Here is a 72,089-nt window from a genome sequence, read left to right on the forward strand (position 1 = left end):
CCAAGTAGCTGAGACTCTATTTCTTTTCTTTCTAAACTCCCAGTTGATATAAATCATTATATTTGAAGTGAGTCCAATAGCTAAACAATCATTTAATTAGTGTACATTTACATCTGCATTGGAGAGTAGGAGAGCCTTCCGCATCAATATAGACCTATAAATAATCTTACAACAAATTAGCAGGCCAGTAAGCGTGCAGGGAATGTGCACAGAATGCAGATCTTCCATTCTGAAATATTAATAGTCATTTTGAAGTTCTGCGTATTATGCTAAATATTAATTACAGTGGGGGAAATGTATCAAGCCTTGGAGAGATAAAGTGGATAAAGTTGCCCAAAGCAACCAATCACCTTCTAACTGTCATTTATCTAGCACAGTCAGGGAAATGAAAGTTAGAAGCTGATTGGTTGCTTTGGGCAACTTCACTTTAGCTCTCCAATGCTTTATACATCTCCCTAGTAATCACCGTATACAATTAGCTCATATACTGGGCCGTAGTGAGCCGGCCCGGCCCCCAAACATATTGAGGGGCATGGTCTAATTGTGAGAAGCCTGGCCACGCCCCCTAAAAAAAAATCCTATCTGCAGCGACGGGGAGGGGGGGAGCTCTGAGCCCCTCAGCCCAGTGCAAATCCAGGAGGGGGCTCAACATCAGCAGTCTCCCTGCTCCCATTGCAGCCCAGCACACAGCAGCTGGGCTGCTGACCCTCCCGGCGCCCATGCTCATAATTAATATGAAGCAAAACATATGAATTCTCCAACACACTGTGTACAAATTAACAAATTAAAAAAAAGAAAGCACTTTGCTGGATTTATATTATAACACTTGTGATTATCTACCTACAGTACAATTCTATTACAAGCATTATTAAATGATAACTGATTTGCTCCACTCTTCTTTATGGGCAAAAAGTGTAAATTTGCATTGGTAACAAGTACATTACACTATATTACAGTATTTATATGTACTGTAGCAGTATATTTATCCTAATCTGCAGTGACATCTGGTGGCACAAATGTATAAATAAAAAAACATAATTAGATTGTCAAAAACATTTAAAAGTACCAATTTTCAATGTTAAACAAGCCTTACTGTAAGAATACATTTTTTATAGTTATTACAGTGGTAACAAACAACTTTTTGCTAAACTTAAAAAATGATTGAACATTGTTAGTGAAGATAGATGCACATATTACTGTTATTATAAATTCTGTCATTTCATACGTTAAGCTGAAATAGTTAACTGTGACTGAGCAGAAGAGATCAACACCGCAGGTATTACGGAAATGTCCTGTTTTATAAAACTGCATTGGAAGTAATATTTGCCACCTCTCTAAGGTTTTACTTGGCATCATGGCTCTAATTACAGGGTATCGGCTTCAAATAGCTTTACTATCCTGCGTGTATATTTACAATTTGCTGTGGGTCTTGCAGTTAAGAGATTTTGATAAGGGCTGAAACCTGTAAATAGTCTGCCCCAATCTACTCTAAATACAAGATGCCATCAAAAACGGTATTTGCTGGAATACATTTCAACCTGGTAGAGATTGACACACAGATACGTGTTCTTTACTTAAAGTGTACTGTAGTTTTGGCACACCAAGTTTGACCATGATGCTGAACTACTGGATCTCTGTTCAGATATATATTCAAATCATATAGAATACAGTTAGTGTCTGATGCTGAGATGTCATCAAAATTAGTGCAATTTAGGTGCAACGATAGTAGAAGCAAAAGAAGCAGAATTTGCCAATATACTGTATAGAGCCACACACATCATTGGGATGTGTCTGGTTACACATCAGCAGCATATACACTTAGTGCAAATATAGCGTATTGAAGCCCATATGCAGAGCTCAAAAGTTGTGCATGCTTCTGCATTAGAAACATATGCGCCAGGTTTACACCAGCCTTATGTGCACTATAGCCAAACCAGTAGGCAAATTCATGTATAGCCTCAAGTAGGCTCACTGGCAATTATGCAGCAATCACAATGACCAGTTAGCTCATATTAATTCTTTTAACTATTTTTAGATTTACAACCGTTCCACATGTGCTAAATTATAGAAAACACATTTCTAATTAGTTTTCACCATTGACAATTTCATCACACTGTCCAAAAATTTGAATTTTTTTTAATTTAAATAATACTTACTACAAAAAAAGACAATTGTGAGCAAAATAAACTATATTTCTTACATAACATGAATAAAATATATTCACTCAATGACCAATTTATCAATTTAATTTAATATACTGTATATGGCCTGTTTTTAACCATCTTGTTTATGCCATAATAAATGTATCCTATATTTATGGCTCACCTACTTTGCAGGCTGTGCGCTGGGACACTTTGTTTTCCTGTTGACCATTTAATATGAAGTTTCCTTACCCTTTACAGAAGACCTTCAGTCACCATCTGTATCTACTTTGCAGTGCAGTCCACTACTGCATATTTTGCTAAATTCTTAAAGTGCTGGAAACATTCCCTAGAGATTCTAGTTCATGTTGATATGATAGCATTATGCAGTTGCTGCAGAATTGTCTACTGCACATTTATGCTGGAAAATCTTCCTTTCCACCACATGTCAAATATGCTCTATTGTAATGAGATCTGGTGACTGTGGAGGCCATTGGAGAACTCTGAACCCTTGTCAGGTTCATGGAACCATTTTGACATGATGTGTGCTTTGAGACAATACACAGTATCCAGCTACAAGTAGAGTTTAGAAGGTTGGAACATATGAAGATTGTGGCCATAAAATGATGTACATGATCATTAACAATAATAATCAGGTAGGCTGTGGCATTTAAATTATACTCATTTGGTACTAAGTGGTGTAATGTGTACCAAGAAATCATTCCTCACCCTTTATATCACTTCCAGACTAAAATCACTGTCACTATATCTATGGTGAATATCTTTTAGGTTTGTTGATCAAAGGATATCAAGAAATATTTTACTGTTTTATTACACTTTTCACATAGTACATCTTCTTTTAGGTTACTTTTAAAGTAGCTAAACTTAAACCTTTTGCTAACTTTAGGAGGGTTTGGGTATAGTGAATTACTTACAATTCCTAACCCTAATAGCGTAAACACCATTACTCTACCTACTATTTGCTCCACATACTGTACAGTATGAAAGTTTCACATATTCTAGGGAACAACTATTGCTGGGAAGATATTCCCTCCACTACAAATTACTCCATCCATGTTCTAATCGCACTACAAAGGGTTTAGTGTGCTATAAAAGGCCTCTTAGAGGTTCTATATGCTCCTTTCTTGGCATTATTGCTCTTGTACAAGGAGGAATATACTGTATGAAGCTCCAGATTCATAGTTTTTTTTGGAAAATAATTTTAGTGGATTTTTACATAGAAAAAATAACAAATATGATGTAGACATAGATAAAAGAAAGATACATAACTGAAATGACAATGAACCATGGAACGTCCAGTAGGAACATCTAAAGTAAGTAATATCATAATGTCACTGCATCCATAAAAAAAGCCTGGATAAGTCCAGTTATAAAATAATTATACATTTGCTCAACCTCAACACATAATCATGTAAGTAGTAAAAATGTCTTTCCAAAAAATTCAAACAATCAATTTCATAACAGAATAGAAACATGAAATCCATATCTACAAATATACTAAATCAAAGAGATTTAACAGCAAACCAAATCAACAAGGACAAAAAGGACATCAGAAGACACAAGACAGAAGACGCAGGGGTGGGGTATGTTAAGAACATAATGGTCAATAAATGACCCTCTGCTTAAGGTTTATGGATAAATAAATCTAATGAAGTCCTGTGTGCGCAAACCAGTCAGTAGATTCAAAAAGGTTGAATATTTATGTCTGTCTTAACATCTAAAGTATCAATATATAAACCCAATTTACAATAGAATCAAATAACTCCTCTTTCGATATCCAGTAAATTGCTTATCATAATATAAAAGTTTTTATGAATCTGCGTAACAGCTGATATCGACTGTGAGGAGGAAGAAGTCCATTTTATCAAAATGCCTTTCTTAGCCACCATCACCATATCTGTAAGGCTATGCCGAACCTTTTCCCCTATAGACCCAGGTCACATTGTGAAAAAATTGCAGATAAAAGAAACAGAAGCTCTAATTTAAGCTTTACAGAAAATGTATTATTGAGAAACAAAATAAGTTTCTTCTAGAATTTTTTAATAATTTCACATTCCAAACTGTCCACAAAATTAGCATTAGAACTATAACATTTTGTGCATGTACTTTTCTCATCAGGAGCCATAAATTTGTGCTTGTGTTGTGTAACATATGCTCTATCTACCACTGTAGTATGTACTTCCTAAAGGGCTGCTGATTGAAGTAGTTTAAGTGTAGAGTCATATTGATGACATTTTCCTCTCCACCTGTGAGAGCAGCAAAGTCCTGCTTCCATGCCTGAAAAATCCTGGACCATATTCTTCATGTGTCAGAGAAAATGAGATCTGCCTATAAATATCTGGTCCTATCTATATTACCAGTTAAATATGAAAATAAGGACACCAAAGGCTCAGGTAAGTTAGGAGAGGACAGTGTACAAGGTATGGAACCTATAAAGTGATGAATTTGGAGAGAGAAATTAAAGTGCTTGTGTGAAAGAACATAAATGTTCTTTCAATGCCTGGAATGAATATATATAGCCCACCCCTGGATTAAATACATATGTAGTGGCTCTTATACCTTTATCTCTTCAATTGAAGGTATGCGTAGTCATCCAATGCTGGGGGAAATAAGGGATTATCCCCAAAAGGGATTAAATTAGAATGCCTCTGATTTCTTGGCAGTTTTTTTGTTTATAGCCTACCAACAGAGGTAAGTTATTGTAAATATTATCCCTTGGAGTGTGGAGCAATGTACTTGGGGAGTAAGGTATCAATAGGGACCAATCCAATCTATTTGCCATATAAAAATCTCAGTCCAAAAGCCAATCATATATGTAGCAAAAGAATACTGCCTAAGAAAAGGCTTGGAGGTCTGGATCTCCCAAAAAGCAATTTTTCCTAGGTGTTCTCAATTTGACCATGAACATCCAAAATTTTTTGTTACACCATATAAATCTTGTAAACATTTTGGACATGAATAACAAGTCAGAAGTTGTAAATCATATGAAATCCTGATGCCGATCATTAGCCCGACTACTAAATCCTGAAACCCGGCTTACCGAACGTAGGTTAGCCGGGTGTCTTAGATTGAAGCCACGCGGGGGGAGGGTTACCATTAGGAACCCCCGGGAGAACTTAGGACTAGGCACCCCCGGGAGGGTTAGTGTAGGGAAAAAGGGGGTTAGGCACCACTAGGGGGGGTTAGGCACCCCCCGGGAGGGTTAGTTTTAGGTTGCAGGGCTAGGTTTAGGCACTAATAGGGAGAGGCTAGGGTTAGGCACTGAGGGGGGAGGTTAGGGTTAGGCATCCCTAAGGGAGGGTTAGGGGGGGGAGGCGAGGGTTAGAACACTTACCTGATTCTGTCGGGATTACGACCAGTCGGGCTCCCGCTGTATTTGATCCGCCGCCGGCATTACATACCGATTCCCTCATATTTACCTACTCTCCTGATCTTTGAAGGAGTCTCCTGAAAGTGTAGGCAGTCCTCCCGCATCCCGCCCACTTCTTAGTGAAGCAGGCAGGATGGGGATTTTAATACTGGGAATCACAATCCGTGGGGGATGGACCGTGGGGACCAATATGATGCAATTCTATACTAACTGCGATTCATGGCATTTTGCAGTAAAGGGATTGGGGCATAATGACACTAGTCCAGCCCAGCCCCCATCAGCTGTCTCCTATATCTCCTCTCTGGTCTGCTCCCAGGGAGATTTGAAAAGTAGGTATGACCTAACTTCAACCAGCTTATTGGTTCTACACAATCAACATAAGTGTCTCCTTATAGAAACTAGAAGCAGAACCTAAACAGTATACAATATGCTAGCGAACATAATGCAAAGCATCTAGGAAATTAAGGACCTGCAGGCACAGTATATTGCGGACATTTTACATCAATAAAGGATGTTGGCTCAATCCTGCTAGGCAATCTCAATTGGCCTGTCCCTGTGGTCCATGGCCTGGCACCACAATTTTCCCTGGAGAGCCTGAAGGTGCACCTGCCTCCTGCAGCTCCCAGTGTTCAGGCCACACAGGTTCAGAAGAGTACTAATTTACATTCCTGGAGGTAAAAGATTTAAAAAAATGCTATCCTATCCTCTTTCTCATGCTACCTATCAAACCAGTCTTCAGTGTTTATTTCTCTGGATCTATCTCTTACCTGTTTCCTATATCAATTATAGTAGACTCAGTCCTGGGCTCTCTACTCTCACTCATAGACCTGGGGGTGGCAAGGCTGCAATATGCGAGTCCTCTTTTCTCCACTGCAAATTCTAGGTCATACGCCTTAACCCCTCTCTCTCTAACAAGGTTTAATCTATTTGCTTCTTTCACACATTTTACCTAGGCGGTGCAGTTAAAATATCACACCCTATTCTGGACTCCCAATTTCTTGATAACTTTACCTTCTGGCTCCCGCACTCTCTCTCTCTCTCAAGGCTTCTGGGTCTGTGACGTTGTGGCTGTTTCCAGAATACAGGCCTGTCTCCATGGCAGTGCCGGGTAGCATCCTTGTGCTTTCCAAGCCCATCTGCTCTCACAGTTGCAGTGCATTAGCATTAGAGGGAGCAAGGTCCTAACATCACAGACCTTTGGCTGCTTGCAGGTTTAAATTGTCACATTTCCCCTCTTCCTCTGTCGGTGATTGTATTTTGATAGCTGCTGAACCTGCATTCCTGAGTCCTGTTACTTGTTGCTGACTAGGTTTGTCTTTTGAAATCTGCTGGATTTTACTACACTTACCTTGTTCCTGGATTATGCATTTGTTTGTGGCCAGCCCTGAGACAAAATTGTATGAGTGTTAGTCTGTCTGTCACTAGCCCGACCCCATCATTGCCTATCATTAAAGTCTGACAGTCAACAGCCTTGATTCAGCACTGTATCATATAGTTACTTGTTGCTCCCCACCTGCATCTGTCTTCTACCAGCTAAGCCTTAGTGTTCTGCGTTCTGATGTCCAGTCCTTATTATGCAATATTGGAAATCCTGCATATTGCTCAGTCCATCTTTAAACCTCAAAACTACATTGTGATAAGTCTTGGAAATCTGAGTACCAGTTGGAAGTATAGCTTTATGGAAAAGGCAGCTTGCTAATTGTGAAGAAGATCTCATGAAGCAGTAATAAGGGTCTTATCACCTCTCTCTACATATATTGCCCTAACACAACACTTTTCAATCTTTCCTTTCTCATCCTAAGTGACTTCAACATCCTGATTGCCTCCAAACTTCTCCTTCTTTTATTATATTTTGTACTTTCAAATTGACCTTCACTCCCTCCCACTCCAGCAACATGCACTTGGGGAGGTATTTATAAAAAAAATGGGAGAGAGATAAAATTGTAAAAAATAAATTACCAACCGATCAGCTCCTAGCCATCATTTTATAAACACAGCCTGCAAAATGTAAATTGGAAGCCGATTGGTTAATACTTTATCTCTAACCCAGCTTAGACAAATACCCCCCTTGATATGGTAATTTTCCTTAGCTGTGATATCTGACTACTCCAATTGCACATTCTCCCTCACTAATAATCATCTTGTTACCTTTATCCTTTCCCTCCACCCTCACCTCTCTCCCACAAACGGTTTCACTCACCAAGCACAAACTTTATTCCCTTGACCATCATACTTTGTCTTTCTCACTTAACTCACCTCTCCCCACCATCTGGACTCCACCAGCCTGCATAGCCTTCAACTGTATTCACCACAACCATGGCATTCCATATTTAACAGATATTTATAAAAATGATCACACAACTGAGGAGCACTAGAGGAAAAGGTGCCGACTTCCTCCAATTTAAATTCATCCTCTCCTCTTACAGCTCTGCTCTTTCTCTCCAGTTATATATGAAGTCTCTAATGTACTTCCAGTCCTCTAAACCCTGTCACCTCTTTACTAACAAACTTTCTTCTGCCATCTCTCTTCTCTCTCTGACCTTGACTTTGCCACCCACTTCACATCAAAAATCATATATGAGGACATCTCCTCCTATTAGTTTTCTCTCCACTGCTCCAGTCTTTTTACCTTGTTCTCCTTCACCCTCATTACTGGTGACAAAGCCTGTGCCCATCTTGTCACCTGCACCTTCCAATTTCATCCTTAAACTTATCCCCTTACACATTCTCTGATCCCTCTATCCTAATGCCTGTTCCCACCTTGCCCACTTTTTCAACACCTCACTCTCACCTCTCAAAGCCACCAGTCCAAGTTTAAAGCATATATCACAGATAATGGCGTGCAGGTAGAGAAATCCAGAAATAATATACAGATGTGACTGTCATGACCAGGGTTTCTCAGCATGCCGGTTGGCAGGTAATGCGTGGAGTGTCTGGCGGTGGCGCTGGTGTCTGGCGGGGTGCATTGGCTGCGCATAGTCCTGTACGGGCAGACTGTCACTCTGGTCTGGTTAGGGCTGGTGGTGTTTCCGTTCCATTCTGGTATGGGCGCCGCCATCTTGCTTCCCAACATGTGACCAAGTTGCCCTATCCTGGTGTGTCACATGTTCTCTCTAGCCTGTCACAGTGCGGCACTGGGTATTTAAGGGAGTGCAGAGCTTCATTTCATTGCCAGTGCAACGTGTTTCTCAGCAAGAGCTGAGAGAGAGTTCCTGTGCTTGTTCTCCTGTCTGTTGGGATCATTACCTAGCCTGCTTCACCCTGCCTGTTCCAGCCCGCTGGATTCTCCTGCCTCCTCCATTACCTCTCCTTTGCCTGAGTACCTGTGTCAGCTGTTACCCTGCACCCTGCCTCCACTTGCATTCCTCTTCACATTATTTTCTTCAGCCTGCACTTTCATTTCAGCCTCACAAAACCTACAATCCTGGACTGCCTTCTGTTATCACTACCTGGACTTTTTCCCATTGCCTCACTACAGTTCCCAAGTGCACTTTAGTGCTGTACACTGACTTTTTGTTTTGCCACATTCATGTCTATTAAGTCACTCATTAAAAACTCCACGTTTATTTTTAAATCTGCTTCAGTGTCTGCTCCTATTACCACCCCGGCCCCACAACAAAACCAGAACCTCACAGTGAGCAGGGAGATGAACAAGAGTCATAATCCACAGCAGAATGTACTTGGTTAATGTAGGTAAACAGTATACTGGAAACATGGCAGATTGTCTTTGACAGATGCAGGTAAACAGGATACTTGATGCATGGCAGAATGTCCTTGGCAATGCAGATAATCAATCGTCTCAATACTTCCGGTTTCGGCAGACAACACCGCAGGGGGAAAGAATATCATCTCAGTGCGGGAACAAAGGAACCGGCAACAATTGGAGGAAACCGCTGCCAAAGTCTCAAGGTGGGAGAGGGACAGTAAGGAAACCTGCTGCGTCCTTACTATAGCGCACGGACTCTGAACGCCAGTGTCCCATCCCTGTCACCCGGCTCCCGGAACACACTCACTGAAGAGCTATAAACATACCTGGTGTTCTCAAAATACCTACTCCATTATTATTATTATTTTTACTTATTTCTTTGTTTTAGGTTTTATTATTTTAATCTAGTTTGACTCTACCATTTTATTTTATTTTTTTATTTCCAAATTTTATTTTTTTATTTTATCTATATACTTTTTCCTCTATCCTCTATCTATACTCTGCTTGTCTTATTTCTGTTCTTAAACTTAAATATTACAGTGTACATTTACCGGATATATATATATATATATATATATATATATATATATATATATCCACTCTTCCCAATACATTTTCTATACATCTTATCTCCACCAATTCATCCGAGCGCCACATTTGGAAACATTTCATATGCAAGCGCTCCTTCAAGATACTGGAAGAACAGAACTAACAGCACCAGACCCAGAAACACCAGACATGAAATCGGAAGATCACAGGAACTTCACGTTAGCAGCAATGACTAGCAACATAAGACCCTCATACATCAGCAATATGAAAACCACAATTGAACAATTTGAAGATTTAATGCCCGATCTTAGGATTTCCCAATCGAGCAATCTGCGCCCATACACTACAGATCTTTTTCAGTGATTTGCAGATCGATTGCAGCAAACACAGATCTGGCAATCTTGAAAGGCCCATCATTTTGCTAGAAACGGTCTGCAAATCTGCTGATCATGTCCATACACTAGCAATCTACAGCCCCAATCGATCTGTGAAATCCAACATGTTGGACAATCTGATTAAACAATTCCAATCACTTTTTAGTTGCAATCTGCGATCTGTGAAGCCCATATATTGCAGATTTTTATACACAATCGATTGCAAATTCCACGATTGCTCCAATCCATCTCTGATGTATGGGGGCCTTAAGATCTCCTAGCCTTTGAATAAAATAAAAAAAGCATTAGGCACAGCTCCAGCTCTGCAACACCTTCATGCAAAATTCCCATTCATTGTTGACCCTGGTGCTTCTGATTGAAAATATAATTTCAGCCTCCCAGTACTCTGGGCCTGATTCTGACCTGCTTGCGAGCGCTGAGCGCTCGCAAGCGGGTCGATGGTGCCCTAGTGCGCATGCGCACGACGGAGGGAGCTCCATCGCGCGCATGCGCGAGACCCGAATAGCGACGGCCAAGCCGTCGCTATGGGTCTCGCACCAAAGGGGGCATGCTGTCAATGGTGAGTGACAGCACGCTCCCTTTGGTGGGCATGCCAGGGGCGTGGCTGCCCAGACGGAGGCGTTCCCATGGGAACGCCTACCGTCTGGGGCCGGCCCCATTGACATCACTAGTGATGTCAGTGGGAGTGCTTTTGGCTCTGATAGAGCCAATAGCACTCCTGGGCTTGCGGCAGCGAGACCCTACCGCAGGGTCTCGTCGCAAGCCCGATGGTCGCGATGGTCTTGACCATCGCGACCATCTTTTTGGCCGCTCGCATAAGCTGTGGGTGGTCACCCACAGCTATGCGAGCGGCCAGGAGGCCGCTCCAATAACAGGTAGGATGGCCCTGATTCAGAGCGAGCGCTCTTGTCACGGCGTCCGGCTCTGAATCAGGCCCTCTGTTAATTCTAAAAATTGTATCCAGGAAATGTGTTCTCTGCCTATAAAGTCAAAAGTTGTCAAATGACCTTTGAGGAATGGATATGCTAATTAAGAGCATGTCAAGCCATCACTAACACAATGTTATGAATTTAAAATGAATGAATTTAAAAAAAGCTTTTGAGCAGTCTTTTCTTCTGCAGCGTAGTGTACGTGCCTAGTGTCAGGCACCTACAGTAGTGTACCTCTCGAGAAACTCTTAGATACCACCTAGGCTAAGCTACTGTACTTCCTTTTCTTCGTGCCCAAGCAGATTAAGCACCAAAAAAAAGTTTAGAGCGGATATGCACACATATTTATGCAGTTCAATCACAAATGAATGGGTGCCAGACATTTTCTCTTAAGCACAGTTCTTTGTTGTATAAATCCTTTCATCCATCGGCAGAGCTGACACGATTGCAAATCTATCTGCATTGCTCTCTCCAGCGTTAAGGTGCATATCCCCTACACGAGAGTGGATCAACTGTACGATTACAACATTGTAATCGTTCAATAATTCACCAACCTGTGCAGTGGATAATGCGCCCACACTGAACGATGTCGTTCAGTGCAGACACCCTCCCTTATCCCCGAACATGCATTTTACTGCACGATTAATGAACGATTGAACGATAACGATGTCGTAATCGTTCAATCGCACATTTTTCTCATCTAATGGATACACGCCTTTAGTCACTGGAACCATTCTATTTGCCCAATCACACATTGTATGCTGATTTTATACGGTGACTCTCTACCTTTACCACCTCTGCCTAATTAAGGAGTGTATTCCTACATTGTGTCTGCACATTCAGTGGCATTCTGCATTTGAAATTCTGCATATACATTATATACCTTCCTACACCTCAAGTTCTGTTTATTCATGTTATGCGCCCATCATTATCAGTGCTGCTATCTATAAAGATAGCAGCGCCAATAAGCTGGGCAATGTATGAATGGTCAGTCTGCCTGACCGTTCGGACAGCTGCAGCTATTGACAGACAGCTGCAGCTGGCATTGCCCCACCACCACAGCAGGGACAGCTCTGGGGGCTGAACGCGGGATCTCACGATGCTTGTGAGATCCCACAGCATGCTCAGTGGAGTCGGCCGGGAGTGAGACACAGTGCTAGGCTGATGCGCTGTGGGCTCTGGCAGGGATGTACTCACATCTCATCTTTAGTGCTTCCTGCTTCGTCTAGGTAAAGAAATACAATTCCCCCATGGAGTTAGTCAGCCCTGTTTGCATGATAAACTTTGCCATTAAACAGTGTGCATTATTAGCATTTCACTCACTGTCTCATCTTAGAGCAGCCGCCACGGGGGGTTTCGTGCCGGGCAGGCTCATGAGCAGCTCAGCCCTCGATACATTCAGACTGTGGCAGACAGCATAATCAATCCACAATCTTTGATCCTGGCAAAGCTTAGCATATGGAGATTACAAACAGCAGGGGAGATTGATCGCAGCCACACTGCATCCCCCCCGATTGCAGCCCTGCTAGACATGTCTTAAATGTTGGTCTGCAGAGTGAATTCAGCGGGCGATCCAGCTGTAGACAGTGACAGGGATCACACAGATTCCTAATTGTCGGGAGTCTGCACATGTGCCCGATCCATACTGTGCAAGTGCAGTATGGGTCTGCGATCCAGCATGCGGACCGGCAGCAGACTGTAAGTGACTGCTGCCATTTCTGAGCGCGGAGGGGACAGCGACAGCCTCAGATTCCCAAGGCCTGTCACCTCCGTAGGGGGGGTGGGGGGGAGTGGAGAGGCCTGGATCTCTGTCGGCTGACAGAGATTTCCTGGCCTCTTTGACTCATATGCGGTGGCTGGCTTGCATAACCTCATCGTCACTCAGCTGGCAGATGATCCGTTGTTGCGTCCTTGGATGCAGCTTGGATCAGCAATGCATGCAGGATGTGTGATGCCTCCTGCTGCATTACCATATTACAGCTATCGCTGCTGCTAACATGTTAGCAGTTGCGATAGCATATCTGGCCACAGCTAAATCACCTCCTCTGTTCTGCAATGATTTCTGAAACTCAAGTGATATTGGAAGCTATACTGATTTCTGCTTTGTAAGTCAGTTTGCTCCTGATTTACCCCATTTCAAACGGTCTGAGAATATGTCTGCCTGCACTGTCATTTACTCCTAATTTGCAAAGTTATCCAGTCCAGGTTGTACGGAAGAACAATGTACAAAAATGAAGGCTGCAGGTGTACTTAAAAGTCCAGTCTTCAACCCGGGCAACGCCGGGTATCTCATATAGTATATATAATAAGCGAGAAAGTGTGTGCGTGTGTGTCTGTCTTTCTGTTCGTCATTTAGGCATGTCCAGATACTTTTTCCCTAACTCCACCAAATTTGGCATAGCGGTATAGTTTGACAAGGATTAGGTTTTTGGCTATTTTCAAAGTTTGTCAGGGCCATGGAGGTCTACACGGTGCCCACCAGTTAGGCCTTGGAGTCTCTGATTTGAAATATTTGTTTAAGCAAGTTTGCTCAGGATGTCTTCCTGTGCCTAAAACTGCACTGATCTGAGGGCACAGGCTGATATGTACCAGTGGGGGGCAGGCAGGGCTCCAACAGAAGAGCAGTGAGTCGGAGGATCAACTGTCACACTGTACCTGCACTGACGGTTACTAATTTCCTCAAAGCACATTTTCATATGCCATGCTCTCCAATATTGGTCTGCAGAGATTTCTGATTGGCAATGATTTCTCTTATGCAGTGATTTCTGAAACCACTGTAATTTGGAAAGCTATACTGATTTCTGTCCAAGTAAATGAAGACTGCAGATGGACTTCAAGGTCCACTCTTCAACCCGGGCAATGTTGGGTATCCCAGCTACTTATCCATAGACCTACATATGTGTCCTCATACTATTGCTGCAGTTGCACCAAACAGCCCTTATCTATGCGCCAGGTACAGTGCGACTCAGCTTGTTTCATCTGTTTTGCCTGAAAACACATCTTAGTCGCAACACTCATATCTGTTTGCAAAGAAGGCTGAATATGTATATGTGTTATGATGCAGCAGCAGTGTCTTTTTTTCATGCCAAGTTCCGTTGTGTTTCATATAGACTCAGACAAATGAATAAGCAAGTGTGGCATATCAAATTAATAGTGCAGTCTTGTCACATCCAATTGCGATTAAGATGCACTTTCAGGCGAAAAAGATGCTCGGCGCAATTTAAGTCACCCAGGACCTCGCGGCTCACTCTTGCCAGGCGTCTTACTCTGCATGGTGTATTGATGTCAGGTGTATGAGCACACCTCTGTAACTGGAACTAAATAGCACACATCTTCTGTGGGAAAACAGTCCAGTATGTCTGATGACGTTCAATCTCATTACCTCTGAGTAAAGCGATTGCCAAGATTAATCGCAGAAATTAAATGACAATCTGCCACATATTCATGAGATTTGGGGGAGCAGAGATTGGATGGGATGGGATAGCTTACTCTCCATTTTATTTTCTACCTTACCTTGCTTTTTATTATTATGAGATCATCTTTTTATGTAATGTTTTAGAACCTGATACAAAATATTGAAAACATTTAAAAGTGTTAATAATATGATCTGGAAAAGCTCATAACTAAAATTGATATTTCTTTTTAATTTACACATTTAAATTTTACAATAAAATACATCATTGTATGTACATCACCAAGTCACTATCCATAACATTTTAATGTTTGAAAACAAGATTCCAAAACTCTTGAGATGTAAAATTCCTGTTCCGGTCGACCAGAAGTCTGAGAGCTACTGCCTCTTTTTTCGATTGCTCAAAGCTGGGCTTCCACATTTGCCTCATAGTGGACTTAGTGGTGTGTTCTGTCCTGAATGAAAAGGATTCTGGGGCTGGACAAGTCAGGTGCGTTGAATTTGATTTCCATTGTTTGTCTTTTAAACCCTGTTAAACAAAAAAGTAAATGCATTAAATACAGCATAATTCGCATTACTGTTGTATTTTAAGTCTCTCAATTTATATTTATTTTCGCACACTGGCACCGGTAACTGGATTTCATCCTAACTCTAAATGAGATCAATTTATGTTCTGCTCTAACTGCTTAAGTCATTCAGTATTCAATTCTCAGCCGGGTGTCGACAGCAAACAAAGGGAAGAATGAAACTTACTGTGCCTTTAATGCCATAGATACTGTACCAGCTACTTCAGTTTAAATATTCTTAAAAGCGCTATAGTACTTCTGCTACTTGAAGAAATACCTATTTGGATTCAAATGTAGTTGTCTAGGACTACCCAAGTATTTGGCAGGTATTTAGGTTCAGGCACACTTAACAACTGTCATCTGCTCTGCAGAAAGTGTCTTTGCACTGTGCCTGATTTTTCAAATCCCATCAGAGTTTGGAAGCACACAGATTGGCCCAGGTGTAGAAGGCTCAGATGTGCAATAATCTGTCATAACTTGTCTTGAGCTGCTGCATGGAAATAGTAAGAGCAACATTTTATGCCCCACACATGGTTGTAGCTTGCACTAGGTCATAGGTATCACAGTACAGAGGCGCCTGGATAAGAGACGCTGTGCAGAGGAGTGAAGTCCATCCCTACGGATGTTCCTTAAATTCAAGAGTGCTAAGAATAGATGTGACCCATCTCTGGAACATTTTTCAGGCAAGTGCTTGGCAGAACGAACTGCCTTTTCAGTAAGCCCATTTGATTGGGGATATCTTGGGCTGCTGTACTTGTGTATGATGTTCTACTGAGCCAGGAAACGTTTGAATTTAGTGCTCATGAACTGCATGGCATTATCTGTGTACAGCTGCTGAAGTATTCCAAGCACAGTGAAATGTCTCTTCATGTTGTTGATGACAGCTGTACTTGTGATGTTGGGTATATAGTCCAACTGAAACCAACCAGAATGCGAATTCAACAATACAAGGTGCCCCCTCTCCAAATCAAATATATCAGCAGCAAAAATTAACTAAGGGAATCTCAATAAGTGTCACCACTACGAGGTCATTGTTAGCAGACATAGTAAGCCAGAACAGAACAATTGCATTTGGCATCTTCACCACCCAGGTACCCTGATGCACTTGAGGCATAAAATGTCTGGATTCTGGAGGGTATGGGGGATGGCATAAAATTGACCCCTCAAAACAACACTGTCAGGCAGAGTAAGTTCATCATGCATCTCAAAGAATAGATGGAGGTCCTGGAATAATTCACAAGATGAGAACCAAAATAACTTTTGATAATCTATGACAGAGGTCACTGTTGAGGGTGGCCTTACAAAGCTCATCAAGATGCTTGGAGGACAGAACATTTATCTCCATGACATCCAGATCATTCTTATCAGATGCACAACATGGACTTCAGTTGGGCAACAGCAGAGTTATCCTTGTGCGTAAGCTGACAGAGAGGAGCAGTGACTTCACTGTAGTCAGAGGAATTTTGAGAGGTAGTTAGTCATACCTAGAAGTCGGAGGCTAAGCTTGTGGAAAGGTTGTATGGCATGCATCTATACAGGGTTTGGTTTGACACCGTGAGATGAACAGGTGGCCTACATAAGGAATATTAGTGACCCAGAATCAGAATTTGCCAGAATGAGTTTCATGTTAATTGAGCATACTCTGTGCAGGACTTTGAAAAAGGTACTGTTCAAGCTCTTCCATACTGGAGCCCCAGATTAGGATGTCATCCTTGATGATCTAACACAGGTAACTCTCAAACAGGTGCTCCATACAGACCTAAAAGACCATGCTGCCAGTACTTGATCTATAAAGTATTCTGAGAAAGGCATACCTGCTCACTAATGTCATGAATGTGATTAGCATAGCTGATTATCTGTCAAGACTTGTCTACCAAGATCCACGCTGGGCATTTAGGATGATGAAAAACTTGGCATTGGGTATTTCAACAATTATTTGTTCTAATGTTTTCTGGGTTTGATGTGGACACATGAGGGCCTTGTTCAAATGGACCAGGTCAATGCAGATACAGACAGACTCATCTTTCCTGACATTTTACACCATGACAGATACCCACAGAGTGGGTTCTTCCATAGGGGGGAATCACTTCAAGCAGTTATGCAGTTGATTTCTGCTTATCTTTCATGGCAAGGAGTATTCGCCTGGGAGCACACACAGCTGGATCAACAAACTCATTGAGACGCATGTGTTAGGTTAAAGACAACTTACCTATGGTGTTTTTGTCAATAAGTTAGAAAAGTTTCTGAGGTCTGGAACGTCTAGTTGAGCAACAAGCATGTCAGCACCCAATATTATTAGACCTAGCTTAATGCGTCACTCTTCTAAAATGTGAAACATGGACAGACAGGCAGTGGCATTGATTTGGAGCCAAACTTCAGGTTTGGATCACCTTACCACTGCAGGCGATAAAATTTGCCGTGTTGGAAGCGTCAATTAATGCACTAAAATTTCTGCAGTACAGAAGATCTTTTAACATTAAATTTGGTGCCTGTATCTATTTTAATTTCAATGGCATTATGGGTTTCTGTGTCAGTGAAGATGGTAAATATTTAACATTTTCTCAGCCTTGTGGTCTACACTTTCACAGTGGAACTCTGAGACTGAAGAATGGCCTGGAGCGGACTCTATTTCATTAACTCTTTGCGGTGAACTATTTGATCATGGCACACATAACGATGTCTAGGTTTGGACCTACACCACCTTGCAAACTGGTTAAACTTGTCACAAGCACTGCAGCGTTTATTCAAAGCAGGACGCTAGGAACGCTCAGAGTAATAGGGGTCACAACAATTTACACAGCTTTGTAATGGCTGTACTTGATGTTGGATGTCACATACACTAGAATCTCTCTTTAACTTTTGCATTTTTTGTTGGACTGCTCATGCACCTGAATATATGAACAGCGGTTTCTAGAGTCAGTCCTTTTTCGCGGCAGTAATAGATGCATGCATATGCCACAGATTATCCTGTCCCTGATAAGCTCACCATAATCACATTTCATAGCCAGAAATGTAAGCTTTGCCACATAAAACCAGAGCCGTAACTAGACTTTTTGGTACCCTGGACTAGAAAGAGCATTGGCGCCCCTCGCATTTTTCGAATAAGGACATAAGACGTACATCAGAAAAATGGGTGTGGCCTCATGGGGAAGGGGCATGGCATATCTAATTTGCCCCATATGATGATAAAGGGGGTACCACTGATATCCAGGTGTCACTGACAAATACAATGTGAATCCAATGGCTGCAGTGATGATTATTTTCTATAAAAGTATATTGTGTATCATGGAGCTTCGTGAGCTTCGTTTGCATCAGCAGATAGCTCCATGTGTGAGGTGTCTGACTGCCATGTGAGGTGATGGGTTTGAGTCCCGGGTATGACAGTATTTTGAAATATATGCATTAAATAAAAGAGGATGTGACTGGAGGGGAGGTGGTCAGATGGCGGGAAGTTGTAAAGGGAGGATATAGGGACTCAGGCGTTGATGAATGATTACAAACTGAGAACTGATAGGGGCAGCCGAACAGCGCCCCTGCCCTTCGGTGCCCTGTGCACCACTCTAGTTACGGCCCTGCATAAGAATGTAATAAAGCATCCTGAGACTATTCATGTGTGGGCTTGCTTCTCAGCCAAGGGAGTGGGCTCACTCACAATTTTGCCTAAGAACACAGCCATGAATAAAGAATGGTACCAAAACATCCTCCAGGAGCAACTTCTCCCAACCATCCAAGAACAGTTTTGTGATGAACAATGCCTTTTCCAGCATGATGGAGCACCTTGCCATAAAGCAAAAGAGATAACTAAGTGGCTCGTGGAACAAACCATTGAAATTTTGGGTCCAAGGCCAGGAAATCCCCCAATCCCATTGAGAACTTGTGGTCAATCCTCAAGAGGCGGGTGGACTAACAAAAACCCACAAATTTTGACAAACCCCAAGCATTGATTAGGTAAGAATGGGCGGCCCAGAAGTTGATTGATAGCATGCCAGGGCGAATTGCAGAGGTCTTGAAAAAGAAGGTCAACGACCAACGGTGAACGGCAAATGACTTCTTTAATGAATATTCACTGCACTCATTAAAAATTTGGTCCTTGGTCTATAAAGAAATTGTTCACAAAAGTCTATCAACTTTGTGAAAGACTTTTGCATGAAAGACTGTTTCTGAACGACTTTTGCATGAAAGACTTTTGTTGGCAGGAAAAGTATTTGGTCACGGTCTTTCACAAAAAAAATCTTATAATGGATAGGCCCCTTTAGTATAATTGCCATTTAAGAAAGAAAAACTTAATTGGATACAATATTATAAAGTATTCTTCAAAGTAATAGCCTCCCCTTAAAATCTAACCAACAAATTAGTCTCAGGAGAAGTAAATATTGTGGACAGGTGAAAGCTGACAGATGTTGTTTAACTGCATTTAAACTGTGGTTAAGAACATGCTCTTTAGTACAGCAGGTGCCAATGTGCCAACAGGTATATAACCTTCTCCATCTGTTTAAATGATTTATTGCTTGTAGTTGATAGCATTCTATGTGATCAGAATTCACGAATGACTGCTTTGCATTGAATAGAACACATAATTAGTGTAAACAGCCACAATGCAGCCACTAGCAATATTAACAAGAGGATTAAATAACCATTTCTAAATTATCAACCAGTTTTAAGCCAAGCACACTATAGAACCGGGGGCATTCATGGAATACCAATAAAATGGAAATATAAATGGAATTTGGATATGCATGCATCCTATATTTTTCTAAACTTTTACAGGCTTTATAAAAAAATTATTTATAATTTAATTTTACACAATATATACAGTACATCAGCACTTTAGGTTTAGTTAAAAAGCTTTTCTACATTGCATATTTTTTAGCAGACAAAGAAGATTTATTTTTGAGTTTGATACGGGTAAGTCAAGGTGTGCTAGAGCATCTTCCCTGATCACCACTTAATGAAACTGCCAATATTCTAAAAGCATTTCACCTAAACCTACCCTTGTGATTTAATCTGAAGCAGTGGAATAATTTAGCCTGTTGGCTTCCCAGAGAATGCAAATTATGATGTTACCAAAAGGAGAAGGATGTGATCGCTACATTTTAACAGTAATCTGCTGAGACTTGATTTTATTAAATCTGACAAGGGAGGACGAGGAGGGTGCACATTTCAGCTAAGCCTTTAGATGATAAAAAAAATCTATATCAATTATGGAAAATAATATATTAAACATATTGGGCCAAATGTAATAGGGTGAGAGTTGAGAAAATGTGAGAGTTTAGCATTAAACTCTCACTTTTTAAAATCACCCAATGTAAGAGTCCGAGAACATACATTTTTTTAGACTAAAAAACCTCACGATTTAAACTCTCATCCAGATATTTTCCATTTTGAAGATAAAATCGACCAATGTGAGAGATTACTGCTAAACTCTAACATTTTCTAAACTCTCACCCTATTACATTTGCCCCATTCTCTCTTTTGCTGGTTAAGAAAAAACAAAACATTTCAGCTGTATTATTATTTATTTATTTATAATGCATCACAAGGGTACAGCAGCACCATATCCCTTTGCCTAATTTTAGTTCATATTATTTTTAATGTAATAATGCAAATATTCAGAATCTTGAGTTTATTGTCTGACTTTTTTATGTACATACTTTGGAAATAAAAGTTATCTTAAGCTATATTCAGTCAGGGAATAATTGTATTAAAACTATGACTGGACATTTTATAATATTTTTTTTTTTTTAAGAAATATTTTTATTGAAACGCTGTATTGCTTAATATACAATAAAGATTCATATCACAATACACCTAGACACACAATTGTCAATACAATAGTAGATATTTCCAGTAAAGCGTAACGATCTTGTATAACTTTTTTGTCTGACTTGTCAAACCATATTATACATTTATCTAACACACAGCTGTAGTTATGTACATACCTTTTCCTGTAGTCGTATGTTATCCCACACTCTTCTACACACCATGCACTCAAAAGCATCAATGTAGTTGTCCTGCGTGACATCTTGCACACCCCAAGTTCTTTCTTTGATGGCAGTGACTAAGCGATTGTTGCTGATATGACCTTGCAATTTCCACTGTAAAAATTCCATATACAGTCTGTCATCTCGGTCCAACCGTTTAATGTATTGTGCAAGTTCTTGAGGATGCAAAAATCTGTCCACAATAATCACACTTTTATTGTTCGGGAGCCATTCCTCAATGTTACTGGCTCCGTAATATATTGGGATAGACCCCAGCTTCAGAGGTCTCCACAACTTCTCAGTTATGTAATCTTCACAAACCGCATTTTCAAATGCAAGGATGAACTTGTACTGAGCAAGTATGTTGTAGAACTGAGTGTCATCCATGAAAGATGGGTTGCTGACTTGTGGTGGTAGGTCTCGGTTATGCAAGCACTCACCATAGGAATCTACGGCAATATAATTCATTAGCTCTTTAACATAAGTATCCCGATCCGAGGGGGGATCACAGTCAGACTGCACATACACTACTGGAGCAAGTCTCCTTCTCAGAGCATTCTTTTTTCGTACAGGTACAAAGTACTCAAGCGATGTCAGGGTCTGCAGATCCTCCAAATACTGACTTGTCAATGGTAAATGGGAATGTCGGCTGAATGTAGCAGTGTGGTTAAACAAAGTGATGGTTGGTTGATGAAACAGTTTGTAGTTGTTTTTTGGAGACTCTTCATGAAATAAAGCCCATTCATGATTAAACTTACGTGGAAGCGGTAAGCTGTCTATGTTGAGATCTGTGCCTATAAACACAGTACAATTGTCACAAAGATTATAAACAAACAGCATGATTTGTGGCCTTTAGTTTGATTTTATGTGTTACGCCACTATTTACATTTACAGCTAGCTTTTAGTAGCACATAAACCCAACACTGGACTATAATGTAAAGCAAAGTCTATGCTTTAATGAACTATACAATAGTGATACAGAGTATGGTAGTTGCTCAAATCAATTTATTGAACTACATGCATAAAAGTGCGTACACACTGGACGATTAAAGTGGACAACTGAACGATAACGATACTGTTATCATTCAGTCGTCCACTTTATTGTCCATTTTTAACATCAAAACGATGAAAGATAATGACGACGCGCGTTCCCGCGGGTCGTTCATCAAGTAAACATGCAGCCCAACCTGACAATGTCGTCAGGTTGCTGCATGTTGGGGAATGGGGGAGAGAGCCCGGCGCTGAACGATATCGTTAATCATATCGTTCAACGGGTGTGCTCAATGTCATGAACGACATTGAGCACACCCTGCCGGGGACACACTAGACGATATCACTCAGGGAGCATATCGTCTAGAGTGTATGCTCCTTTACTGTATGTCAAGAGATCTGTGATGGAGTAGCAGCCTGGATGACTATCTTGCAGTCTCCTAGGTAACAGAAATACTCTGCATAGATTGGTGTATTCACAAACAGGGTTTTTGCCAGTAGCAAAAATCCCAACTCACATGATCTGTTTTGTCATTTGAGATTATGGTCTTAAATCTCACCTTAAGTAAAATTAGGCCTTTAAATCTACATTACGACACAACGTTCATGAATAAGGAGTAAAGTGACTAAAATAAAGAATGCTATACACAGTTTAAGTGGTGTATTGTTGTACATTATGAATAGGGAGTAATTAACTACAAGGTAATAGTAAAACATGATTAGAAGCTTGCAAGCTGCTAGAGAACAACAGGTTTGCAAAAAGGGTCATGGATTCCAACCTAAGAGGGTTAGTGTTCCATGCTTTGTGTACTAAACCATATGATCATTTTTATTTATAAATTATTTTTAAATAAATCAGAGCCCTGCACTAGCTGGATGTATAATAATATTATGTAAAGAATATTATTCTTTATAGAAGTTACCTTATATATCAACGGTTCATTCTGTAGACTTCAACATTCATTGAAACACGACATTTGGACTTTTCATATAACTGTATAAATATAAATTTTCTAAGGAACCAGAACTGTGCTACAGTAGCTATGGGGTCTATTTTCAAAGCCTTGGATGGAGGTAAAGTGAACGGAGATAAAGTCCCAGCCAACCACCTCCTGTCATCTTTCAAATGTCTGTGATATGGCAGTTAGGGGCTGATTGGCTGGTACTTTATCTCCGTTCACTTTATCTCCCTCCAAAGCATAGTAAATAGACCCCTATGTTTGGTAGCTGAGAACTTTACTCAAGAGGTCTAGTTTATGTACAGCAGTTGTACACCAAGTCGAAAGTTGCAAGCAATTCCCTGGGGTGATTGCATACTGAGCTCGTTTGTTGCATTAATTGACACTGACTGTTTCTATTGAGAGATACTAATTCAAATGTGCTTAGACATGAAGCTTCAATAGGCTTTGCTGGGGGTAAGGTGGATGTTATTAAGTTTTATGGTAGCATTAAGATTAAGGGGGAATTTAATTTCTTGCCTCTGCAACGGTCGAGCAAATGCACTATGCGACCAGTATCTTTGCTAGTTTTCCCTAGCACCCCATAAAGGTGCACAGGAAAATTAGAGAACATTGTTTACAATAATAGACAGTATTGTGCACACCATGAGAATCTGAATTCCACACTAAGGGCTTTATTTCCGAAGCTCGGCGTGCTTTACACTGACTGCAGGTGCCATTTTGAATTTTCACCTATAACCCGCCGGGAAGCAGAGGCTTACAAAAGCCGCTGCTACGAAAATAAAGCCCTAAGAGTCTACAATGCTGATCCTGGATATTTTATTTTTTTATTTAGATGACCAGGATATATTGCAGCATGTGTCAATGGGGTAGATGTATTATAGCGGTACTTAACGTGCCGCTATAACGCTTCCTGCTTCGCCTCTCTACCGAGGCGAAGCAAGAAGCACTACCGATGAGATGTAAGAACATCTCATCGGCCGGAGAGGGGGAGCGTTAACTCCCCCCTCCGGCGCTACCCGCTAGAGACCACAGCGCATCAGCCTAGTGCTGATGCCCTGTGTCTCTGTCCCGGCCGGCTCCACTGAGCATGCACGGGATCTCGCAAGTATCGCGAGATCCCCGCGTGCAGCCTGGAGCTGGCACCAGCCGCAGCAGGGTCAGCGCTGTAGAGCACATAACGTGCGCTGATACCGTTTCTGGGCTTGATACATCTCCCCCAATGGATTCTATCTAAAAAAATGCATATCTGGCATTATTTTTGTAAAGAGATTGATTTTATTCTATTTTCATGTGCAGTCACATACAGGTTCCTTAGTCCTATTATTTGCAACACATTTATACATACACACAAACTTGATAGCGATATCGTTTATCATTCAATCGTTCACTTTCTGAGTTAAAACTATGAACGATTATCGTTCATGCGCGTTCACGTTTGTAGTTCAGTCAGACTGAGGAACTCAACGATTTTCAGTAAAGGGATATGCAAAAATCGTTTGTAGTTCAAAAAAATCGTTCATTACATTTAGTAATTGAACGATTTTAGTAAACGATTTTTGTTAATTTTTCCCTTGAAAAAATTAACGAAAATTGTTTACTAAAATCATTCATTTACTAAATCGTTGTGTGTGTGCAGCTTAAATCTCTGAAAAGCTGGTGTATTCAGTAGGCTTGAAGACAGGAAGTTTGATGTGCTAAGATGCATACCCTGAAGTCAAAGCATTTTTTCAAATATCTTCTACACCAGTTTACTTATCAGTGAGTGTTATTATTTGCCTACTTGCTTAGAGAACTTGCATTTTAAGATTAGCAAATCTCTACTGTTCTATTTCCAAAATTTGGATCATTCCATGTCAAGTGGACCAATTTTGAAGATGGTCCCCATCTGCTGACTGTGCACTGTGGAGTCTGTGACAGTTGCACCCACCCCCACTTTGACGGCCAGAGTTTTGCTACTATTACAAACTGTGAACTACAATTTCCCCAAAGTTAGTCTGTCATATATGCCAACCTACATGTAAAATGTTATCAAGATTGGAAATGGTCAGGTGGGGACCCCTCGTCCACTTAATATGAAATGACCCACTTAAGCCATGTCCCAAATTAAGAAAAACAAGGATGCTACTTAGAACCACAAAGCTGTAGTATAAAATTAATGATATTAACTTTTCTATATGATGATTAAAAAAAAACCCCATTCTGTCTATCAGAAAAATAACGAACCTTCTGAAAATAAATTAATAAAAGCATACCATAAAATAGGACAGCTCTTGTCACCGGATTATTCAGGTACGTTCTATTTATGGTGAAAAAACATGTGTCTTCTCCACACTTCCCCAGCCTTCCATTCTCACCAGTCAATGGTGACCACCAAAGCATGATGGGATGACCACCCACTCCATGTTCTGAGCTTCTATGGAAGGTGTTTTCACGTAATTCCTTCAGTAATGGATGAGATGGTTTCTTTTCTTGAACATCTTGCTTAAGAGAGAGTTTTTGTTTCTGCTTTTCAAATCTACCCAGTTCAACCATCACCTTTGGAGAAACAGCCATAATATAAAAACAGTCTATAAAGCTACAATTTTAATATTTGTGTACAGAGTAAAAAGTAAAGTTGTCTAGTATTTGTATGGTACAAGCAAACCAGGCAGTATTTTCTATGAAACAAAATGCATTCATTTCCATGTTGTTATTTGTTGATGTCCAAATTTGCATCCCTTAAAAGGATTTGTCCCTAGCTTTAAAGTTACACCCTATGTGGAAAATTTTATTTTTTTTGGCAGTTTCAAAATCACTGTACATTGCCGTTCATTTTGCCTCCCAATATGCCAGATTTATTTACGCAATGAATTTGAAATCTCTAAATCAAATGTGGTTTAGCCCGCACCACATGAAGTTTAGGGGAAGCCATCATCATTACATTAAAACATCCCACCTTCCTACCCTTTACTAAATGGCCGTGCTACTTGGCATCGATCACTGTCCTCTTTACATCCCTCTTGATACTCTGGCCTGTGGGTTCCAGGGCTTAACAAGTAAATCAGCGTACCCATAGATATCACATTTAAAAATAGTGCCCCTTTGTTAATATTTATAATTAATGCTGCCACCTTATTTATTAGAATATTAGTGTCATACTGTGTTATAATTTATATAACACCTAACTGCCCCCTAAAACTTCAATTGTGTATTGTTATCATTAATAACTTACCTACACTTTTCTTCTCTGCTTGATCTGATGCAATCCATTGGTTTAAAGGAAATCCCAATGAAATGAGACAGGCCATAGGCCAGTCACATTCTGAATTTATACCACCTAGGAGCAGGTGTCAAAATCCAGTTTATTTGTGTTCTGAAAAGCTCAGAGCTTGGTAGAATTCTAAATGAAATGCTTCCAAGCTTGCCAAATAATCTATATGTTTGTTAATTTAACTATAAGTTTGACAAGATCACTAAATTGTGTACTTTTATTGGCCAAAAATACACCCTTTACTTATACACACCACCAAGATGTATCCAATGCTCGGTCAAATCATGTGTATGTCTGTAAGTCTGCCACTTACTGTACTAGAGTTCATTCTAGCACCCTGCATCTGTCACAACCCGTACAGTTCCTCATTCCTGTCTGGAGTGTCACTCTTTGCTCTGGTGCTTCTAGCACACTCAGCTGATGCAACAAACTGCTGATATACAGATCAGAATGTGCTAGAAGCACCAAAGAGCGACAATAAAAACAGGAAAGAGGAGCTGCACAGGTTGTGATAGGTGCAGGGTGCTAGAATGAACACTGTGTACTGCTACAAACAATGACATTTAACATACACAGTTGCTAAAACCAAAAGCTGGCAGAATGGAAACACATATGTCGCACACTAATTTTGTTTTCATGCAGTGGTGTCACAATGGGGGTGCAGACTCCCCCTCAGTGACAGGAGCCGGGTGCTGCACTGTATAATTAAGTGCATCACTCAGCTCCTGACACTGTGAGGGAGCCGGCCGGCACTGCACACAGGGCAGTCCGCACCTCCAGCACCCCCCCTGGCCCCCAGTAATAAGCACGGTGATGGGACCACGGGGAATCGGCCACGATGCCACGTCCCCTTCCCGCATGGCAACACCCCTGTCGACGAGGCCACACCCCATTGTCGGCGATGCCTGACTCCGCCGCACACACAGCCTCCGTCCCCGCACCGGGTGACACCGAGGGGAGGGACGCCACTGTTTTCATATTCATGTGCAGAACCTGTTGTTAATTATGTCCTTCATCACCTTAAGAAAAATAAACCAGATCTTTTCACTTTACCTGGAGCGTAACCAGTAGGAAAAATAATGTGATAATTAGGCATGAGGCCCAAAATGTGGTCCCCCAGATTCTAATCATATTTCAAGTTGCTCCGCATCAGCAAATCATTTTCACAGATTGGTTTGCAAAGATATTCTGTTATCCATTGTAGAATACTCATATTTTGCAGTTAAAAAACCTAACAAAAATATATAAAACAAAAGAAGGTAGGTATTATAAAAACATTACAGTAATGAATATTTCAATTTCATATTATACTGTGCAACTACATATTACTGAGTTGAATTAAATCATGTAATATTTTTTACAATTGAGATCTCCATCTGTTAAAATTACCTACCATTTAAGGTGGCACCTATATAACATTTAGCCAATTACAATGTACCTAAAATACTTGTGTTGCTTGCAGCTGAATATGAGGAACGAGTGCATTGGCATAAGTCCTCTCACTGTCCACACATATTGGGTTTGGATTCCAATGGTAACATCGGATACCTAAAGATGAGCAAATTACGGAATGGAAATTGGCAAGCTGTGGCACTAAACCAGGACATTGTGTGTGGCTTCAGCATCAACCTCAACAAGTTCATGGCTATGACAATCCTCATAGAGGACGTATTACAAAAAACAGCTTCTCTGTCACTAGCAGTCCCTAATACTAAAGGGTTCACGTCCGGGGCGCAGGGCATCCCAAAAGACACCCAGCCCAGGACCCCCCAGGGCATCACACGAAAAATGGAAAAAGGGTGACAGTGCAGTGTAAAGTATAGATGCGTGCGAGTGTGCGAGTAGTTAATAAGTGTTGAAAAAGTGGTTAAAATATATGAAAAAATGAATAAAAAACAAACATAAAAGGTGATGTGAAAAGTAACAAATGATGCAACTAATATCTCTGAATTTCTATTACCATATAGTCTTCATATATTGTTGCAAGTATAATTCAGTGTGCTGAGGAATTGTCCCTGATCGTTCAAAACTGCTGTCAACAGTGCAGAATTAGAGCAGTTAATTCTACACTCTATTATCTTTTCAGAAAAAAAAGCTGACATTTTGCAAAAGCATGTGTATAACATACCTTTCAATGTGTGCATACCTCATACCTGCTAGGTCCATTAAGTAGCATGGACATGCAGTCAGGGTGGGCAGAGCCTCACCTGTCATACTCTCTGTCAGACTGCCGAGTTTTGACTATAAAAATTATTAGAATAATACAAAGAAGATATTTATAACTTATAAATATCTTCTCTGTATTATTCTGATCGTTTTTATAGGCAAAATTTACCAAAATTGCAGCACTCCCTGAAAATACAGTGAAAGAGAGATGAGGCAGTAAGTGCTCAGCCTCACCTCTGATAGCTCACACATTGCCTGGAGCTGGGGACTGGGCCACGAAGCAGCCAATAAAACGCAGAGAAAAAGAGCTAATGGAAGCCTGCCTCACTGTGAGGACATGCCTTGAGCTATGATGGACACCTCTGACTGAGGGAAGGAAATTGGCATATGCAGACAGAGGAAACACACAAAGGAGAAAAAGGTGGGGAGGGTCCACTGCTAGGTGGAGATCTGTGTGTGTGGGGGAAATCTTTTGTGCTAGGGGGGGATCTTCTGTGCTAGTGGGAGATATGTGTGAGGGGGATCTGTGCTATGAGGAATCTGTGTGGGGGGATCTGTGTGAGGGGGAAGATCTGTGCAAGTGGGGCAGGTTCATATATGTATGTGTAAATCTGGCTCTGATACTAGCCATTGCCTCCCCATCCATTGACCTCACCGCACATCCCTGTTAAGTAGTGAACTACCTGGAGAGTTTACCAATCTCCCTGATGCCAGCTGGGTTGGCACAATACAATGACAACATAATTATTGGTTCAAAGCACAGCATTCTGTCACATTTACACCTAACCCCCATTACCTAGTTGTTCTAAAAAGAAACATCAGAGCTGTCTCTCTCTCTCTCTATACATATATTTTATATATACACTGAAGCATGAAAATGTATTGGCACTCATATACAGATGTGTCCTCATACCTCTAGCCTCAATACACCACGCAGCGTGACTTGCCTGGCGTGAGCGAGCCGCCAGGTCCCATGCCACTCTGCTAGCATCAGGCGTTTTTTTTCACCAGAAATGCGTCTAAGTTGCAATGTGATGGAACTAGGAAGCACCACCAGACTGTGCTGATTAATTTGATATGTGACACTTGTATATTTGTGTGCACCTGAGTCTCTGTATATGAAGCACAATGGAACTTGAAATGAAAAAAACTGTGGCCTCTACATTATAGCACTTCATATACAGATTAAGAGACTCAGTCGCACCCAGATATACATGTGTCACATATCAAATAAATCAGCACAGTCTGCTGGTGCGTCCTAGTCGCAAAAAAAAGAAGCAAAAAGACACCCAATGCTAGTAGAGTCTCACTTCACCTAGCGCGTTTTAGCGTGACTGTAGGGCCGTAACTAAGGTAGTGTGACCTGTGCCATGGCACAGGGCACTGCAGGGTAGGGGGCGCTGTTTGGGCCTGTCAATTTTCCTGTTTATTATCATTCTCACTTGTAGCTTCCTCTTCTTTTATCCCCAGCATTTCCTGGTTGCCCCAGGAGTACCCCTATATTTTCCCTGGCCCTTCCCTATGAGACCATGGCCCTTTTTCAGGTGCACTATCTTATGTCCCTATTTAAACAAAAAAGGGGGGTGCCAATGCTCTCTCTGGCACAGGGCACCAAAAAGTCTAGTTACAACTCTGGTATAAGGTCACATCTGTACAGTGAAACTTAAGGCAATTTCATGACACGACTCTCTTTAACGCCACATGCATTGGTGTTGTTTTCACATCTACCTGAAATTATTTAAAAAGTAGGCAAGTATGGTACACATACAGTATGAGTGTATTTTTAGGTACAAATTATAAGACATCAAATTAAAATTAACATGAGGTATATGTATGAACATTTATAAAAATACGAGTACAACATATAGTGACTTAGGAAACATGCCATAAACTCATAGGATTGAATTATGTTTCTTAAAGTATTTTTGGGAAAGGGGGTCTGGACTGCCCACCCTAGCTCTTTCTAATGGGATGTGCTACCTAGCTGAGACCTAAGTATTACAACATAGAAAACAGAGAAACCAGATGCATCATACAACCATTAATAATTATACATAATATGCGTGGTTTTTGGCATAAATTTGGCCAAAATTATGAGCTTACCCACCATCGTCAAGGCAAACCACACCAAACCACCCCAGGGCACCACACAAAATAAAAATAAATGTATTTTTATATTGTGTTCTGCCCTGGGGTGGTTTGGCTGGTGTGGTTTTGGGGTGCCCCACGCCCCAGACATGAACCCCCATAGTGTTAGGGACTTACCCGATGATGTTACCTTGACGATGGTTGGTAAGCTCATAATTTTGGCCAAATTTATGCTAAAAACCTTGAATATTATGCATAATTATTAATGGTTGTATGATGCATCTGGTTTCTCTGTTTTCTATGTTGTTTCTTAAACTAACCTGTTAAAGAGGAGGGACATGGGGCTTTATTAATAGAAAAATCCTTAAATAAACTATTGTTAATAAATTGCGTTTCCCCCCCCAACTATAGGCTCCACATTGTAGCACACTCAATGTGCTAACTAGTATATTTAGGCAGGACTATGGGCACTATTAGCTGTACACTAATGCCGGAGTGGTGCTGCATCTGTGTATGCTGCGACTGTATATAAATAGTCGCTGCAAGCGACTACAGTAATGTACCTTGACGCATGCGCAGTGCAACTTAGACAAATGCACAGTTTGCTAATTCCCTCAACTGAAAAACCATTGGCATAGGGTACAGCTCTGAATCAGACCCTGAATAACTATGACATCTCCATCGACCCCACCCCTACCTTCTTTTTCAACCAATAAGACGTCTGGGACATACTGATGTACAGTGGGAGGCTAGATCCGGAGGAGCTCACTCCTGTCTGAATAACAAGTCAGTGAAGCTGGGAACAATTCTATACTTTACATTTGTTAGGCCGCTCTTTGGATTTTCGATCCATACATGCGATATCTGGCCATACTGTACTCCTCCAGCAGCAGCGCTGCCTTTGTGCCTTTTAGCAGATATTTGGACAGATGAGTTTCCTGGATCGCAAGTTAGATTGAAGGTGTGTACGCATGAATCTGCACTTTGAATGGGACTTCCAAAGGTAAGTGTAATCGAAAGTAAAATCTCATCAAAAGTATTATTGTACATACTATTAAGTACAGGGCTTGACAAATTTTTCTAAAATCTAGGAGCCAGGATGAAAGTGTAGGAGCCAGACCACTGTCCCACCAAAAAATTACAGGAGTCAGTGAGGAGCACAGCTCTGTGTGTTATGCAACTGTTATACACACTATACTAGTTCACAAAATGGTCACAGTTGAATGGATACAGTAAAATGGAGGCCCCCTCACTGCTCTGCACAACTTCCCTGCTCCACCCTCCAGTAATAACGGACCACATTTCACATAAAATAATGGTGCTATAAAGTACAACAAAACCCCCCTCCCCTTGTGGTCACACCATAGACCCTGCTACCGGAGAGCTCTATGCAGCCGGAGATAGGAGACAGACAGCCAGGATGTACAGGAGGATCAACGTAGACTGGGACAGACAGCAGGGATCAGAGCAGGCCAGGATGGAGAGAAGTCAACAGTGCAGGTCGGGACGGACACAGGCACAGCAGTCACCGCAGGCGACACTCAGCACATGCACTCCTGTGCATGATATGAATACCGCAATAATATAGGCACGAATCTCCGCCGGAGCTGATGAGGATCTGCTTCTTCCCTTACTGCAAAAACTAGTAGCCGGGCAGCAAAATCTGGTAGCCATGGAAACCTGGCCACCGGGATTTGTCGAGCCCTGATTAAGTATGATTGTAGAAGTGTATATCTAGCTTATAAGGCAAATACATAAACAAAATTACAGATTGCTGCAGTCGTGCCAAACAGCCCTTATGGGCGCGCCTGGTCCTGTCAGACTCTGCTAGTGCCAGGAGTATTTTTTTTGCCAAAAAATGCGTCTAAGTCGCGCTGCAATGTGACTAGGATGCATCAGGGGACAGTGCTGATTAATTTGATATTCAACACTCTATATGTGCGTCACAGTCTCTGAATTCGTATGCAAAGTGCTATGATGCAGCGGCCGCAGCTTTTTTTTTTTACGCCGATTACAGACTCAGGTGCACACAGATATACAAGTGTTGCATATCAAATGAATCAGCACAACGCTAGCAGAGTTGCACAGGACCTGACGGCTCATACACACCAGACATATCGCACTGCATGGCGTATTAAGGCTGGATAAGCAAGGTCACATCTGTATATGAAATAACAGAGTCACACCAACTAAACTATGTGTCTCTTACAAAGTAAAGTTAGAATTACAATTAATATTAGCATATCAAGCCGTAAGTATAGTATGGGCCTGATTCAGAGCTGTATTAGCATATCAAGCCGTAAGTATAGTATGGGCCTGATTCAGAGCTGTACGCAACCCCGATGGTTTATGCGCAACTCTGATGGTTGCAGATCAGCGCATGCGCAGGACCTTTACTGCACATATGCTGATCTGACGACAGTCGCAGTGCCCCCTAAACTGCAGCCTGATTGACATGCTGCTGCCATTTGCGGGCGGGAAAGATGTAGCGTCGGCCAGTGCCCCAAAACACAGGAGCTTGGAAGGGCTGAGGTTCACGCAAGTGATCTGATGGCTGCGTCATTAGACGTAGCAGCGTATCACAGAAGCTGGCAGGAGGCATCTATTTACCTGTGGCACCACCATATTATTGCACAGCCGCTGCATATAAAGTCGCAGCAGCTGTGCAATAGTCTGAAAAAAAAAATAAACAAACATCTGTTATAGCCCATTTACACCAGAGTTCAAACCCGGGTTATTGTAGGGTTAACCTGGGTAGTTCCTTGGTGTAAAAGGGGATAGGGTTGGATTCCCAGGTCCAGTGACCCGGCAATCCAACCCAGGTAAATTGCAGGGTTTAACACGGGAATAACACGTGAAACCCTGCAGTGTAAACAGCGCGACCCGGGTCACGATGACCTTGAGTGCGCTGCATGCCGGCCAATTGGCGGGCTTCGGTGGCGCTTGGAGATTGCGTCATCTCCAAGGGTCCACTTCCACGCCGGCAGAGCCAGGTCATTGCAGACCCGGCTCCGTTGTGAACGGCGCCGACTCTGGAATTTCCTGGGTCGTCGCCGGCTAAATTCCGGGGGTCTGATCCGGTTTGGAACCCTGTTCCAACCTCCAGGTCAAACTCACAATTTAGGTATAAAAGCGGTATAAGTGAACGACTATTCTCAACATGGTTACAATTGGATGCTTAAAGATGTGAGTTAAGGAGCATACAAGCTAGACGATATGCTCCCTGAGCGATATCGTCTAGTGTGTCCCCGGCTGGGTGTGCTCAATGTCGTTCATGACATTGAGCACACCAGCTGAACGATATCATTAACGATATCGTTCAGTGCCCGCCTCTCTCCCCCATTCCCCAACATGCAGCAACCTGACCTCGTCAGGTTGGCCTGCATGTTTGCCCGATGAAAGACAATGGCAAACGACCCGCGTGAACGCGCATCAACTTTATCGTTCATCGTTTTGGTGTAAAAAATGGATGATATAGTGAACGACTGAACAATAACGATATCGTTATCGTTCAGTCGTCCACTTTATCGCCCAGTGTGTACGCACCTTAAGAAGTATATATAATTTGAGTATGTAACTGCAGGTAAATATTGCTGTATACCTGCCAACCTAACTACTTTTCACACTAGGAATATCTACTATTATTGTTTTACATCAACAATTACCTATGCTGAATTTAAATACACGTGCATTTATTAACATAACTGAATTCATTTAGATAATGTAGCTGAAAAATAAGTGAGGAATAATAAAATCAGAATATTATGGCACTGTGCAACAAGTGGGCTGCTGTCTATTCCGCATCACAAGGTTGGATTGTACACTAACGTTGTTGTACAAGGTTGATTAGTTCATATTTACATTGTGAGACGTTTATAAATGTAAACAAAGCGCAGTATTAGTATATAAGGCACATGCTTCTCAGACTCAAACATGAATACAGGAACAGCTTCAGCAATGACTGTCCCACCATTGCAAAGCTGGAGTGACATAATGAGTGTAAGTAAGAGATGCTTCCATTACTAACCAGTCCTCCTGCAGCGTTTCCTTCCTCTGTGTCTTTGGATGAACACAACACAATGACAATCATACACAGCCAGCTTGCTGTAAACTGGGGCCGGGTCGCTTCTGTACCGGGCAGATGACTGGTAATGTGAGCTTCACTGCAAACAGAACCTGATCACTCAGCCCAGATCCAGCTCACATCTTGCTGTAAGGAGGCACGGCATCTGAGAGAAAGGAGACAACAGCTGCAGTGAAATCCCGAACTGGAGTTCATGCAGTTCAAGCTCCAGAATACTTACAAAGTACATCTACTATCTTAGCTCCTACTCACAATGGAATCATAACCGTATTTTCAAGATTGCTTAAGCAAACCATTCACTATTAAAACTTAATTAATAGGATATACTGTAATTCCCAGAGTGCCCAATACAGAAAAATAACTGAATAAGAATAAATATTAAAATAGCAAAATAATACAAGGTAATACAGCTAAAGGTTATTCTGTCTGTAAATAGTGCACATTAGTTTTCACTGCATAATACTCTTCTGTTTTTATCATTCAGTTTCCATTTGCATGGACATGGACTGAAATATTAGATTTACAAACTACTAGACATTTATTATTTAGTAATTTACTTATTTGGTCCACATTACTGTCATCAATGCTGGATTAACAGCAGGCCAGATGGATTGGTCGCACAGGCCCAGGCCCAGCCCCTCCCCACACATATAGCTACATCATCAAATAGTAGCAATCTCCCTGACTTCCTTAAGAGCATACTTGCCTACTTTTGAAAACTAGTTTGAGGGAGATTCTATCTAGATAGCAGTTGAATGGGCGCTGCCAAGGGGGTGTGACCAGCTCCACCCAAGGGGCATGTCTAGCTCCACCTATGGGAGTATCTATTTATCATCCTGCAGTGAAAGTTTAAAACTATGGGCTCCATTTACTAACGAGTCAGTAGAATAGTGATAATTATCTTTTTCCCTCTCTGTGGTAATTTTCATTTATCATTCACTATTTAATAATCCTCTGGGTTGTTAGGAGCGCTAATGAAGAAAAGTCATGCCAGCGCTATTTTTCATATGTTTATAGCGCTGGCAATACATATATATATATTTAAACTAGAGTCTGACACATGCGCAGTGAGGCCAGACATTTTTTATTTTTTGTAGTGGGGCAGGTTGTGAGCTTCCCGGCCTGCACTGTATGACCCCTGCTTGGCAGCGGCAGCAACTTTCCTTCCCAGCCCAGCACACGGTGTTGTCTGCTGGGCTTGGGAGGCAGGCTGCTGCCGCTGCCTCGCAGGGTTGGAGCCAGCTGAGTGCTGCTGTGGGAGGGTGGGGCCTGCCGGCTACTGATGGAGGGAGGGCGTTGGCTGTTGTGCACTCCCCGTGGGGGGGTGGGGGGAGAGAAAGGGGGCGGGTGCCGGGTGCTGTACACTGATTGGACTGGACGGACCACAGTGCTTGTGAGCGTTGTTTAACATAAGCCAGCACCTGGAGAGTTCAATTAAGGAAAACAAACAGTAAGTTATCATTACCTTCCTTCATAAATAATCTTTGCCATTTGTTTTTATGATAAAACGCTAATAGCGCTATTATGCTCAAGCCCTAAACGTTCATTAATAAATAGGACAAAGGGTTGATCAGGGTTGTCTTAACAGCAGTGCGGGCCCTGGGCAAAGCAATGCACTGGGGCCCCTACCCACCCATTCACGGGAAAAAAATGTACAGTAAATGATCAATAAAATTAAACCTTTAGATTTAGTAGTACTTTCAACAAAATCAGGTTAAATCTAAAAAAAATAAATGTTAAATAAGACACAGCCACCATATAGTACACAATGGAGCCTGCTGGCTGCCCATATTGGTGCCATCCATTCTTTCTAGCCTGGCATTTGTTGCACTTTTTTTTTTTTAGAGGGAGTGGAGAACGTAACATCCATTCCCAAATCTAAACCTTAATGAAGGACGCAATGCCCATTGCCCAGTCAGACCCTGTCGCGGAAAACAGGGCCAGGATTTTACCTGCCGGGTCACCCAGTCGGGACGCAATGGCTCATCTGGCAGAGGTGAGGAGTCTCCTGTCCTGACTTCTGTCCTGTCCTGACTGAGGAGGCTGAGAGAAACCGGACGTATCCTCGAGTGACCAGTCCGGCACCAGACACGGCGGCAGCGGCAGACTAGAAGGAGCTAGCAGCAGCAGACCTGACTAGCGCATCAAGGCAGCCAGTCAGCAGTCGTCTTTCAGAGAGACTCTGTCTGACTGGCGCAGGCGGATATATGTGGACAGGACAGTGTGGTAACGGTGGTGGGTGAGTACTTGTCAACTGCGGGGGGGTCCGCTCGTCACCGGGGGGGGGGGATGGACTGGCGGATCGGAACACAGTGGTGCTTTAAAAAATAAAATGAAAAAAATCTGCCCGTGGCTGCAGGGAGGCTGGCGGGCCCGTTGATGCTGTGGGCCCTTGGACAACTGCCCAACAAGCCCAATGGAAGAGACGGCCCTGGTGTTGATTATCATGTGCAATGAGTTTTAACAGCTGAAACTCGTTTGTAAATGGAGCCCTATAGTACTTTGAGCAGCGTGCTGCCAGAGCAGGTTTGTGTATGAGGTTTATGTATTAGAGATAACAAGCAGTGACAAATAAACCCTATGTTCTAAGGGGATGTAGTTTAAATCCCGGCTGTCGGGGTGCCGGCGCTCAGAATGCTGTCACCGAAATCCCGACACCAGTCAGATTCCCGGCGCCAGCATCCTGACCGCCAGCATCCCGACAGTATGTAGTGGGGTTAGGGGGAGGTTTAGAGTTAGGAAGGGACGAAACTAGGATTTTTGTCACGACAGTAATTTGGCGCCCCCCCCACCCATCATAAGATGGCCTTTTCTGACATAAATTTAATATCCATCCCTTAAAAATATTAGTTAAGGTATCTTAAATAAAACCATCAAATGTCCAAATTATTTTATTAAAATCAAATATCGACAGAACAAACATATTACACATATTGCTACATATTGTAATGCCCCTTCCACATAATGCCACATATTGTAATGCCCTTTACACATAATGCCACATATTGTAATGCCCTTTACACATAATGCCACATATTGTAATGCCCCTTACACATAATGCCACATATTGTAATGCCCTTTACACATAATGCCACATATTGTAATGCCCTTTACACATAGTGCCACATATTGTAATGCCCTTTACACATAATGCCACATATTGTAATACCCTTTACACATAATGCTACATATTGTAATGTCCTTTATACATAGTGCTACATATTGTAATACCCTTTACACATAGTGCTACATATTGTAATGCCCTTTACACATAATGCCACATATTGTAATGCCCTTAACACATAATGCCACATATTGTAATGCCCTTTACACATAATGCCACATATTGTAATGCCCCTTACACATAATGCTACATATTGTAATGTCCTTTACACATAATGCTACATATTGTAATGTCCTTTACACATAATTCTACATATTGTAATACCCTTTACACATAATTCTACATATTGTAATACCCTTTACACATAATGCAACATATTGTAATGCATTTTACTCATAATGCCACATATTCTAATGCCCTTTACACATAATGCCACATATTCTAATGCCCTTTACACATAATGCCATTTACACATAATGCCCCCCCTGCAGCAGTGCCCCTATAGTAATGCCCCCTGCACCAGTGCTCCTATAGTAATGCCCCCTGCAGCAGTGCCCCCATAGTAATGCCCCCTGTAGTAGTGCCCCTATAGCAATGCCCCCTTCAGCAGTGCCCCTATAGTAATGCCCTCTTTAGCAGTGCCCCTTTAGTAATACTCCCATAGTAATACCCCCTGCAGCAGTGCCCCAATAGTAATGCCCCCTTCAGCAGTGCCCCTATAGTAATAACCTCTGCAGCAGTGCCCCTATAATAATCCATCCGGCTGCTCCTCGGAACTATGGGAGAGACGTCATGAAGAAGCTAAAAGAAGCTGGGTGCCCGCTGTAATAAAATCCCAGCTATGGGCCCCTGATCCGGCACGCGGTGCACGTGCACCTCCAGACCCCACCTAGTTGTGGCCCTGGGGTTAGGCACTAGGGGAAAAGGGTTTAGGGCGATATATCATATGATATATTGTATAGTGAGTACCTATCTTAAGGAAATATTGAAAATATCTACTATATGTTAACGAAATAATTAAAAAAAAGAAGTAAAATATAATATAAAAACAGTGAGTTCCAGAGAGCAAGATGTGTGTGTATTATACATGTTTGTGTGTATTAGATAGATAGATAGATAGATAGATAGATAGATAGATAGATAGATAGATAGATAGAAAGAAAACCTTACGGTTTCACATGTCCCATTAAGGCTTCTAAGACATGATCTGAAACTCCACAAAATCTATTAAATTTCTGCCACTCAAACTTCAAAAAGCAATGAAATTACGATCATTAAGGCTGACGCCTTAATGGACGTGTTCCTTGCGTAATGCAGATATGGTATGCCATGACACCATGTGGTTAACTGCAGATTCAGAACTCTCACAGAGAGAGATTGCTGTCACTCACAAAATGGTGGATCTGCTAATTCACAGAATTGTGTTCTCATTGGAATACACTTGTAACACCCGAACAGAACTCTTGTGCAGTGTGGTGTCTCTACTTACTAGATCCGGAGTCTTTTGGTTCTCTTTCTTGGTTCAGAGAGGTAAGGAGGGGGTACAGGCATAGAGGAGTACCAGATTGGTTTTAAACACGAATGGTAATTTACTAACAGACAATATCACGCAATGAGTAACAACCAGCAGATGGCAATTTACAATATTCCTAAAATACATTTACTAGTAAATCACTTTAAACCAAATGGAGGTTTTAATGTACAGGAACACTGGAACAAGTGGTATTGCGTCCAAGTAAACAGCAATTATGCAAACTGTGGATATTAATTGGTTACTTTGGCAAATGTGCATACATACTAAAAAGATTTACTTTTTAATTGTTTACATTTAAGATAGGATGATGTGTAACCATGTTTAAGACGTGTACAAATGTGACAACACTGCATCCAAATTCACATTAGCATATATTCTTAAAAATGTGTTCATCACTCCATTTCCCTATCTATCTAAGGGCGTGATTCAGACCCGCTTGCAAGCGCTGAGCGCTCGCAAGCGGGTCGATGTTGCCCAAGTGTACATGCGCATGAGGGAGGCGGCTCCGTCGTGCGCATGCGCGAGACCCCAATAACGACGGCCAAGCCGTCGTTATGGGTCTCGCACCAAAGGGGGCGTGCTGTCGATGGTGATTAACAGCACGCCCCCTTTGGTGGGCGTGCCGGAGGCGTGGCTGCCCAGACGGAGGCGTTCCCATGGGAACGCCTACCGTCTGGGGCCGGCCCCACTGACATCCGCTCCAAAGAGGAGAAGGGACGGCCCTGATTCAGAGCGAGCCTTCTGTCAGAGCGTCCGGCTCTGAATCAGGCCCTAAATATACAGCATATAAGAACACTGTTTCAAATATAGGGGGTCATTCAGACCCGCTCGCGAGCGCAGGACGCTCGCAAGTGGGTCGATGTTCCCCCACTGCACATGCGCACGACGGAGGGAGGCCCGGCGAGTGACGGGCTCTCCATCGCTCTGGGTCTCACACCAAAGGGGGCGTGCTGTCGATGTTGATTGACAGCACGCCCCCTTTGGTGGGCGTGCCGGGGACGTGCCTGCCAGACGGAGGCGTTCCCATGGGAACGCCTACCATCTGAAGCCGGCCCCACTGACATCACTAGTGATGTCAGTGGGAGTAATTTTGGCTCTGATAGAGCCAAAATCACTCCAGGGCTTGCGGCAGCGAGACCCTACTGCAGGGTCTCCGTCGCAAGCCCGATGGTCGCGATGGTCAAGACCATCGCGACCATCATCATGGACGCTCGCATATGCTGTGGGTGGTCACCCACAGCTATGCGAGCGGCCGGGAGGCCGCTCCATTTTCATGGAGGAGGGCACTGATTCAGAGCGAGCGCTCTGGTCAGAGCGTTCAGCTCTGAATCAGGCCCATAGTTCAGAACTTTTCTTGAAGTTGGTGCACTTTAGAGAATGGTTTTGATCCACAGGTTTAACAAGGTGATATAAATGCTGCTGTGGTTTATGTTGCAGATCATTGCCCGGGTACTTTGTATGTGAATTACTTTCACTATATAGCAGGTTTAACTGTAATCCCTTTCATGCAGCGATACAGATGACTTTAGACACTGTAGGTGGCTGTAGCTAATGTTCATTTAGTAAATCTGTGCTTTCTAATAAAAGTCTATATGATCTGGCTGGGCTGTAAGCTGCAGTGTGTTGGGGCAGAGCAGTAAAACTGTACTGAATTTATTATGCAGAACTCTCCTGAAGAGCTGGAGATAACACTGGCTCTCCCCCATTAAAACCACTGCCATAGGCTGTTCCTGATTCTAACTGAGTCCCCTTTCATCACTGTGATCGGGACATGGGTCTACCTTACTGCTGATCTGGGGAGATGAAGCCACCAACTCTGCCCACGGCACTACTCATCAGATGGTAGGTTCGCCTCTGTCTCCACCTTTCCTGGCTGTTACTGTACAAGCTTCGGAGGGTAGTGTGTCTCTCTGCTCTGCTGTTGCCACTGGGAACACCACACTGGCAGCCACTGCTTAGCTTCCTGATGGCGCTGGGTATCCTCTCTTGGAATGCTCCCTCGGGACTCCATGTAACTGCCTTAACTGACCACCTCAGTCACCTGCTGCTGGTTCCAACTGGTTCTATGTCATGTCACCTGCTACTGCTCCCCACTGTATTACTCACTCCTCCTCTCTTCCCCGTTGGCTCCGGATTACCCTCGAGGGGTCCATAACCCCAACATAGCAAATACACAATATGAATGATGACACTATATATTAGGGGTGAGCGGGTTCGGATTTCTGAAATCCGAACCCCCCCGAGCCCCCCCGATCCGAGGCAGATCCGAGTCAGGCTCGACTTTTCCCGCCTGACTCAGATCTGAAATCGAGGCAAAACGTCATCATCCCGCCTTCCGGGTCTCGCGGGTTTTGGATCCTATATAAGGTACCCGCGTCGGCGCCATTTTCTCACTCGGCTGTGGACAGTGAAGAGGGAGGGTGGGAGTTAGGGCTGGCTGGGCTGTGTAGTGTAGTGTAGTGTAGTGCAGAGTAGTGTTGTGCTGTGCTGTGCTGCGCTGTGCTGCTGTTGTTAATAGGGGCTGTGTCCACTACTTCAAAGTCCATAGGGACTGGCTGGACTGTGTTGTGCAGTCACTTCTCCATAGGGGCTGTGTCCACTCCAAAGTCCTGTGCAGTGTCCCAGTCCTAAAGGGGTGCTGTAGTGTTGTCCAGGGGGTGCTCTGTCCATCAGGGGTGCTCCCCCCAAGTGCTAAAAAAATAATATTTTTTCTGTGTTTGTGAATTGTGTGCGCAGTAGCCGCACGTGCATCAACAAAGTAGTGCCAAGCGTGCGCCTGTGTCATAAGTAAAGGGCCGGCAGTCATCCTGAAGCAAAACGTACAACTGAGGCCTTGACTGCTATGTTGGTGTTAGACGTGCATCCGGTATCCGCCATTAGTGCAGTGGGATTTAGACAATTGATGGAGGTAGTGTGTCCCCGGTTCCAAATCCCGTCTAGATTCCACCTGCATCCTCAAAGCAGCAGCGACAAGCGTGCGTCTGTCTGTTAAAGGGTGGTGTAACCCTCAAAGTGCGCTCCACAAACAATAAAAAAATTCTTCTTTTTTTTTCTCTTTGTGAAATGTGTGGGTTGTAGCCGCACCTGCATCCTTAAAGCAGCAGCGACAAGCGTGCGTCTGTCTGTTAAAGGGTGGTGTAACCCTCAAAGTGCGCTCCACAAACAATAAAAAAATTATTCTTTTTTTCTGTCTTTGTGAATTGTGTGGGCTGTAACCGCACTTGCATCCTCAAAGCAGCAGCGACAAGCGTGCGTCTGTCTGTTAAAGGGTGGTGTAACCCTCAAAGTGCGCTCCACAAACAATAAAAATATCCTTCTATTTTTTTCTGTCTTTGTGAATTGTGTGGGCTGTAGCCGCACCTGCATCCTTAAAGCAGCAGCGACAAGCGTGCGTCTGTCTGTTAAAGGGTGGTGACACCCTCAAAGTGGGCTCCACAAACAATAAGAATATTCTTCTTTTTTTCTGTCTTTGTGAATTGTGTGGGCTGTAGCCGCACTTGCATCCTCAAAGCAGCAGCGACAAGCATGCGTCTGTCTGTTAAAGGGTGGTGTAACCCTCAAAGTGCGCTCCACAAACAATAAAAATATTCTTCTTTTTTTTCTGTCTTTGTGAAATGTGTGGGCTGTAGCCGCACCTGCATCCTTAAAGCAGCAGCGACAAGCGTGCGTCTGTCTGTTAAAGGGTGGTGACACCCTCAAAGTGTGCTCCACAAACAATAAGAATATTCTTCTTTTTTTTTCTGTCTTTGTGAATTGTGTGGGCTGTAGCCGCACTTGCATCCTCAAAGCAGCAGCGACAAGCATGCGTCTGTCTGTTAAAGGGTGGTGTAACCCTCAAAGTGCTCCAAAAAATAAAAAACTATTTTTTTTATGTGTTTGTGACTTGTGTGCGATGTAGCTGCATGTGCATCAACACAGTAGCAGCGCCAAGCGTGCGCCTGTGTCATAAGTCAAGGGCCGGTTTGGACATCTGGTCTGGACTGAAGGACGTGCCAACAATTTCTGACAAGTCTACTGTCACTGCATATGATACTGTCCTCAAAGCAGCAGCGACAAGCATGCGTCTGTCTGTTAAAGGGTGGTGTAACCCTCAAAGTGCGCTCCACAAACAATAAAAATATTCTTCTTTTTTTTTCTGTCTTTGTGAAATGTGTGGGCTGTAGCCGCACCTGCATCCTTAAAGCAGCAGCGACAAGCGTGCGTCTGTCTGTTAAAGGGTGGTGACACCCTCAAAGTGTGCTCCACAAACAATAAAAATATTCTTCTTTTTTTTCTGTCTTTGTGAAATGTGTGGGCTGTAGCCGCACCTGCATCCTTAAAGCAGCAGCGACAAGCGTGCGTCTGTCTGTTAAAGGGTGGTGTAACCCTCAAAGTGCGCTCCACAAACAATAAAAAAATTCTTCTTTTTTTTTCTGTCTTTGTGAAATGTGTGGGCTGTAGCCGCACCTGCATCCTCAAAGCAGCAGCGACAAGCGTGCGTCTGTCTGTTAAAGGATTACATCGGTGACAGCATCCAAGTAGACATGTCAGACAGTCCGTACCTGTACTGGCAGGAAAAAGAAGCAATTTGGAGGTCCCTGTACAAACTGGCTCTATTTTACCTGAGTTGCCCCCCCTCCAGTGTGTACTCCGAAAGAGTGTTTAGTGCAGCCGAGAACCTTGTCAGCGAAAGGCGTAGGAGGTTGCTTCCACAAAATGTGGAGAAGATGATGTTCATAAAATGAATTATCAACTCTTCCAGGGAGACCAGCCTCCAGAACATACAGAGGGACCTGTGGTGGTGGATTCCAGCGGGGACGAATTAATACTCTGTGAGGATGAGGATGTACACAACACTGAAGAGGGTGAGGAATCGGTGGATGAGGAGGATGAGGATGACATCTTGCCTCCGTAGAGCCAGTTTGTACAGGGACAGATTAATTGCCAGCTTGTTTTGTGGGGGCCCAAACGAACCAATCATTTCAGCCACAGTCGTGTGGCAGACGCTGGCGCTGAAATGTTTGGTTTGTTAAAGTGTGCATGTCCTGTTTATACAACATAAGGGTGGGTGGGAGGGCCCAAGGACAATTCCATCTTGCACCTCTTTTTTTTCTTTGAATTATGTACTATTTGGGGCCTAGTTTTTCAAACTGCCATCCTGTCTGCCACTGCAGTGTTACTCCTAGATGGACCACGTGTTTGTGCCGCCCACTCGTGTCGCTTAGCATAGTCATCCAGCTACCTCGGTGCAACCTTTTGGATATAAAAACACTATTGTGAGGTGTGAGGTGTTCAGAATAGACTGGAAATGAGTGGAAATTAAGGTTATTGAGGTTAATAATAGCATAGGAGCAGAAAAACCCACAAATTCTGTGATTTTAGCTGTTTTTATGCTTTTTTTAAAAAAAATACAGATCCAAAACACAAAACCCAGAACCCAAAACACGGAAGGGTGGTTTTGGCAAAACCAATCCAGATCCAAAATACGAAGAAAGATCCAGATCCAAAACCAAAACACAAAACACGAAAAGTGGCCGGTGCACACCCCTACTATATATACATAAATCTATATATATCTCACATAAGATCCAGCATTGGTAGGCACACCTAGGGGAAAATTTACTAAGAATCGAGTCTGGGAGAGTTTGCTTTTTTTTTCAACTCGATTAGTTTCACCGAAACTCAGGAGATTTGAAGCTCCTGAGACTCTCAAATTTACCAAGCAGAGAGTTTAGCTGAGAGTGAGATGGCCGCTGGTGAAGCAGAACGAGATTTCTCCCCCGAGTAGCAGGTTGTGCAGGAGATTTCTCCCCCGAGTAGCAGGTTTTGCAGGAGATGAGTCACCCGAGATTGCAGTGTCTTTTCTCTGCAAAACTTTCAGTGAGATATGTGTAAGCTGCTTATGGTCTAGCCTGTAAAAAAATGGGTTAAACGTTTACCAAAAAAATGACATAGGGCCCCACCTCTAAAGCTTAACCATCCCCGGACTTGCCAGCCTGTCCTGGCTCTTAAAATTGCAGGGAATAAAACGAGTAGGGTTCCACCGTAATTTAAGAACCGGCACCAGGCAGCAGGGCCAGACCTGATCTTAAATAGAGGGTTAAAAAATTTGACGTGAGGTACCCCCTATATTTAAAATCAGCGCTGTGCCCTTTCTAGCGGGGGTCTGATGCCACAGCCAGGGGAGCCCTTTCACCGGGCCCCCCAGCTTCAGCATCAGTCCTTACCGCTAGTCAACCCAGGCCAGGGATCCCTGGGGAGTTGGGGACCCCCCCAAAAAAGGGGTCCCCCCTGCAGGGCACCCCTGGCATAGGCTGATAGCCCGGGGCTATCCCTGCTACCCCTGGGCGATAAGGGGCGGGTTGATAGTGTAGGTGTAGCATGTAAAAAATAGAATAATTCACATTGTTTTTACAGTGGAACTACAGATCCCAGCAAGCCTCCCCAGCATGCTGGTACTTGGAGAAGCAAAAGTACCAGCATGCGGGGCGTTAAGGGCCCACTGGTATGTGTAATTCACCTATAAAGAAATGTGTAAAAAACACAACACACACCATGAAAATAAAGATTTAGAACATCCAAACACACTCACACATACTTACCTGCTGCCAGATGTTCATGTCCCCTTCTCAATGTAAAGTATCCATTGGAAGTACCTGAAAAAAAGATCCAATACTCACCTTTTGTCCCATGATGTTCTCCGCAATAATCCAAATAGGGCCCCGGAGACACTGTAACAACACGCTACAGTATGTTGTTACAGTAACACCATAGGCAAACGCAGGGGGGGTTTCCGTCTGCCTGGAAACCCCCCTCCCAGAAAACACCATGACCACAATAGAAATAGTAATATAATAGAATTTTACTAGTGCTGCATGTTCTTCTCAGTATCACAAATGAAATAATTAGCACCACCTGTAGATCGTTTAACATGTGTCAGCCAGTCATAAATAACCTGTGCACCCAACTAGGGGATCTGGAAAACATGCGCTGTAAAGGATGCACTGCTATAGAGCCCAATATGTACATATATGTCCAGGGCAGTGTTAGGTTCTTCTGCTGCTCCTCCAGGCTCCCAGACATGCTCCAATAGTCTGGAATGTGCCCACATCTAAAATAAAAACATTCAGCTCAGGCAGGATGGCCCTACTGCTGCATTTAATGGGCCCTGTATATGCTGGAATTATGACACATAATACACTTTGTATGGTGCATATTAAAGCTGGTTAAGTACTAATTATGCCCTCTTCATGGACTGGCCACACTCTCTAAAATCAGGCATTTGGAAACCCCCTTCTAGAAATCCTGCGTTTGCCACTGAACACTAATGACAGCTCTGGGCTTGAGCTGTCATTAGTTACCGGCCCGCGAGCCAATCAGCGGCGGCTTAACATTAGCGGACGCTCATTGGCTGGGACCTACGTGGACTTAGCCAATGAGCGGCTCCTCCACGTGGGTCCCAGCCAATGAGCGGCCGCTAATATTAAGCTGCTGCTGATTGGCCCCGGCTACTGATAGTTCCCATGTGGGAACTGTTAGTAGCCGGAGATAATCAGCAGTTGCTCTACAGTTAGCGGCCGCTGATTGGCTCGCGGGACGTGCAAACCCGTGCAGTCCCATCAGCTGGTATTCGCGAGGGATTTGTATGTGTGGCAACACACATACAGATCCTGGGTCCATCTGGTTCGTGACTCGTTTTTTTTTTTTTTTGCAAAGTCCCGGGGATGCTACGGAGACTAGCGCCAGGATATAGGTGAGTATGCGATCTTTTTTGCAGGGCCAGTCAGTAAGGATTCTACATGGGAAAAGAGGACAGAAATATCTGGTATAAGTAAGCATGTGTATGTAATAAAGCTTTATTAGTCACGGTGTGTGTGTTTTGTCTTTATTTAACTATTTATTTTACAGTGGGGGTACAGGTGCAATAGTTTTATTATATTCTTTACATTATTACTCTGCTTGGTAAATTCCAGAATCCTATCTTCACTAGTGAAAAGGTTCTCGAGTTTTACCGATGGTGAATTGAAGAGAGTTTGCTAACTCTCCAGTATTTTCCTGTAGCACAGGAGATCTCTCTTCCGAGTTTGACATTAGTAAATTTGAGAGTGGAAAAAAATGCCCAAACTCTCCAGAGTTTGCAAACTCTCAGCTTAGTAAATGTACCCCTTATAGTCTGGGGTACCACACACACATGCAGTCTATGCAACTGAGGTCTGAGCAGAACATAGAGCTGCGCAGATGGGATAAGAGTATTGTGGATGGGGGGAGAAGACAGAGCGGTGTGGATGGGGCAGAATGCTGACTAGAGTAGTTATGCAAAATAATGTTATTCTATGTAAAGTGTGCTGATGCTTTTTAATTTCTTAACCAACCTTTCAAAGGACACTTACAGTAGATGTATGTGACAGCTTGGTATCATACCTAACAATGGGCCTGATTCAGAGGTGGACGCAGTGTCGATTTCAGTCACAAACAGCTGATGTTTTCAGTCTTGGACGCAAAGAGAGACAATTTCAGTGGGCATTCTTGAATAAACATGAGAGGGTCGCTAGCGGGCATGTCATTGGCATATTGTGGGAGTGTCGCACTAGCGACTGAGGGCCTGAATCAGAGCCGCTCGTAAGCGGCTGCTCGTTCGCTCTGAGCGATGTTCGCACAACTGCGCATGCGTATGGGTCGTAATGCGCATGCGCAAACCAGTCATTGCGGTCGGAAATCGAGCGCTCGCAAAACAGCGAGGGGCTGCTAATTTCAGTGACAGAAAACGGGGGAGTGGAGATCCGAACGCAGCGTGCCTAACGGTAAAAAGGGCGTTTAATGGGAGTGCATAATTAGTAAAGGAGCGTCATCGACCACGTCACTTGGTTGTCTTTTAGCCTGAACTGCTCACAGTGATTGCGGTAGGATAAACCTACCACAAGCACTGCGAGCAGTTCAGACGCCTTTCGATGTACCCGATTAACCAAATAAATACCGGAGATGACGTGTGATGCGAACGGCAAAGGGGCATCTTTACAAAATAGCGAGCGCATTTTTCGTTCGCTCGCTCAGACATAGAGGCGTCAACAAACCGCAATGAGCGAGCGCTCAATTTAAATAGCCGGCCCCTTTTTAGGAACGACCGTCCGCAAATAGTGTCCGGCTCTGAATCAGGCCCTGAGTCTTTCTTTTTTTTGCATTAAAGGTTTTAATTTAGATCAACAAAAACAATAACACTCAAAACCTACCCACAATGTTCCAGCAAAATCAAAATATAATACAACATAAAATATATCACATATAAAACAAAACAAAATAAAATATAAAATCTGAAACATAAACTGAGGACAAGAAGGAAGAAAGAGGGGAAGGGTGGGAATGAGAGAGGGACCACCCGAGATACTATCATAAGAACTGATAAAGGAATGTGACAAGTTAACAAACCTTACTAATATGGCCTTAATAGGAGGGGTAATCATTAAACATTAACCAAGGTCCCCAGATGCCACTGAACTCTATAAATTTTGTAGCTCCAGACACCATAAGACATATAGAATCCCAGTCTGGAGAACCACTCCGCTATGGTTGGAAGGTTCGAAGATCTCCAGTGGTCTGGAATTACAGCCTTGACAGCACTGTTAAGATGTATCAAGATTGATTTTTTTATAAGATGACACAGGACCATCTATCTTATTTAGGAGCCAGAAAGTAGGTTCTGAGCTAACTTCCTCGACCACAATCTTTAGATAAAGAGATCACAGATTTCCAGAAGAGGCGTAAAGAAGCACATTCCCACCATATGTGGAGAGGGGAACCAACAACTGAGGCGCATCTCCAACATGTAGCGGAAACGCCAGGGTACATTTTAGCAAGAACTGAGGAGCATCTGTACCAGCGGGCAAAAACTTTAAACGGAGTCTCCTCCAAATAGCTAAATGAGCAGGACATACAGTAGTGGTCTGAAAGATCTTGTCCCAATCCTTAGGGTCTCATTCAGGGATGGGGAACCTCAGGCCCGGGGGCCATATAAGTCCCCCGAAATCATTCGATCTGGCCCTCTGAGCTTTTTTCTGCTAGCCTCATCAATCTAGCCTCATCAATCTATGGAGCAGTGCTGCCTGGAGCGTCCTTGGGATGCTTCAGACAGTCAAACCACTGCCCTTACAGCGCCCCAGAGCATCCTCAGGATGCTCTGGGCATTGCAGTAATCACCGGCAATTGTTGCCCTGCCCCTATGTGACATCACACGGAGGGGAAGTGGCCTGCACTGGGCTCGTGAATAATATTATATATATCAAAATGGCCCTCGGCAGAAGAAAGGTTCCCCACCCTTGGTCTAATTGTATACCCAGATCTCTTTCCCAGTCAGCCGTGAAACGTGGCAATAAGGAAAATGTATCTTCAATGAGCAGTTTATATCCAGAGGAGAGAAAATGTTGAGGACGAGACTGTGACTGACACATCAATTCAAAAGAAGTCGGGAGTCTACGGGCAGCTCACGGATCAATTTACTAGACAAAAAATGTTGAATAGGGAAGTATCTCTAAATATCGGTGACTGATAGACTCCAAGGGCTCTATTTATTAACATTATTTTTACTAAAATAAAGTGAAAAAGGGTGTTTTCACACCCTTTTAACATTATTTTAGTTTCACCTGTAGTTATTACATGGCAATTGGAGTAGAATTAGTAAAATTCTACTCCAACCCCCAGTATCACTTATTTTTAGTAAAGCAGATCGCATTTCCCATAATTGTAATGGGAAATGTGATCCGACCATAGTTACTAAAAATAAATTGTCAAAAAATACCGGGGGAAGCCCTGTGATAATAACGCCACCTGGAGGTGGCGTTATCCAGCGTCTCCCCCGGTTACCGGGCTCCCACTCTGCTCTAACGGGGAGAGCAGAGCCGGGAGCCGGTACCAGTAATCAGCTGTGTGGTCTAAGCAGACTGCAAGCTGATTACTGTAAAAAAAAGAAAAAAAAAATTAAACATTTTTTTTTTTACTTACCTGAATCCAGGGACCGGTGATCGGGCCTCCGGTGATGGCTCCTCTCCGGTCAGCTGGTCTCCCATAGTACACTGGGGCCTGGTCATCAGGTGATCGGGCCCCAGTGCAGTATGGGAGATCACCTGATCGGGAAGCCCAGAGAAGATCACCGGAGGCCAGGAGGTGCAGGTAAGTGTAATGAAGGGAGGGGGGGGTCACGGGGGTGAGGGGGGGTTGCGGGGGCGGGCTTAGCACCGGGGGCGGGGCTTAGCATCGGTGGGAGGGTAGTAGCGGTGGTCGGTCGGCGCATGCGCGGGCTCTTAGTCGCGGTATTTTTTCAGAAAATACAGCGACTAGAGTGCGGATGGGATCCGCAGGGACAGAGCTTTATCGCAAGCTCTGTACCTGCAAGGGATTTATAGTGAATCCCCGTGATATTGCCTGAATTCGCAATGCGAATTCACTCGGTAATATCACACTACAATCCGCATTCAATATGCGGATTGTAGTAAATAGAGCCCCAAGTCTCTTGAACCTGGTCAAAAGAAAGCATACCAGATGAGGATGCCAGCTGGCCGACACGCGCCACCCCAGTCTGTATCCAAAGTTGGAAGGTGGAGGAGGTCACCCCAGGGGGAAAATCAGGGTTATGAAAGAGAGGGGTCATAGGAGAGATTGCAGAAGAAACATACTGCCTTTTCCTTAAGGATTCCAGAGAGTAAGGGTCGGGCCTACAGTGGGGTGGGTAACAGAGGGAAGGGTCTCTAACCCTTCCCTCTGGGAGTTACTGTGGTTCTCAAGCCTCACCCACTGTCTGTCAGATTCTGGTCGGGTCCATTCTAAGACTCTACTGAGAGCCATTGCCTCATAGTAAGTAAAGAAGTGAGACAACTAAAACCCCCCTTAATTGTCTACATCTGAAGAGCACATAATATCTGAAGCAAGCCCGAAGTCCTCCACACACAAAATCTCTCACCAAGTGGTAAATGTTCAGAAACCAGCTCCTAGGGACACATATTGGGAGGGTCTGGAGCAAGTAAAGTATTGCGACTGAGTCTTTTTTTGCAGTTATGCTGGCACTGGCAACCATGTTCCGATGGACATTCTGAGCAACCATAGGGCATGAGATGGTGCGACATTAAACAAAGCAGCGGATATGAGTCGTAGCCGGTGTACTGCGAATCCCATCAGATGCGGCATTAGCATAGAGATGTAGTCGTACTGCGTAAAAAGACGCTGTCCATTTTTGTGTCAGACCCAATGACTGCATCTTCATTATCAAACGAGTGCCATACTCTTGCAGAGCAAATGGCTGCCAATTTCCTAGACAACAATTTGCCACCAAGGCAACTGACCACTACTATACTACATGGCAAATAGCCAGCATCATTTCAACTACAAAATGGCTACCATCATTCATACTGTAACCCTCAAATGGTCACCATTATCATACATAGTACACTGCTGTCATAGGGGCTGATTCTGAGTTGTACCCTGATGCAACCACTTTAGCATCTTTTGCTGTAGTCACATCTGCAAAGTTACGCTATTGCTAGTAACAGCACTTCCCCTGGTACACAAGCATTTGTATGAATATGTATGAAGGACAGGGACACCTACTTTGTGCATCTTTCGACATAACAATACTGATTGGTGTGTCTTTAGACGCTACCATTGGTAGCACCATCGAAACGTGCACCTTCCCCATGTAAGGTGCAAATTCTCTATCATAGTATTGCCTCCAATGTAAGCAATTTGTGTTTGAAACCAATTATGCGGCACGTCTGTGACACTCCCATAATATGCCCATCAGACGGTGGGGGAGATTTATTAAAGCTTGGAGAGAGATAAAGTGGAGGTGAGTCTGAGTCACACTGTGCATGCGTGAAGATACATTACTGTAGCCGCTAGCAGCAACTATTTATTTACAGCATGATTAATAGTCAGGGACCGATTGGGGGAGGTAAAAGGGAATCGCGGCAAAGAACGTAGGCGAGTTATGACTACTTTAGGGGCATCACATCCTGCAACTTTGATCACTTACACAAGAAATATGGCTCCGGCATCTCAGTCACCGCAGCCGTTCTGCAGGACCATAGGAAGGACTGCGACAATCAAACCATCTGTGACCAATGCTGCGTATCGACAACAAGGTTAAAGTGACATTTAATTTATTAAACGGGAATGCACCATCACTATGGATCTGCTTGGATATAAAAGGCTCAATACCAGATACAATGTAAAATAAACTTTCACTAACTGGACCCAATTTGGTTATCAATTACCATAACACTACAGTTTACTGAAACTAGGTCGTTGCTCTTGGCAACACTATAGGGCAGTGATTTTCAACCTTTTTCAACTTGAGGCACACTATGCAAGATCTTAAAATTGCCAAGGCACACCATCCGGCAATGCGGCGTGAGCAACCTATGAAAAAACATACATATTGGCTCCCACATTGAACAAAAACACATTGGCCTCCACAGGAATAAAACACACTACAGATGGGCCCAGCTAGTTTGTTGCTCATAGCGCGACATTCAGGCTTCTGAGTTGCGATTTGGAATGTTGTGTGATGGCTGTACTGTTGTGCACTGTGGCGTTCTACAACATAAAGCTGGCCATAAACCTGCACGACCAGCAACTTGCCGGAGCTCCCTGGCAGTCCTGGCAGCATATTTGTTATTTTTCTTAGCACAGGATCTGTCGTATGATCGATCCTGTGCCTCATGCGCTCATCAGGGAAAAAGTCATTGAAATTACTTGAATGGACACACGATGCATCACATGCACAAAATACACAGTACGATCTGCACACGATAGGATGGAACATATGTGCTGCACATCTGATCATACGATCCGTTTTAGGAGCTGCGGGAGCGCGCATCGGATAGTATCTTTTACGCCAAAAATACACAATATTTACAGGATCCATCCTAAGGACTCGTCGAAAACCGGGCAATCGGCCAGAAATCGTGCAGGTGTATGTCCAGAATAAGAGAAACCACAGCATGTAATACACCACTTAACTGCTGGGTGGCGAGTGCTCCACTGATGAAATTTGTACTACTGAATACCATACTGTAGAAGTGGATGGATATCCCTGACAAGTGGGCCAATCACGTTCATGCAGTGTATTTGCATGTTTGCACAACTAATCTTTTTAATAATATCGCAGAAGCTCGTTGAACGGAACCAAATCAATATACATACAGTACTGTACAGTAGTGTAATTGGCGTGTTTTTTATGACGGTATAACCGATACATTAACGAGACGCACGCACAGCTTTCAATGAGACGAGATGAATTATTCACTAAAGGTGCGTACACACTGGGCGATAAAGTGGACGACTGAACGATAACGATGTCGTTATCGTTCAGTCATCCACTTTATCGTCCATTTTTAACCCCAAAAAGATGAACGATAATGACGACGCGCGTTCCCGCGGGTCGTTCGTCATTATCGTTCATCGGGCTGACATGCAGGCCAACCTGATGATCTCGTCAGGTTGCTGCATGTCAGGGAATGGGGGAGAGAGCCCGGCGCTGAACGATATCGTTAATGATATCGTTCAGCGGCTGTGCTCAATGTCATGAACGACATTGAGCACAGCTTGCCGGGGACAACACTACACGATATCGCTCAGGGAGCATATCGTGTAGTGTGTACCCACCATAAGGGTGGGATTATGCGTTTACATGTGCTAGTATAATATTTTGAAAGGAAGACACATTTTTATTATTATTATCATTATTATTATGCTTCCCTCACTGCGCTCTCCCTAATGGCAGTGGGTGGGTGAAGTGCACAAGGATTCAGTAGATGGATGTGAAATCCTTCTAGGCCTAGTAGTAGAGCAGTGGTTTGACATTGCCATGGTCCAGGGTTCAAATCTCACCACAGCCCAATATTATTTCATAATCATGATTACTTTAGTGTCATTCCTCTACAGCAGGGCTCGACAAATTTTAGTAAAATCTAGGAGCCATCTTAAAAGTTTAGGAGCCAGACCATCGTCGGCAACCAAAATATATGAAAACTTGTATAGGCCACCACACATGCCCCTAATCTCCCTGCATGCCATTAGACCACCAAGTATGCTTCTTCAATGGTCATCAGATTCTATCACATGCCCATACCTGTTGCCAATTCATATTATGCCACACAGTATACCCCAAATTCAGTGAAACCCTTTCACAACACTGCACACAGCACATACTGTATCTGTTTCAAAGGTTGAACTATCTAACACTGACTAGCGACAGGGGTAGCAAATGTGTGGCCCTCTCGCTGCTGTAGAACTACACATACCAGTATGTCCTGCAACAACTTGGCTGCTAGGGTATGCTGGGAAGTGTAGCTCCATATAAGATGGAGTGCCACACATTGCTTACCCCTGGTCTAGCACATCTAAGACCTCTCCTTTATGAGATAACTATTGTAGAGTCCTTTACATATATGGAGATTACACTGTGAGTTAGCTGGATGGCAGTTCTCCATACAAAGGTGTGTGTGGCAGTTGGTCCCTGTAATCCCCTCCCTGTAATCCCCTCCTCCAGAATGAGATCAGGCCTCTCCGTTCATAGCACCACTGACAGACGACAGGACAAAGGGGCAGTTATTGGTGACTAGCACATATACAGCTGGGAGGGCAGTTATTGGCGAGTGGCACATAAATGGGGGGGCAGTTACTGATGGGTGGTACATAATACAGATCCCTGTACTGAAACTAATACCCATCACACAGGGTACCCAATATAATAATGCCCTCCCCAAGGTGCAACACAACTCACCCACCTGCAAACCTGCAGTGGAGCTAATGGAAGGCTCCCCCATACAACCATAGGGACTTTCCCCTTATAGTCAATGCACTAGGCTAAGGAAACATGTAGGGAAACTACAAGTAACAGCATGCACTGTAGGAGCCCCAGGCTGTAGGGGTTGCATGCTAATCTACCCCACGCTGTGCGAGCTAGGAAGGGTATCGGCCACTTACTTTAAAATTTGGAACCCTCATCTCTGTTGGACTGGGTCTGCCCTGTCTAAGTTGATCCTGCAGTTGTTAGTCCGGGGAGACACAGCGGCCTTGGCACCATGCTGCAGCCGGCAAAGTACTCCAGTCCTGCAGCAACAGTCAGGCCGGGTGGGCTCCATCCGCTCTGGTGGGCAGTCACAGCGCAATGGCATGGCCCGTGACATGGTCGGTCTCTTCAATCCATCTGTCCCACCCCCACTTACACGCTGCGGTGAGGAGGCTCTGGTGACTTCTCTCATTCACCACACACGCTGCCTTGCAGGAGGGAGGAGGCGGAGCCACACTGACTAAATGTGGTGGGCACACACTCCTCCTCCTGTGACAGGCATGCCTCGCCTACTGCTGTAACCATCTCCAGAGGAACTTGTTTGTTATTTTTTAAATTAGCTTTACTTGTACAGTATCTGCCCTGGCTCTAAAACCTGGACCGGGATTTGTCGAGCCCTGCTCTACAGTTTATATTTTTTTTATAAAGTACAGTGATAGGTCCATCCGCACTAATCAAGTTTCAGATGCAACCACAGGTGTTGGGGTTCAGGGATTCAAACACAACCTCAGTTTTAAATAAGACCATATGATTTCCTGTTCAATGTTGCAGTACTGTATTGAAGGCACTACATTGCTTCACAACTCCCCCGCACCCTGCATTGACACACCCATACAGTTATGGGGTGCAGGGGCTCGAGTCTCAGGTTTCAGATGCACTCTCAGCATCAAGGGCTCAGATGCACCCATAGGTGTTGGGGTTCAGGGACTCAACTGCATCCTCAGTTTTCAATAAGACCAGATGATTTCCTGTTCAATAATGTTGCAGTACTGTATTAACATCACCACATAGCTCCACAACTGCCCCTCACCCTGCAATGACGCACCCATAGAGTTTTGGAGTGCAGGATCTGGAGTGTCATGTTTCATGGGGCTCAAAGAGGTCTCAGATGCACCTATAGCGTATTGGGATTCAGGGGCTCAGACAGGGGTCAGACGCATTCACAGCTTTCAATGAGATGAATTATCCCTAAACCTAACCTAAACCCTACAGAAAGATAATCATCTTGTGTCAACCATTTTTGTGTCGACCTTTTGAATAAACCTTAACCATATAAAATTAATATCAATCTAAAACATAATAAACATGTTGGCCATATTTGATTTGAACTTTTGACCAAACACAAACTCTAATAAAATACTAATAAAAAAATAATCATGTGTCTACCATTTGTTGACCTTTTGACCAAACCCTAACCCTAAAAATAAAAATATCATGGTCAGCCATTTTTTGGTGTTGGCCATTTTTGTGTCAACCTTTTGACCAAACCCTAACTAAAAAATACTAAAAAAATTAAATAAATACCATGTGTCCACCATTTATTTGTCGACCTTTTGACCAAACCCTAACCCTAAAAATAATAACAATAACAAAATCATGTGTTAACTATTTTTGTGTCAATCATTTTTGTGTTGTCCTTTCACCATGTCGGCCATTTGTGCCCATCAATCCATACTGTAGAAGTGGATGGATATTCCTGGCAAGCGGCCCAATCACATTCGGGACCCTTTTGCAGTGTATTTGCATGTCACATGTTCGTACAACCAATCTTTAATAATATTGCAGAAGCTCGTTGAACGGGACGCAAATCAGCACACATACAGTGATGTACAGTAGTGCAATTGCCATGGTGTTATGACGATATAACCGATACATTAGCAGTTAATGAGTTTAAATTAGTGCATCACAACTGCAAAATGGTTCATTTACAGACGTGTACGTACAGTATACTGTAGTACTGCAACTTGCTGTAAAAGGGATGCAAATAGTTTAAATAAAAGTAGGTACACAGGGGCGTATCTAGGGGCCTGAGCGCCCCTGGAAAGCTAAGGTATTTTCCCCTACCACACAGTAGGGCGGGGGCGGCTTAAGAATGAACCCTGACTCCTCCCATCTCTATTTTTGACTCCTCCTACTTCCAATCCTGACCCCTCCCATTGTATTGTTATTTGTATATTTTATATTTGATTATTTTTTTTGTCCCAATGCAGCTCTTCACTTATGTATAGTTAATAATTTTTTGTAGTTGCCCTCACCCCTTCTCTTATTTATAATTAATGTTCCCCTATTACCCTTCACGTTCACTTACTGTATATGTATGCGTGTGTGTGTTTTGTTTAATACTGCTTTGTCCCCCTACTCCCTTTTACTTAAATTATACATATGCTCAAAGAATTTTTGGCCCCTCTTCACTTGTATACTTTTCTTGTGTGTGTCCTCCCTGCCCCTTCACCACATATATATATATATATATATTAGGGATGAGCGGGTTCGGATTTCTGAAATCCGAACCCCCCCGAGCTCCCCCGATCCGAGGCCGATCCGAGTCAGGCTCAACTTTTCCCGACTGACTCGGATCTGAAATCGAAGCAAAACGTCATCATCCCGCCTTCCGGGTCTCGCGGGTTTTGGATTCTATATAAGGTACCCACGTCGGCGCCATTTTCTCACTCGGCTGTGGACAGTGAAGAGGGAGGGTGGGAGGGAGTTAGGGCTGGCTGGGCTGTGTAGTGTAGTGCAGTGTGGTGTTGTGCTGTGCTGCGCTGTGCTACTGTTGTCCATAGGGGCTGTGTCCACTCCTCCAGTCCAAAGTCCATAGGGGCTGGCTAGACTGTGTTGTGCAGTCAGTTGTCCACTCCAAAGTCATGTGCAGTGTCCCAGTCCTAAAGGGGTGCTGTAGTGTTGTCGAAAGGGGGTGCTTTGTCCATCAGGAGTGCTCCCCCCAAGTGCAAAAAAAATAAATATTTTTTCTGTGTTTGTGAATTGTGTGCGCAGTAGCCGCACGTGCATCAACAAACTAGTGCCAAGCGTGCGCCTGTGTCATAAGTAAAGGGCCAGCTGGCTTGACCGTTAAAGGGTGCTGTAACCCCCAAAGTGCACTCCAAACCAAATAACAAAATATTTTTTGTGTTTGTGAATTGTGTGCAATGTGGCTGCACGTGCATCAACAAAGGAGCACCGCTAAGCGTGTGCCTGTGCCCATAAGAAAAGGGCTGGCTGGCTTGTCCGTTAAAGGGTGCTGTAACCCCCAAAGGGCACTCCAAACAAAATAAAAAAATATTTTCTGTGTTTGTGAATTGTGTGCACTGTGGCTGCACGTGCATCAACAAAGGAGTAGTGCCAAGCATGCGCCTGTGTCCCATAGGTAAAGGGCCGGCTGTCTTGACCGTTAAAGGGTGCTGTAACCCCCAAAGTGCACTCCAAAAAAAATAAAAAATATATTTTTTTGTGCTTGTGAATTGTGTGCGCAGTAGTCGCACGTGCATCAACAAAGTAGCGCCAAGAGTGTGCCTGTGTCATAGGTAAAGGGCCGGCTGGCTTGACCGTTAAAGGGTGCTGTAACCCCCAAAGTGCACTCCAAACAAAATAAAAAAATATTTTCTGTGTTTGTGCATTGTGTGCACTGTGGCTGCATGTGCATCAACAAAGGAGCAGCGCCAAGCGTGCGCCTGTGTCCCATAAGTAAAGGGCCGGCTGGCTTGTCAGTTAAAGGGTGCTGTAACCCCCAAAGGGCACTCCAAACAAAATAAAAAAATATTTTCTGTGCTTGTGAATTGTGTGCACTGTAGCTGCACGTGCATCAACAAAGGAGCAGTGCCAAGCATGCGCCTGTGTCCCATAGGTAAAGGGCTGGCTGGCTTGACCGTTAAAGGGTGCTGTAACCCCCAAAGTGCACTCCAAAAAAAAATAGTATATATTTTTTTGTGTTTGTGAATTGTGTGCGCAGTAGCCGCATGTGCATCAACAAAGTAGCGCCAAGTGTGCGCCTGTGTCATAGGTAAAGGGCCAGCTGGCTTGACCATTAAAGGGTGCTGTAACCCTCAAAGTGCACTCCCAAAAAAATAAAAAAATATATTTTTTTGTGTTTGTGAATTGTGTGCGCAGTAGCCGCATGTGCATCAACAAAGTAGCGCCAAGCGTGCGACTGTGTCATAGGTAAAAGGCCAGCTGGCTTGACCGTTAAAGGGTGCTGTAACCCCCAAAGTGCTCTCCAAACAAAATAAAAAAATATTTTCTGTGTTTGTGAATTGTATGCACTGTGGCTGCACGTGCATCAACAAAGGAGCAGCGCCAAGCGTGCGCCTGTGTCCCATAAGTAAAGTGCCATCTGGCTTGTCCGTTAAAGGGTGCTGTAACCCCCAAAGGGCACTCCAAACAAAATAAAAAAATATTTTCTGTGTTTGTGAATTGTGTGCACTGTGGCTGCACGTGCATCAACAAAGGAGCAGCGCCAAGCGTGCGCCTGTGTCCAATAAGTAAAGGGCTGGCTGGCTTGTCCGTTAAAGGGTGCTGTAACCCCCAAAGGACACTCCAAACAAAATAAAAAAATATTTTCTGTGTTTGTGAATTGTTTGCACTGTGGCTGCACGTGCATCAACAAAGAGCAGCGCCAAGCGTGTGCCTGTGTCCCATAAGTAAAGGGCCGGCTGGCTCATTTCTTAAAGGGTGGTGTAACCCACAAAGTGCACTAGTCTACAACAAAAATAAAAAATTGTTTTCTGTGTTTGTGTGCGCCTTAGCAGCACGTATATATCAATATAACATAAATGGAGGACCAAACTTTCTCCGATTAAAATAAAATAGGGAAAGATCAAGAACCACTTCCTCCTAGTGCTGTTGCTGCTGCTGGGAGTTGTTCATCATCCCAGAGAGGAAGTAGGAACACCACTACTTTTACTAAACAATTGACCGTCCAACAGTCCTTAGCGAGGAGGATGAAGTACGACAGCAGTCATCCTGAAGCAAAACATATAACTGAGGCCTTGACTGCTATGTTGGTGTTAGACGTGCGTCCGGTATCCTCCATTAGTGCAGTGGAATTTAGACAATTGATGGAGGTAGTGTGTCCCCGGTTCCAAATCCCGTCTAGATTCCACCTGCATCCTCAAAGCAGCAGCGACATGCGTGCGTCTGTCTGTTAAAGGGTGGTGTAACCCTCAAAGTGCGCTCCACAAACAATAAAAAAATTATTCTTTTTTTCTGTCTTTGTGAATTGTGTGGGTTGTAGCCGCACCTGCATCCTCAAAGCAGCAGCGACAAGCGTGCGTCTGTCTGTTAAAGCGCTGTGTAACCATGAAAGTGCGCTCCACAAACAATAAAAAAATTCTTCTTTTTTTTTTCTGTCTTTGTGAAATGTGTGGGCTGTAGCCACACCTGCATCCTTAAAGCAGCAGCAACAAGCGTGCATCTGTCTGTTAAAGGGTGGTGTAACCCCCAAAGTGCGCTCCACAAAAAATAAAAAATTCTTCTTTTTTTTCTGTCTTTGTGAAATGTGTGGGCTGTAGCCGCACCTGCATCCTCAAAGCAGCAGCGACAAGCGTGCGTCAGTCTGTTAAAGGGTGGTGTAACCCCCAAAGTGCGCTCCAACCAAAATAAAATAAACTTCTTTTATTCTGTGTTTTTGTGTGAAATGTATGCGCAGTATCCGCACCTGCATCCTCAAAGCAGCAGCGACAAGCGTGCGTCTGTCTGTTAAAGCGCTGTGTAACCATGAAAGTGCGCTCCACAAACAATAAAAAAATTCTTCTTTTTTTTTTCTGTCTTTGTGAAATGTGTGGGCTGTAGCCGCACCTGCATCCTCAAAGCAGCAGCAACAAGCGTGCATCTGTATGTTAAAGGGTGGTGTAACCCCCAAAGTGCGCTCCACAAAAAATAAAAAATTCTTCTTTTTTTTCTGTCTTTGTGAAATGTGTGGGCTGTAGCCGCACCTGCATCCTCAAAGCAGCAGCGACAAGCGTGCATCAGTCTGTTAAAGGGTGGTGTAACCCCCAAAGTGCGCTCCAACCAAAATAAAATAAACTTCTTTTATTCTGTGTTTTTGTGTGAAATGTATGCGCAGTATCCGCACCTGCATCCTCAAAGCAGCAGCAACAAACGTGCATCTGTCTGTTAAAGGGTGGTGTAACCCCCAAAGTGCACTCCACAAAAAATAAAAAATTCTTCTTTTTTTTTCTGTCTTTGTGAATTGTGTGGGCTGTAGCCGCACCTGCAGCCTCAAAGCAGCAGCGACAAGCGTGCGTCTGTCTGTTAAAGGATTACATCGGTGACAGCATCCAAGTAGGCATGTCAGACAGTCCGTACATGTACTGGCAGGTAAAAGAGCCAATTTGGAGGCCCCTTTACAAACTGGCTCTATTTTACCTGAGTTGCCCCCCCTCTAGTGTGTACTCCGAAAGAGTGTTTAGTGCAGCCGGGAACCTTTTCAGCGAAAGGCGTAGGAGGTTGCTTCCACAAAATGTGGAGAAGATGATGTTCATAAAAATTAATTATCAACTCTTCCAGGGAGACCAGCCTCCATAACTTACAGAGGGACCTGTGGTGGTGGATTCCAGTGGGGACGAAGTAATACTCTGTGAGGATGAGGATGTACACAACACTGAAGAGGGTGAGGAACTGGTGAATGAGGAGGATGAGGACGACATCTTGCCTCCGTAGAGCCAGTTTGTGTAGGGACAGATTAATTGCCAGCTTGTTTTGTGGGGGCCCAAACGAACCAATCATTTCAGCCACAGTCATGTGGCAGACCCTGCCGCTGAAATGATTGGTTTGTTAAAGTGTGCATGTCCTGTTTATACAACATAAGGGTGGGTGGGAGGGCCCAAGGACAATTCCATCTTGCACCTCTTTTATTTCTTTGCATTATATACTGTTTGCGGCCTAATTTTTCAAACTGCCATCCTGTCTGCCACTGCAGTGTCACTCCTAGATGGGCCACATGTTTGTGCCGCCCACTCGTGTCGCTTAGCATAGTCATCCAGCTACCTCGGTGCAACCTTTTGGACATAAAAACACTATTGTGAGGTGTTCAGAATAGACTGGAAATGAGTGGAAATTAAGGTTATTGAGGTTAATAATAGCATAGGAGCAGAAAAACCCACAAATTCTGTGATTTTAGCAGTTTTTATGCTTTTTTAAAAAAAAATACAGATCCAAAACACAAAACCCAGAACCCAAAATACGGAAGGGTGGTTTTGGCAAAACCAATCCAGATCCAAAACACGAAGAAAGATCCAGATCCAAAACCTAAACACAAAACACGAAAAGTGGCCGGTGCACACCCCTAATATATATATATATATATATATATATATATATATATTGTGACACAGTCAGATTAGGAGGTCCCTCTCCTGGGTAGAGGACTCCTTCCTTACACACACACACAGCAGCTGGGAAGCAGCACACCAGTCTGGATGCGAGTACAAGCTGGTCGGCGCCAGTCTTTATTGTACAATGTCAGAAATAACATAAAGAAGACATAAACATAAATCCTAGCCCTGTCGGGGCACTAACTTCACAGGTAGTTCCCTCACTACCAGAACCTGGCAGGGCCTAATGCCCTCGCCAGCAACAAAGCACAGCACAGTACTTACAGATAGGTTTTCCAAGTGTCTCTGAGCAAACTCCCTGTCTGCTCTCCCTGGTGAGACACTCAGCCCTAAACACACTAGGCTTATATTGGCCACTCTCAGGTGGAAAACTAACAAGCCTATTACCAGGCTAAGAGAACCAAAACCTGGAGTGGCCGTGGGTGGAGCCCTCCCTCTCCTCTCACCCACAACCCCAGGTCCCAAACCGGCTTTTCAAAAAGCCGAAACTCAAGCCTGCTACACTGCAGACTTTCTCCTGGGGATTTTAAACACATAGGACAGGAATCTGGGATAAATGTCCCTGTCACAGACCACTTTACCAGTGATCCGATCACATATCCCCCCCCTTTGTTTCGACCTATGGGGCGGAACAACTGAAGCCCCCAAACAATGAACGCGTGACAACGCGTCTGCTTTAGACAACAGGCCCCCTGGCCTGTGTTTCACTGAAAATTTAAAAGTTTGTAATGCCAAGAACCATCTTGTAATTCTCGCATTACTGTCCTTGTTTTTGGACATCCACTTCAAAGGGGCATGGTCAGTGGTCAATTTGAACTTTCGTCCAACCAAGTAGTACCTGAGAGCCTCTAACACCCACTTTATGGCCAACGCCTCCTTCTCAGCTGTGACATCGGGTAGGCATCGAATTTTGAATCACGGTTCAACTTTCGGAAGTCATTGCAGAAATGCACACTCCCGTCGGGCTTTGGAATCAACCCAATGGGACTTGACCATTCACTATGTGATTCTTCAATAACCCCTAACTCTAGCATATTTTTTATTTCTTTCGACACCGATTCTCTTTGTGCTACTGGCAACCTATAGGGCTTTAGATTTACTGGAGTTGCTCGGTCGGCCGACAGTACTGTTCTATCCTTCCAGGGCTTTAACAGATTTATATGGTATATCTGTTCCGGCTTTCTTTTCCCCGGCTGGTAAACTTTGTAATTGACCTGTCCCACTCTGTCTAAGATTTCAAGGGGCCCTTGCCATTTAGCCAAAAGTTTATTTTCCACAGTGGGAACCAACACTAACACTCTGTCCCCAGGAGCAAAGCTGCATAACCGAGCATTGCGGTTGTATACCCTCTGCTGTGCCTGTTGAGCCTGTTCCAGGTGCTCTCTCACTATCGGCACCTCTATAATAGGCAATGGAACTAGTGGACCCTTAAAATGTGGTCTGGGAGCATGATACTGACACTCAGGGCAGGATGCGCAAAAGTCAGATACCTCTTTATGAAGCCCGGGCCAGAAAAACCTCTGCATTATTTGCTCAGTGGTTTTCTCTACCCCTAGATGGCCTGCCGTTATATGACCATGGGCCAGATCCAACACTGTTCTTCTGTAGGCTTTGGGAACTATTAGTTGTTCCACAATATCTTCCCCCTTCTTAGTCACCTGGTATAACAAATCCTGAAACATTGCCATGTGGGGATAGGACAAAGGACTATCAGGGTCTACCGGTTTACCATCAACTACTTTTACATTCTCCCTGGCTTTTACCAAAGTAGGGTCTTTCAACTGCTCCACGGCAAAGACCTCTCTTCTGACCTCTAAATCAGGCAGACGATCAACTGGCCCAACAACACTTCCCACCTCAATGGGAGGCACATCAGTTGGCGGGCCACCGTCACGCTCCGCATTCTCTAGTTCGCCAATCATAGTAGAAAAAGGGAATAACTCTGACTCAGAAGTAACTCCCTCCTCCACAACCTCGACAACCTTCTCAAATGGACCGGGGTTGTTCACTTCTGGAACAAAACGACTTTCCCACAACTTCCAGAAGTGAGCAAAGTCTCTCCCCAATATTGCATCGCACATCAGACCAGGCACCAAACCCACAGAAACTATAGCAGAACCACATGGTGTCTCGATGTTCACCTCGGCAGTAACATAATATCGAGTATCCCCATGTATGCAGGTCACACCAACAGTTTTCCCCTTACGCCTCAAGGGGTTCACCAGCTCAGCTTTTATAAGTGTCACCAAGCTACCAGAGTCTAACAGTGCCTCTACTCGGTTGCCATCTACAGTGAGTACACACATGTGCTTATCAGTCTCAGCCTGCCGGTCAGCCGTACAGGCTGTCTGTGCAAAGAAAGACCCCCTGCGGTAGACATGAGCAGTATCACATTGCATAGGTTCAGTTGTAAGTGAACAATTACCTGAAATATGGCCGAAGTCACCACACCGGAAACACTGAATCATATTAATGTCTAGTCATTTATGGGGCAAGAACCTTCCTGGCCTGGCAGGCCTGTCTCCAGGTTCTACACCCTCAGTCTTAGGTACATTCCACCGCCCAGCACCCTTCTCCCCTGGAACAGTCTTACCAGTGTCTGTGGGAGTTCGCCGGTGCGCCATCGGGGCTCGGTGGGGCATACTCATCAGCTCCTCAGCCGCCACATACCTCTCCACCAGCTCGACCAACTGGTCCGCGGACTTAGGGTCTGCATGGCTCACCCACTTGCGCAGAGTCGCAGGTAATGATCGCCGGTACCGGTCCATCACGACCCTTTCCACGATCTGTGGCCCCATCAGCGTCTCGGGCTGTAGCCATTTTGAGGACAGATGGACGAGGTCATGCATCTGTGAACGTGGAGGCTTGTCCTTATTGAACTCCCAGCAGTGGATCCGTTGGGCACGAACAAAGGTGGTGACTCCCAAGCGAGTTAGGATCTCCTGTTTTTGTTTTTTATAGTCCTTGGCATCAGCCAGGCATAAGTCAAAATATGCTTTTTGTGGCTCCCCAGACAAAAAAGGTGCCACCAGACTTGCCCACTGCTCCTTGGGCCAACTCTCCCTTTCGGCCGTTCTTTCAAATGCGGCGAGATAGGCCTCCACATCATCGCCCGAAGTCATCTTTTGGAGGAAGTGACTGGCTCGTATGGAGTGAATGGTGGTGGGAGGACTAGTAGTAACATCTCTGGGCTGGGCGACCAGGTGCTGTACCACCTCTTTTATGGCCTGGCAGGTTTCCTCGATGGCGACCTGTTGTTGCCTTGGGCTGTCTCCAAGGCCAACAGTTGCACCCTGGTGGATTCCTGCTGAGCTCTGGTAGATTCCTGCTGAGCTCTGGAAGATTCCTGCTGAAGTTTGTTTGTCTCCTGCTGAGCTGCTGTAGCTTGGAGCAAGGCCTTAATAATGTCCTCCATTTTGTCCTGGGGTGTAGGTTGGAAGCTGAACCTTGCCTCTCTGAGCATTGGCTGACGCCTCCTCTATGGGACTCCAAGGACACAGTGTTATTTCCACACTCACAAATTGGGTGTCTGTCCCTTTAATTTTTAAACGTAAAGTTTTCCTCTCGCTGCAACTTCAGTGTGTGTGGATGCCCGCATTCTCCACCATATTGTGACACAGTCAGATTAGGAGGTCCCTCTCCTGGGTAGAGGACTCCTTCCTTACACACACACACAGCAGCAGGGAAGCAGCACACCAGTCTGGATGCGAGTACAAGCTGGTCGGCGCCAGTCTTTATTGTACAATGTCAGAAATAACATAAAGAAAACTTAAACATAAATCCTAGCCCTGTCGGGGCACTATCTTCACAGGTAGTTCCCTCACTACCAGAACCTGGCAGGGCCTAATGCCCTCGCCAGCAACAAAGCACAGCACAGTACTTACAGATAGGTTTTCCAAGTGTCTCTGAGCAAACTCCCTGTCTGCTCTCCCAGGTGAGACACTCAGCCCTAAACACACTAGGCTTATATTGGCCACTCTCAGGTGGAAAACTAACAAGCCTGTTACCAGGCTAAGAGAACCAAAACCTGGAGTGGCCGTGGGTGGAGCCCTCCCTCTCCTCTCACCCACAACCCCCAGGTCCCAAACCAGCTTTTCAAAAAGCCGAAACTCAAGCCTGCTACACTGCAGACTTTCTCCTGGGGATTTTAAACACATAGGACAGGAATCTGGGATAAATGTCCCTGTCACAGACCACTTTACCAGTGATCCTATCACAATATATATATATATATATATATATATATACATATATAATTATGTATATATTTACCTCCCTCTATCTATCCTCTCTTCTGTCTTTTTCTGTAGCTGGAGGTGGAGCTTGGTTCTATTCTGACAGTGCAGCCAGGGGCAAGTGCAGGATATTGAGGGGGGGGGTTTCCATTATATATATATATATATATAGACACATACAGCATACATACACACATAACATACACACGACATGCTTGCAAACACACAAAGCATACATACATGCATATATACATACACACATAACATGACATACTTACAAAACACACAGCATACATACACGAATGACATACTTAAAAGCATACATACACACATAACACACACATAACATACACACATGACATACTTACAAACACACTCAGCATACATACATACATACAGACATAACATACACACATGACATACTTACACACACACAGCATACATACATACACATAACATACACACATGACATACTTACAAACACACACACCTCATACATACACACACATAACATACACACATGACATATTTACAAACACACACACAGCATACATACACACATGGCATACTTACAAGCATACTTACACACATAACATACACACATGACATATTTACAAACACACACATAGCATACAGTACATACACACATAACATATGCACGTGACATACAAACACATACACAGCATACATAAACACACATAACATACACACGACATACTTACAAACACACATGGCATACATGCACACACACAAGAGACTGACCTGTTAACACAAAACACACACCCTACAACCCAACCAACACTAACAAGAGACTGTCACTGACCTGTTAATAACACAAACACACCACCACCCCCTACCCTGCCAACACTAACAAGAAGAGACTGACCTGTTAACCTCTCAGTGCTGTGCCTCGCAGAACAGCTCCTCGATCCCTTGCACTGGGAGATGAGTCACTGCACCATGCGGGAGCCAATGGAGGCAGAGCTCACAAGCTCACAGCAGGGTTGTGGATAGATCCCCTTCCGTAGATGTACCTACTGAGAAGGGGATCTATATACACAACCCTCACTGCCGCCAGTCACGACAGTCGGGTGCGCCGCTGATATACACCGCAGTGGCCACCCGCACCCTACCTACCTATACTTTCCAGCGGGTGCCCAGCACACCATAACCTCTGGTCAGAGCGTTCGGCTCTGAATCAGGCCCACAGTGCAGAGCTGTCAGCACAGCAGAATGCAGGCAGGCAGGTGGGCTGGCTGGCTGGCTGGTGGAGCGGGCAGGCTGGCTGGCTAGCAATGTGGTGTGCGTGACCTGTGATGTCATGCCGCCGCGTCTACATAAGTCACGGCCCGGGTGCACCTGAGCTTCCCTGAAGTGCTCAGTGGCAGAGCTGCCCGGTCTGCACTGCAGTACTTAATCTGACTGGAGGCTCTGACGGCGGTTGAAAACCGCTGCTGTAGGGCTTAACTTTGAACTGTGCAATAGCAGAAATACAGAGCAATATACAAATACCTCTTTTGGTATTCCCTGACGGGTATATAGCATCAATAACTCCCGGGCAATAGTGCTAGATTTCATGTTACGTACGTAGGATGGCCTCCGGGTACCTTGTTGCATAATCTACTACCACTAATATATATTGATGCCCTCAAGCAGATTTTTCCCACGGCCCTATCAGATCCATATAAATTCTCTCAAAACTTACAGAAATGACAGGGAGGAGAACCAAGGATGCCAGAAACCCTGGCCGGGGTGCTGTCTTCTGACACACTGGACATTCCTGACAATACTTTTTTACTGCTGCATGAATGCTGGGCCAGAAAAATCTTAATTGAATACACTGGAGAGTTTTCTCCTCCCCCAAACGGCCACCCCACAGGTGTGTATGAGCCGCCCGAAAGACCAACTGCTCGTGTTTACAGGGAACCAACAATTGGTCTACTCTAGTACCCTGCAAATATGTTACATGATATAACAAATCATTTTTCAATGCAAAGTATGGTACACTTTCTGCTGGTAAAGCTGTGATTACTCTACCATTTATCTCTACAACAATGTCAAATGCATGTATTAAGGCCCTGATTCAGAGCCAGACGCTCTGACAGAGCGCTCACTCTGAATTAGGGCGTCTTTTTTTTTTTTAATGGAGCGGCCTCCTGGCCGCTCGCATTGCTGTGGGTTACCACCCACAGCTAAAGCGAGCGGCCAGGATGATGGTTGCGATGGTCAAAACCTTGTGGTAGGGTCTCGTGGCCGCAAGCCCCAGAGTGCTTTCGGCTCAAAGGGACCCGAAAGCTCTCCCACTGACATCACTTGTGATGTCGGTGGGGCCGCCCCCAGACGGTAGGCGTTCTCATGGGAACGCCTCCGTCTGGGCTGCCTCCCCCCCGGCCTGCCCACCAAAGGGGTCGTGCTGTCACTCAACATCGACAGCACGCCCCCTTTGGTGCGAGACCCGGAGCGACGGATTGCCCTTCGCTATCCGGGTCTCGCGCATGCGCACAATGGAGCCGGCTCCGTCGTTCGCATGCGCTCTGGGCCACCATCGACCTGGTTGCAAGCGCTCAGCGCTTGTGACTGGGTCTGAATCAGGCCCTAAGTTCCCATCATTCTGTTGGTCTTGGCCAAAGTCCTGCAAAGACACTTCTTGCCAATGGGAACCCACTGTGCCTCGGTCTCACTCCCCTCCTGCTGCTCACTAGCCGAGGAGGGTGTTACAGCCACCAAACTTTGGGACACAGCAGTGCTTGGCTCTTGGGACACCTCTGACATTGACCATCTGCTGTCATCATGCCAAGTAACCACCTCTTGTAACAATGGAAAGTCCTGACCTAGGATCAATGGGTAGGGTAGTCTGGCAGCTACTGTGGCTACCACCTTCAGAGATTACCCTTTTATCACTATCGGGAGGTGCACTTGGGGGCATTCTACATCCCCATGTAACATATATCTTTACCGGGGGTAGCACCTGATCAGCCCCAGGTGGAACCAGGTTGGCAGAGCTGATGGTCAATTCGCTGCCAGTATCCACTAAGACCCAGACCTCTCTGCCTTCCACTAGCACCATCAAACGAAACAAGGTGGTTTGCACCGGAGAAGTGCTTCCAGCAGCCTTGCTGGCCACCAGTTGCTTTTCCAGCACTGCAGTCCAACGGCTTGCCCTGCTTTGGGCAGTCCCAGCGCAAAGTACCATGCTTGCCGCAGTCAAAACACACAGCTGGAGGTGGGTTGTTGGCTTTAACAACTGAGACCTGGGTTCTAGGCTTGGGTACTGGCTGGAACCCCTGCTTGGCTTCGTTCAACTTTCCAAGAGTCAGGTACCATTCAATCACCACCGCTAACTCCTCAAACTTTTGAGAATCAGCCTGTAGGGCAAACTGTTGCACCACATGGTCTAGTACTCGCACAGCATGGTCCAAAGCCACCATCTCTACTATACGCTGAGCAGAGTTTTTATCCGGCTGCAACCATGCCTACTCAGCCTGGCTAATTTGGCCAGCTGGACCCTTGGAGGTTCAGACGAGTTCAGCCACCATTCCAGAAACTCCTGAGCTTTGCTTGGGCCAGTCACTCCAACCCTGCAGAGTATGGCCTTTTTCAAGTGAGTTTGTCCCAGTCACATTTAAATCAACATATGCTCTCTGAGGTTCCCCTGTGAGACAGGGAGCAAGTCTGGCAGCCCACTCCTCCTTAGGACATTTAAAACTTGCAGCAGTTTTCTGAAAGGTGCACAGAAGAGCTTCAATGTCATCAAATGGGGTAAGCTTCTGTAACACCTCTCGCTCATGCCCACCTTTCCTCATTTCAGTTAACTCTGCATGTAATAAGTGAATTTGAGTTTGTTGTCCCTGAATCAAAGTTTGCTGTCCTTGCACCTGTGTATGTTGCCCTGCTGCCAGAGCTTGCTGCCCTGCAGCTAATTCAGCAAAACTTTTCAAAAGCTCTGCCATATTACACTACTTTATCCCTTTATGGGCAAACTTAGGAGGTTTTATATATTATCTTTTGCAAGCCAGATTCCCAGCTATCTATATCAGCTGCCTTCCCTTAAAACTGCACTACATTCCCTGGGCTCCCTAGCCACATACATGTTTCTAATCCCATTGCCTACTCCATGTGAGACCACTAGAACTCAGCTAGCGAGATCTTTACCACTAACAGCCGCCCATTGTTCCCTTAGAACTGGGAAATGTTCACCAGTACTTAGGCGGCCACCTATATTTATGCTCGGGGTAGTAGAGGGTCACATGGAGGTACTAGGGAATTCAATAGAAAAAATGTTCACTTAGAATTGATACCGATGATGATAAGAATATCAATGGTGCGGCTATAGTGCCGATGGTGTGGCAATAGCCGTTAATAAATCATATAGGTTTAAACAATGGCTTTGGAGCCAATGGTACGGCAATTGTGTTGTTGGTGTGGCAGTTGAGCCAATGGTGCGGCAATAGCCATTATTATACAGTTTGGTTTTATCAATGGCTTGGAAGCCGATGGTGCGGCAATTGTGAGGCAGTAGTGCCGATGGTGTGGCAATGGCCATTAGTATGCAGTTTAGTTTTGACAAAGGCTTGGGAGACAATAGTGCGGCAATTGTGCGGCAGTTGTGCGGATGGTGCGGCAATAGCCATTAGGATACTGTTTGGTTTTGACAATGGTTTGGGAGCTGACGGTGCGGCAATTATGCTGATGGTGCGGTAATAGCTGTTAAAATACAGTTTGGTTTTGACAGCGGTTTGGAAGCTGATGGTGCAGCAATAGTGCCAATGGTGTGGCAATTGTCATTAGGAAGCTGATGAACTGATGGCAGCACAGGAGCTGCTTGGTGCGGCTGAGAAGCCGTATGGAGGTTTGATGAACAGATGGCAGCACGGGGGCTGCTTGGTGCAGCTGGGAAGCCGTATGGAGGTTTGATGAACAGATGGCAGCACGGGGGCTGCTTGGTGAGGCTAGGAAGCCGTATGGAAGAAGTATCATGAAGAAAAAACAGGAACAACCTGACTATGCAGCCAAGCCGAGGGCACACGCAGATACTCTATAGTCGGCACAGATGCAATAGTCCAGTGAGTATATATAGGCTGAAGTCCCAATCAGGGCTGCACTTGTGGAATACATCACTTCCTGAGGCATGCCGATTAACCTGGCAACAGAAACAACTGAAGTAACCTCGTCCTGTCTGGGCAACCTGTTAGAAGGATTCAAGTTGTGACCGCGACTTGTAACAATACACAGGAATTAAACATTTTTATATTGTGCACAATTTGCATATACACATGGACAGATTATCACTGTGAACAATTGCCTTTCTATGGCTGGTCTGCCACACTCACCTACCCAGCTGCTAGTAATGTGGCTCAAAGTCACCAAGCGGCTGTGCAGCAGATAGCGTACTGCAATGTGTCTCACTGCTGCTGTGGATCTGGTCACTGTATCTTGGTTTT

The 72,089-nt window shown here is 44.1% G+C and overlaps 1 protein-coding gene across 2 annotated transcripts; it reads right to left on the reverse strand.

Moving 5' to 3' along the window:
- Positions 1–14,735: 14,735 nt before the first annotated feature.
- Positions 14,736–34,760, reverse strand: POFUT3 (protein O-fucosyltransferase 3). Of its 2 annotated transcripts, none has more exons than XM_088448271.1 (5): positions 34,554–34,760; positions 27,326–27,503; positions 25,377–25,557; positions 21,029–21,864; positions 14,736–15,052 (listed from the first exon to the last, which is right to left on the reverse strand). In XM_088448271.1, the coding sequence occupies exons 2-5, from the start codon at positions 27,401–27,403 to the stop codon at positions 14,828–14,830; spliced, it is 1,320 nt and encodes a 439-aa protein (XP_088304397.1). In that variant the 5' UTR covers positions 27,404–27,503; positions 34,554–34,760; the 3' UTR covers positions 14,736–14,827. The 2 variants fall into 2 exon arrangements, with proteins under 2 accessions (XP_088304397.1, XP_088304396.1); XM_088448270.1 differs by having other exon boundaries at positions 25,275–25,557.
- Between the last annotated feature and the right edge of the window lie 37,329 nt (positions 34,761–72,089).

This window comes from Taudactylus pleione, unplaced genomic scaffold (genome assembly GCF_031769625.1).
Source record: "Taudactylus pleione unplaced genomic scaffold, aTauple2 ptg000454l, whole genome shotgun sequence".
Classification (NCBI taxonomy): Eukaryota; Metazoa; Chordata; class Amphibia; order Anura; family Myobatrachidae; genus Taudactylus; species Taudactylus pleione.

Coding starts and splice junctions, on each gene's coding strand:
- POFUT3 (XM_088448270.1), bottom strand. CDS start 27,403: ATGATTAGAATCTGGGGGACCACATTTTGGGCCTCATGCCTAATTATC. Junction 21,865..25,274: donor AAGAGCTGTCCTATTTTATG/GTATGCTTTTAT, acceptor CTGTGTTTATAG/GCACAGATCTCAACATAGAC. Junction 15,053..21,028: donor ACATACGACTACAGGAAAAG/GTATGTACATAA, acceptor TTTGTTTAACAG/GGTTTAAAAGACAAACAATG.